A 56,421-nucleotide genomic window follows, 5' to 3' on the forward strand; every position below is an offset into this window, starting at 1 on the left:
CTACAGGTGACTAATGGACAGGGTCTACTACAGTGGACTAACTGGACAGGGTCTACTACAGTGGCTAACTGGACGGGGTCTACTACAGGTGGACTAACTGGACAGGGGGTCGACTACAGGTGACTAACTGGACAGGGTCTACTACAGGTGGACTAACTGGACAGGGGTTACTACGGTGGACTAATGGACAGGGGGCTACTACAGGTGGAAACTGGACAGGGTCTACTACAGGTGACTAACTGGACAGGGTCTACTACAGGTGGACTAACTGGACAGGAGGTCTACTACAGGGGACTAACTGGACAGGGGGTCCTACAGGTGGACTAACTGGACAGGGTCTACTACAGGTGGAAACTGGACAGGGTCTACTACAGCTGGACTAACTGGACAGGGTCTACTACAGCTTGACTAACTGGACAGGGTCTACTACAGGTGGACTAACTGGACAGGGTCTACTACAGGTGGACTAACGGACAGGGTCTACTACAGGTGGACTAACTGGACAGGGTCTACTACAGGTGGACTAACTGGACAGGGTCTACTACAGGTGGACTAACTGGACAGGGTCTACAGGTGGACTAACTGGACAGGGGGTCTACTAAGGGGACTAACTGGACGGGGGTCTACTACAGGTGGACTAACTGGACAGGGTCTACTACAGGTGACTAACTGGACAGGGGGCTACTACAGGTGGACTAACTGGACAGGAGGTCTACTACAGGGGGACTAACTGACGGGGGTCTACTACAGGTGGACTACTGGACAGGGTCTATACAGGTGGACTAACTGGACAGGGTCTACTACAGGTGGACTAACTGGACAGGGGGTCTACTACAGGTGGACTAACTGGACAGGGTCTACTACAGGTGGACTAACTGGACAGGGGTCTACTACAGGTGGACTAACTGGACAGGGTCTACTACAGGTGGACTAACTGGACAGGGGGTCTACTACAGGTGGACTAACTGGACAGGGTCTACTACAGGTGGACTAACTGGACAGGGTCTACTACAGCTGGACTAACTGGACAGGGTCTACTACAGGTTGGACTAACTGGACAGGGTCACTACAGCTGGACTAACTGGACAGGGTACTACAGGTGGACTAACTGGACAGGGTCTACTACAGGGGACTAACGGACAGGGTCTACTACAGGTGACTAACTGGACAGGAGGTCTACTACAGGTGGACTAACTGGACAGGGTCTACTACAGGTGGACTAACTGGACAGGGTCTACTACAGGTGGACTAACTGGACAGGGTCTACTACAGTGGACTAACTGGACAGGAGGTCTACTACAGGGGACTAACTGGACAGGGGGTCTACTAAGGTGGACTAACTGGACAGGGTCTACTACAGGTGGACTAACTGGACAGGGGGTCTACTACAGGTGGACTAACTGGACAGGAGGTCTACTACAGGTGGACTAACTGGACAGGGTCTACTACAGGTGGACTAACTGGACAGGGTCTACAGGGGGACTAACTGGACAGGGTCTACTACAGGTGGACGAACTGGACAGGAGGTCTATACAGGTGGACTAACTGGACAGGGGGTTACTACAGGTGGACTAACTGGACAGGGTCTACTACAGGTGGACTAACTGGACAGGGGGTCTACTACAGGTGGACTAACTGGACAGGGTTACTACAGGGGACTAACTGGACAGGGTCTACTACAGGTGGACTAACTGGACAGGGTCCTACTACAGGTGGACTAACTGGACAGGGTCTACTACGGTGGACTAACTGGACAGGAGGTCTACTACAGGTGGACTAACTGGACAGGAGGTCTACTACAGGGGACTAACTGGACAGGAGGTCTACTACAGGTGGACTAACGGACAGGGTCTACTACAGGTGGACTAATGGACAGGGTTCTACTACAGGTGGACTAATGGACAGGGTCTACTACAGGTGGACTAACTGGACAGGAGGTCTACTACAGGTGGACTAACTGGACAGGGGGTCTACTACAGGTGGACTAACTGGACAGGAGGTCTACTACAGGGACTAACTGGACAGGGTCTACTACAGGTGGACTACTGGACAGGGTCTACTACAGGTGGACTAAGGACAGGTCTACTACAGGTGGACTACGGCCAGGAGGTCTACTACAGGGGACTAACTGGACGGGGGTCTACTACAGGTGGACAACTGGACAGGGTCTAATACAGGTGGACTAACTGGACAGGGGTCTACTACAGGTGGACTAACTGGACAGGGTCTACTACAGGTGGACTAACTGGACAGGGTCTAACAGGTGGACTAACTGGACAGGAGGTCTACTCAGGTGGACTAACTGGACAGGGTCTACTACAGGTGGACTAACTGGACAGGGGGTCTACTACAGGTGGACTAACTGGACAGGGGGTCTACTACAGGTGGACTAACTGGACAGGGTCTACTACAGGTGGACTAACTGACAGGGGGTCTACTACAGGGGACTAACTGGACAGGGTCTACTACAGGTGGACTAACTGGACAGGGGGTTACTACAGGTGGACTAAATGGACAGGGTCTACTACAGGTGGACAATGGACAGGGGGTCTACTACAGGTGGACTAACTGGACAGGGTCTACTACAGGGGACTAACTGGACAGGGGGTCTACTACAGGTGGACTAACTGGACGGTCTATACAGGTGGACTAACTGGACAGGGTCTACTACAGGTGGACTAACTGGACAGGGGGTCTACTACAGGTGGACTAACTGGACAGGGGGTCTAACGGTGGACTAACTGGACAGGGTTACTACAGGTGGACTAACTGGACAGGGGGTCTACTACAGGTGGACTAACTGGACAGGGTCTACTACAGGTGGACTAACTGGACAGGGGGTCTACTACAGGTGATAACTGGACAGGGGGTCTACCGGTGGACTAATGGACAGGGGGTCTACTACAGGGGACTAACTGGACAGGGTCTACTACAGGTGGACTAACTGGACAGGGGGTCTACTACAGGTGGACTAACTGGACGGGTCTACTACAGGTGGACTAACTGGACAGGGGGTCTACTACAGGTGGACTAACTGGACAGGTCTACTACAGGTGGACTAACTGGACAGGGGTCTACTACAGGTGGACTAACTGGACAGGGGGTCTAACAGGTGGACTAACTGGACAGGGGGTCTACTACAGGTGGACTAACTGGACAGGGTCTACTACAGGTGGACTAACTGGACAGGGGGTCTACTACAGGTGGACTAACTGGACAGGGGTCTACTACAGGTGGACTAACTGGACAGGGTCTATACAGGTGGACTAACGGACAGGGGGTCTACTACAGGTGGACTAACTGGACAGGGGGTCTACTACAGGTGGACTAACTGGACAGGGTCTACTACAGGTGACTAACTGGACAGGGGTCTACTACAGGTGGACTAACTGGACAGGGGTCTACTAACAGGTGGACTAACTGGACAGGGGTCTACTACAGGTGGACTAACTGGACAGGGGGTCTACTACAGGTGGACTAACTGGACAGGGGGTCTACTCGAGACAGATAGGACTAACTGGGACCGGGTCTACTACCGGTGGACTAAACTGGAAGGGTCTACTACAGGTGGACTAACTGGACAGGGGTCTACTACAGGTGGACTAACTGGACAGGGGTCTACTCACAGTGGACTAACTGGACAGGGTCTACTACAGGTGGACTAACTGGACAGGGGTCTACTACAGGTGGACTAACTGGACCGGGGTCTACCTACAGGTGGACTAACTGGACAGGGTCTACTACAGGTGGACTAACTGGACAGGGTCTACTACAGGTGGACTAACTGGACAGGGGTCTACTACAGGTGGACTAACTGGACAGGGTCTACTACAGGTGGACTAACTGGACAGGGTCTATACAGGTGGACTAACTGGACAGGGTCTACTACCAGGTGGACTAACTGGACAGGGTCTACTACAGGGGACTACTGGACAGGAGGTCTACTAAAGGTGGACTAACTGGACAGGGGGTCTACTCAGGTGGACTAACTGGACAGGGTCTACTACAGGTGGGACTAACGGACAGGGGGTCTACTAAGGTGGACTAACTGGACAGGGGTTCTACTAAGGTGGACTAACTGGACAGGGTCTACTACAGGTGGACTAACTGGACAGGGGTCTACTACAGGTGGACTAACTGGACAGGAGGGTCTACTACAGGTGGACTAACTGGACAGGGTCTACTACAGGTGGACTAACTGGACAGGGTCTACTACAGGTGGACTAACTGGACGGGTCTACTACAGGTGGACTAACTGGACAGGGTCTACTACAGGTGACTAACTGGACAGGAGGTCTACTACAGGTGGACTAACTGGACAGGGGTCTACTACAGGTGGACTAACTGGACAGGGTCTACTACAGGTGGACTCATGGACAGGGGGTCTACTACAGGTGGACTAACTGGACAGGGTCTACTACAGGTGGACTAACTGGACAGGGTCTACTACAGGTGGACTAACTGGGACAGGGGTCTACTACAGGTGGACCTAACTGGACAGGAGGTCTACTACAGGTGGACTAACTGGACAGGAGGTCTACTACAGGTGGACTAACTGGACAGGGGTCTACTACAGGTGGACTAACTGGACAGGGTCTACTACAGGTGGACTAAGGACAGGTCTACAGGTGGACTAACGGACAGGGGGTCTACTACAGGTGGACTAACTGGACAGGGTCTACAGGTGGACTAACTGGACAGGTACTACAGGTGGACTAACTGGACAGGAGGTCTACTACAGGTGGACTAACTGGACCAGGAGGTCTACTACAGGTGGACTAACTGGACAGGGTCTACTACAGGTGGACTAACTGGACAGGGTCACTACAGGTGGACTAACTGGACAGGGTCTACTACAGGTGGACTAACTGGACAGGGGTCTACTACAGGTGGACTAACTGGACAGGGGGTCTACTACAGGTGGACTAACTGGAAGGTCTACTACAGGTGGACTAACTGGACAGGGGTCTACTACAGGTGGACTAACTGCGACAGGAGGTCTACTACAGGTGGACTAACTGGACAGGGTCTACTACAGGTGGACTAACTGGACAGGGTTACTACAGGTGGACTAACTGGACAGGGTCTATACAGGTGGACTAACTGGACAGGGGTCTCTACTACAGGTGGACTAACTGGACAGGGGGTCTACTACAGGTGGACTAACTGGACAGGGGTCTACTACAGGTGGACTAACTGGACAGGGGGTCTACTACAGGTGGACTAACTGGACAGGGTCTACTACAGGTGGACTAACTGGACAGGGTCTACTACAGGTGGACTAACTGGACAGGGGGTCTACTACAGGTGGACTAACTGGACAGGGGTCTACTACAGGTGGACTAACTGGACAGGGTCTACTACAGGTGGACTAACTGGACCGGGGGTCTACTACAGGTGGACTAACTGGACAGGGGGTCTACTACAGGTGGACTAATGGACAGGGGTCTACTACAGGTGGACTAACTGGAAGGGTCTACTACAGGTTGGACTAACTGGACAGGGGGTCTACTACAGGTGGACTAACTGGACAGGGTCTTACTACAGGTGGACTAACTGGACAGGGGGTCTACTACAGGTGGACTAACTGGACAGGGTCTACTACAGGTGGACTAACTGGACAGGGTCTACTACAGGTGGACTAACTGGACAGGGGGTTCTACTACAGGTGGACTAACTGGACAGGGGGTCTACTTACAGGTGGACTAACTGGACAGGGTCTACTACAGGTGGACTAACTGGACAGGGGGTCTACTACAGGTGGACTAACTGGACAGGGTCTATACAGGTGGACTAACTGGACAGGGGGTCTACTACAGGTGGACTAACTGGACAGGGGGTCTACTACAGGTGGACTAACTGGACAGGGTCTACTACAGGTGGACTAACTGGACAGGGGGTCTACTACAGGTGGACTAACTGGACAGGGTCTACTACAGGTGGACTAACTGGACAGGGGGTCTACTACAGGTGGACTAACTGGACAGGGTTACTACAGGTGGACTAACTGGACAGGGGGTCTACTACAGGTGGACTAACTGGACAGGGGGTCTACTACAGGTGGACTAACTGGACAGGGGGTCTACCACAGGTGGACCTAACTGGACAGGGGGTCTACTACAGGTGGACTCACGGACAGGGTCTACTACAGGTGGACTAACTGGACAGGGGGTCTACTACAGGTGGACTAACTGGACAGGGGGTCTACCACAGTGGACTAACTGGACAGGGTCTACTACAGGTGGACTAACTGGACAGGGGGTCTACTACAGGTGGACTAAATGGACAGGGGGTCTACTACAGGGGACTAACTGGACCGGGTCTACTACGGTGGACTAACTGGACAGGGTTCCTACAGGTAGACTACCTGGACAGGGTCTACTACAGGTGGACTAACTGGACAGGGGGTCTACTACAGGTGGACTAACTGGACAGGGGTCCACTACAGGTGGACTAACTGGACAAGGGTCTACTACAGGTGGGACTAACTGGACAGGGGGTCTACTACAGGTGGACTAACTGGACAGGGGGTCTACCTACAGGTGGAATAACTGGACAGGGGTCTACTACAGGTGGACTAATGACAGGGGGTCTACACAGGTGGACTAACTGGACAGGGGGTCTACAACAGGTGGACTAACTGGACAGGTCTACTACAGGTGGACTAACTGGACAGGGGGTCTACCATAGGTGGACCTAACTGGACAGGGGTCTACTACAGGTGGACTAATGGACAGGGGGTCTACTACAGGTGGACTAACTGGACCAGGGTCTACTACAGTGAGACTAACTGGACAGGGGGTCTACTACAGGGGGACTAACTGGACAGGGTTACTACAGGTGGACTAACTGGACAGGGGGTTCTACTACAGGTGGACCTAACTGGACAGGGTTCTACTACAGGCTGGCACCTACCTGGACAGGGTCTACTACAGGTGGACTAACGGTGAGGTCATGTCGACAGAAGTATAACCGCTGTTGTATTCAGTGTAGTTGTGAACAGTGGTTGCATTGTGTTGGTTCCTATACAGGTGGATGTTGGTTCTATACAGGGTGATGTTGGTTCTTTACAGGTGGATGTTGGTTCTATACAGGTGGATGTTGGTTCCTGTACAGGTGGATGTTGGTTCTATTCAGGTGGATGTTGGTTATGTACAGGTGGATGTTGGTTCTATTCAGGTGGATGTAGGTTCTATTCAGGTGGATGCTGGTTCTATACAGGTGGATGTTGGTTCTATTCAGGTGGATGTTGGTTCTATACAGGTGGATGTAGGTTCTATACAGGTGGATGTTGGTTCTATACAGGTGGATGTTGGTTTCTATACAGGTGGATGTAGGTTCTATACAGGTGGATGTTGGTTCTATACAGATAGGATGTGGGTTCTATACAGGTGGGATGTGGTTCTATACAGGTGGATGTTGGTTCTATACAGGTGGTTGTTGGTTCTATACAGGTGGATGCTGTTATGGACTGTTTGATGCCTTGTTAAGAGACAGACAAGACCAGCGATTCTGCGAACAGGTTCTGTTCACAGTGTTGTGTGAAAACTTTCTTTGGTAGTATGAGACTGGTGTGTGTGTGTGGTGTGTGTGTGTGTGTGTGTGTGTGTGTGGTGTGTTCCTTTAAGTGCGAGAGCGGTGTGTGGTGCGTGAACGTATGGTGTGAGTGGTCGAGCAAGGTGAGGGAGCGGCAGTTTTGAGTATGAGGTGTAAGAGGACAGAAGGAAAAAGTGTACAAACATCCATATACTGTGCTAAATAAAAGCTGCTGTCTTCCACTATCTGTAACTTTATTTCTTACCCATGGGCCGACCATTGGTTCAGTGACCAGTTGTTCCGCGCTGAAGATTTGATGAACTGTCAGCTGCACTGGATGGATACCCAAAAGGTCTCAAATGCTTAGAAACCCACTGGACAAGAGATGAATCACCCATTGATATTGCCAGAAGCAACCAATGCTTGTGAGCATGCAATCAAAGTTATGCAGGACCTGCATGAGTCCTGCCGCAACAAGGACAATCTCCCCCTGAGATTCATCTTGTCCAATGACATCAATGTGACCAGTTGACTTCTTTGTGTGTTTTCTGACACTTTGTACTGCTCTCCATAGCCCATGTATGTCATTTCTTAACTTTTTGATCAAACTGGCATGTGCTCAAGAATTGGCCAAAAAGCTGAAAATTAAAGAATTTAAAAACATTCTGTGCGTGAGGTTTTTTCATCCAATAAATTTTAAAATGGGATTTTATTTAATCTGTCATAAAAGTTCATCATATTATGACACAGGGATATGAGGTTGCAAAAAAGTTATCACCCTAGTATTCACACCCTGTGATTGGATAGTCAGAGAGCGGACTAGCCAAAGCTAGCAAACTGCATCTGTAGTGAGCTGCACCGACACAAATACAGTTGTGTTGTTTAACAGCTGTTTAGTCCAAACACAACGGCTGAAGGAGAAGACATGGATTTGGTCGCAGATTTACTGTCAAAGCCATTTTCAAGACGGACTTTTCCAGAAAAGCTGGACATCATTAAGAAAGGTTGGACAATTCCGACGCTAGCAAGCCAGTCACAACCAGGAAAAGGATTTGTCCGTCACTTTCACTGCACTAACTACGAGCGGTACCCCGGTACCCGGTACCCACAGGGATAATCTGTCCAACAGAGGAGTTGAACTGTTTTTGAGGAAAGAAAGGAGGGTGGATTTTGTGTACAAATAATCTGAATGTTTGGTGAGTCAAATGTTGCTGTTTTCCTCAATAATGTTGCAAGTTTGCTGAGGTTCTTATTGCTGTTTTTTTTTCTGTGTGTCAGCTGTAGCTGCAGTAGAAGTAGACTGGTGCACCCCAGGTTTGTTTATTCACTAACGGCATTTATTGTGGCTACACCAGTTATCTATCTGCGATGCAGCGGCTCTTTATAGTGCATTTCTGCAGAATAAGATGGTTTTTATAACCATCAAATAGTTCTTCAGGGGTGGATTGATTCAGACGGAGCACTACTGAAGGCCTAGGTGTGAAATGCACGGTCCGCCACTGTCGACAGTGGAATATTACCGCCCAAATGTGTGAAGGCGTGCGATGCAGAACACTAACCACAGCAGAGATGAGGAGATAAGAATGAGGCACAGACTGATGTTCTGAACAGAGACAGAGACAGTGAAGACGGACCACTGACAGAAGAGACCAGCACAGGACTGGACATGGACCACAGACTGAGGATCATCTGGATGTCCTTCTGGGTCAGAGGTAAGAGGAAGGCTGGACATGGTAACCATGGAGACTCTTCGTCTCCCTGGTTACAGACGGGTCAGGGGTGTGTTTGATATCAGTCATAGCGTGTGCTGATGGTCATGTGTCTGTCATGATGGAAATGAGGCTCAAACTGACTTTAGGAGTCGATTTAGTTGTGTTATCTGACATTACATTTATTTACAATATTTACAACATACAAATAACATTAACATTATATTCACATGTATTTTGCACAGATATATGCGTTTATTAATTTATACACTGTGTGTTTAGAATATGACAAATAATATAATAGTTAAATATCAGTGTATTTGAATAAATGTCGTTTATTTATAGAGTTTATAAAATGAACCCAGAATGACGGCACTAAACTGAGTCACTGTACAAACATTCACACTCACTAAAATACTCACTATTTATGATATGATATGTATATATATATATATATATATATATATATATATATATATATATATATATGTAAAATTTATGATATGATATTTTATTTTTTTATTTATTTACTTACTAGTTATTTATTTATTTATTTATGTCTTATATTTAGATTCTTTTCTCCAGTGCTTGTGTTGGTCTTTCCTCCTCTTGTATATTTATTCTCCAGTCTTTCTTCGGAGGGGGGGGTCCTCCACACCAGGGGGGGGCTGTGCTTCCTTCTTGGGGTCTGCTCCTCCCTGGTGGGGTGGGGGTCCCTGCCGCCCACATGTGCTGGTGCTTTGTCCCTCTCTCTCTCTCTCCCTCTCTCTCTCTCTCTCTCATCAGATGTGGCTCTGGGTTGGTGGTGCTGGTGTGTGGGGCGGAGCCTGCCCCCTGGTGTGGATGGCTCCCTGTGATAGCCCCGCCCCTTTGACTTCCTGCTCCTCCTGTGTTCAGTCTGTGATATTGTGTGTGTGTGTGTGTGTGTGTGTGTGTGTATACGTGTCTGTGTGTTTGTGTATGTATGTGTGTATACGTGTATATGCGTGTTTGTGCGTGTGTGTGTATACGTGTATGTGTGTGTGTATATGTGTGTATGTGTGTGTGTCCTAACATCCCCACACTTGCTCTTTTACTTCCTGTTCTCAGTCTTTTTCTGTGTTATTTGAACATATCTGCACTGGTGTGTGTGTGTGGTGTGTGTGTGTGTGTGTGTACTACATCTACACAAATCTATAAAACATATATATTACATAAATATCCATATTAATAAAGATATATACAACTTCCATACAAACATATCAAACATATACAACTAAATATTTTCATAATTTCATGTTATTTTTTGCACTTTGCAGTTGTCATTCTTTACAGACATAATGTCAGATTATTTTCTCCATCAAACCCAGTAGTAAATCTGCAGTGGTTCTTCTGTGGGTTCTTCTGCTGTTCTTATTGGACTGCAGATCAGATTGGTCTGGATGTGGAACCGACTCTAAAATGAGTTCCACAGCCTGGACTGTGGAATTTAGACACTTTGTAAATTCATCCCAGGGGTCGGACTGGAACCTTTGGGGGGACGCCTGTTTGACCCCCCTGAACTAAAGGATGATGTTAGCTGTAGAAGGTGGACTGATCTGGGATCTGCTCCAGTGAACCTCCTCAGACCCACACATGGGTTTACTGTCCACCACTGGACAACAGGTTCACAGCTTTAGACAAAATACAAACAAAACAAAAAACAACTGTCCGCTGCAAAGACATTCCATAAAAAGTTTAAAAAATGTATCTGAAAAAAAAAATTGCATTATGATGTTTCCAATATCAGCAATTATTGAATTAAAAAAAGCCAAAACTTGTACTTTCTACAGCCTGAGGAAGTTCATATTTTGAAAGCAATATATGAACGAAATGTATATATTTCATTTCCTCATTCCTGTAGGATGTGTTTTGTCATTCATTGTCCACTGAGTGCCACAGCTGTCTATCATCACAGTAGGTTATGGACACGGCAGCATGAGTCACTGTAGAGGAACTGTTGTGGTCGATGGTTCGGTCTGATTGGATTAGAGTTCATTCGAAAGAGTAGAACATGGAAATGATATGTTGAACTGAAACACTAGGTCCAATCCCAGTTCACCCCTTGGCCCCTCCCCCTTAGCCCTACCCCTCCATTTTGTGCGTTCACTTGAAGGGGTAGGGGTGTCCCCGATTATCGATGAGTCAGAGGGGAGGCGCTAAGGGGGAGGGGCTAAGGCGGAGGGCTGTTTGACCCTCCAAACGGAGATTTTTCAGGACCACACTACAAACACAGGGGTCTGAGAAATCTGCCATAATTCAGTTCCACTCATGAGTCAGATGGAGGTAAACACAGACAAACAGTAGTGATGGGAATTCCAGTTCTTTTTAGAGAACCGGCTCTTTTGGCTCGGTTCACTAAAAAGAACCGGCTCTTTCGGCTCCCTAGTGCCTCTTCAGATTTTTTGCTGCTTAAATTAATTTATTACCAACAATAATGTAAAATTATTCACAATATGAATTACTAATGTAAAAAAAACATGCACTATATCAAATGTTTATTATATAAATACACTTTTATTTACACACTGTACACAGTGATAAAAAAAAATAAATTCTACAGTGCAAACAGAAACTCTGGACTATTTCCAAATGACCTTTCCTTACTTTGGACTCTTTCAGACTTGTCTGTTTCTCAGTCATGCTGTCGATCCTGCAGTAGCAGTAACAGTTGCAGTAGACTCACTCACACCTTCATTCAGATCTCCTTCACTTGTTTGTCTTTTTTCTTCCAGTTGCTCTGATGGATGAACACTTCTCATGTGTCTGCAGGTTGTTTGTGGAACCAGCTCTATAGGAGTTTTTGGTCGTGCACTCTCTACATTCTGCCTTAGTTTGTTCAGTGTCATTGAAATGTGTCCAGATTTTGCTGCGTTTCCTGTTGTCACTCATTTTCTCATATTTTTTTTTCCTTTCCAGTCCGTTTGTGTTGTGGTCCTGCTCTCTCTCTGCGTCTCCCTCCCTTTTGTGGTGTGGTGCTGTGTGTGTAACTCCGCCCTCTGCCCTCTGCTGCGTGTGTAACTCCGCCCCTCTGGCCCTCTGCTGTGTGTGTAACTCCGCCCCTCTGCCCTCTGCTGTGTCTGTAACTCCGCCCCTCTGCCCTCTGCTGTGTGTGTAACTCCGCCCCTCTCCTCTCTGCTGTGTGTCTAACTCCGCCTCTCTGCCTTCTGCTATGTGTAACTCCACCCCTCTCCCCTCTGTTGTGTGTGTAACTCCGCCCCTCTGTCCTCTGCTGTGTGTGTAACTCCGCCCCTCTGCCTTCCGCTGTGTGTAACTCCACCCCCTCTCCCCTCTGTGTGTGTGTAACTCCGCCCCTCTCCCCTCTGCTGTGTGTGTAACTCCGCCCATCTCCCCTCCGCTGTGTGTGTAACTCCGCCCCCTCCCCTCTGTTGTGTGTGTAACTCCGCCTCTTTCCCTCTGCTGTGTGTGTAACTCCACCCCTCTGCCCTCTGCTGTGTGTGTAACTCCGCCCCTCTCCCCCTCTGCTGTGTGTCTAACTCCGCCCCTTCCCCCTCTGCTGTGTGTGTAACTCCTCCCCTCTGCTGTGTGTAACTCCGCCCCTCTCCCCTCCGCTGTGTGTGTAACTCCGCCCCTCTGCCCTCTGCTGTGTGTGTAATCCGCCCCCTCTCCCCTCTGCTGTGTGTCTAACTCAGCCTCTCTGCCCTCTGCTGTGTGTAACTCCGCCCCTCTGTCCTCTGCTGTGTGTGTAACTCCGCCCCTCTGCCTTCTGTTGTGTGTGTAACTCCGCCCTCTCCCTCTGCTGAGTGTGTAACTCCACCCCTCTCCCCTCTGCTGTGTGTAACTCCGCCCCCTCTCCCCTCTGTTGTGTGTGTAACTCTGCCCTCTCCCCTCTGCTGTGTGTAACTCCGCCCCTCTCCCCTCCTGTTGTGTGTGTAACTCCGCCCTCTCCCCTCTGTTGTGTGTAACTCCGCCCCTGTGCCCCCTGCTGTGTGTAACTCCACCCCCTCTCCCCTCTGCTGTTGTGTGTAACTACCGCCCCTCTCCCCTCTAACCCTAACCCTATGCCCTCTGCTGTGTGTGTAACTCCGCCCCTCTCCCCTCTGCTGTGTGTGTAACTCGCCCCTCTGCCCTCTGCTGTGTGTGTAACTCCGCCCCTCTCCCCTCTGCTGTGTGTGTACTCCGCCCCTCTCCCCTCTGCTGTGTGTGTAACTCCGCCCCTCTGCCCCCTGCTGTGTGTGTAACTCCGCCCCTCTGCCCTCTTCTGTGTGTAACTCCGCCCCCTCTGCCCTCTGCTGTGTGGGTAACTCCGCCCTCTCCCCTCTGTTGTGTGTGTAACTCTGCCCCTCTCCCCTCTGCTGTGTGGTAACTCCGCCCCTCCTCCCCTCCTGCTGTATGTGTAACTCCGCCCCTCTCCCCTCTGCTGTGTGTGTGTAACTCCGCCCCTCTCCCCCTCTGTTGTGTGTGTAACTCGCCCCCTCTCCCCTCTGCTGTGTGTGTAACACTCCGCCCCCTCTCCCCTCTGCTGTGTGTGAACTCCGCCCCTCTCCCTCTATGCTGTGTGTGTAACTCCGCCCCTCTCCCCTCTGCTCAGTGCAGACAGACGGACACCCACACATATATTGACCAATCAAATGTGGCTTGAGGAAAAAAAAAAGCGATGAGAGAAAAAAAAAGCGGCTCCCACTCAGGAGCCGCCTCCCGTCGTTCACGTCAAAGAGCCGGCTCTCAGAGCCGTTTCGTTTGTGACCGACACATCACTACAAAACAGAGCAGCACGTGACCAAAGAAACACACAAATGGACAGATTTACTCCAGAACTAGAAAAGCACTCAGAGAGGAAAGACCTCCACCAAGGCAGATCTGCACCCCCCCCACCACCACCAAATGTAATCATTTGTTCCTTGTTCCAGTATCAACCTATCCTGAAAATTTTATAAAAATCATCCACTACCTTTTTGAGCTATCTTGCTAACAAACAAACAAACAAACAAACAAACAAACCCTGACAAAAACAGACTGAATCATTTGGTCGTCCGTTTAATGCTGTTTCAAAGTGTTCTAGATCGTCTTTCTGTGTAAACAGACGTCCAAAGCCATGGAACACAGACGGTTCCAGCTGCTGACCACATGGAGAACATCTGTTTATAGAAGCAGCGATGACTGATGAAGGGTTGTCCCATTTCAGAGGGGAATGTTTCAACCACTACCCTTACAACTGCATTTCAAGGAGTAGTGTCAAGTGCAAGGGCTGAGGGGGAGGGGCCAAGGGGGAGGAGCCACAGGACTGAACTGGGGTTGGGCCTAAATGTGTGTGAATATGACAGTAAAAACTGTAATAAATCATGTCATGTTTTTTTCTTTTTTCAGTGTGTCTCCTCTTCACCTCCTCTTTACCTGCTGCAGGTCAGTCCATTATCCTGTGTTCCATTTCAGTTCACACTGGGTCAAATATTTAATCTAATATTCTATGTATGTGATGTTTTGTATCTGACAGGAGTTCAGATCAGACTGGTTGGTCCTGGTTCTACTCGGTGCTCTGGTAGGGTTGAGGTCTTCCATGGTGGTACCTGGGGAACAGTCTGTGATGATGGATGGGACTTAAATGATGCTCAGGTGGTTTGTAGACAGATGAACTGTGGGACGGCGCTGAGTTGCCCCAGGCTCCGCCCACTTTGGTCACGGTTCTGGTCCAATCTGGCTCGATGATGTGGCCTGTTCAGGAAGTGAGAGTTCTCTGACTGAGTGTCCACACCCAGGATTTGGAACAGAAAACTGTGAACACGTGAGGACGCTGGTGTCATTTGTTCAGGTGAGAAATCCTTTTCCACTGTTGTCCATAAAGTTGGAATACAATACTTGGACCTTTCCTCATGAGATGCTTGTGCCGATGTGGTTGATTCTGAACAGATCAAGTGGAGCTGGGACTCAGTATGTGATCACCACCTGGTTAAAGATGATTAGTGACTGTATGAACAGGAACAAGAGGTTTCACTGGTTTCACATCTAGAATTTGTGTGGATGCTATGTGCCTCCTGTTCCTATTCCTGATGTCTTTGGGTAGATTTATATTTATATTTATATTTATATTTATATTTATATTTACATGTTTATGTTTCTATCTAAGTTGGGGGTGGGACTTATGTTTAGAAGGACAGTACAAATGTACACACTGTATGATGCATCCATGTTATGATGTTGAAAATCCACAAATAAAATTATAATAAAAGTTCTGAACAGAACTGGTGACAAAGGGCAGCACTGGTGGAGTCCAACCCTCACCGGGAACAGGTCCGACTTACTGTCGGCTACGTGGACCAGGCTGGCACTCCTTTAGTACATGGACTGAACGGCCCCTAACGAGAGGCCATCCACCCTGTACTCCTGGAGCACCCCCCCACAGGATCCCCCTGGGGACACAGTCGTAAACCTACTCCAGATCCACAAACACATGTGGACTGGATGGGTAAACTCCCATGCCCCCCCCCAGCACCCTAGCAAGGGTAAAGAGCTGGTCCACGGTTCCAGGTCCAGGATGAAAACCGAACTGCTCCTCCTGGATCTGAGGTTCAGCTGTCGACCGTACCCTCTTCTCCTGTACCCTGGTGTAGACCTTACCCAGGAGGTGAGGAGTGGGATCCCCCTATAGTTGGAACACACCCTCTGGTCCCCCATTCTTAAAGATGGGGACACCACCCCGGTTCGCCACTCCAAAGGCACCGCCCCTGATGTCCACCAGTGTTGCAGAGGCGTGTCAGCCATGACATTCCCTATAACATCCAGAGCCTTGAGATACCCAGGGTGGATCTCATCAAACCCCCCCAGCTCCACCGATGCAGAGTAGTTCCACTACCTCTGCAACTTCTGCCCGAAGAGTGGTCCATCTGTCTCCTGGTCTCTCAGCTCCGTTTCCTACATGTGTTCCTCCATGTGTTGGTGGGATTGAGGAGCTCCTCAAAGTATTCCTTCCACCGCCTGACTACATGCTCAGTTACTATTATTATGATTATGATTATGATTATGATTATGATTATTATTATTATTATTATTATTATTATTATTATTATTATTATTATTATTATTATTATTATTATTATTATTACGTTTTCAGTTTTGTCTTGGTCAGCTTTTAAATGACTAGGTGAGATAGTGATTTTTAAAGAAATAAAAAACATAGAGAATTATGGCTTGAACAGGACAGGTGGTACAGTCATTAGTACAGGTGCATCCTAACAAGAAGGTTGTGGGTTCGACTCCAACACCAGTCATGACTGATGAGATGTAATAACAGATGTGAATTAACCAAACTAGTAAACATCCGTCTACACCAGGGGTGTCCAGTCCTGGTCCTCTAGAGCTACTATCCTGCATGTTTTAAATCAGAATCAGCTTTATTAGCCAAGTATGTGAACACATACAAGGAATTTGGCTTCGGTTTTTACAATGCTCACAACAATTCCAACATGAACCCAGACAACCTGTGGACCAAGACATGATACAGACAAACTGTCCACTGGAGACGAAGACAACAATGGGTGTAGATTTACAGTGGATTTACAAGGTGATATGTACAGAGTGCAAATTTGAGCTTTTATACAGTCGGTGGGGTCCGGTCTATTAAAACTATATGTATATGTATATATTATTTACAGTGGGTTTTTACAATGTAGTATGTACAGAAAAGTGCAAATTGAAGTATTTATACAGTGAGTGGGTATGTACAGGAATACAGTTTGGTAAAAATGTATGTTTGTGTGTGTGTATATATATATATATATATATATATATATATATATATATATATATATATATATATATATATATATATATATATATATATATATTACTGCAGTGCAAATACAGTTTTTTTTCCTTTTTACAGAGTGCAGATTAGACAGTTTATACAGAGTGCAACAGTATAAGATTGTGAGGGGCGAATTTCTGTCGGGGGGCACTGACACTGGATGGGTCATGAAGTGTTCATCAGTGACGGCCTGGGGGAAAACACTGTTCCTGTGTCTGGCTGTTTTGGTGTACAGTGATCTGTATCGCCTGCGGGAGGGAAGAAGTTCAAAGAGGTTGTGACCGGGGTTGTGAGGGGTCTGCAGACATGTTTCCTGCCCCTTTCCTGAGTCTGGAGGTGTAAGTCCTGAATGGAGGGCAGATCAGCACCAATGATCTTCTCTGCAGTCCTGATTGTCCGTTTCAGTCTGTTCTTGTCCTGATTAGTGGTTGATCCAAACCAGATGGTGATGGACGTGCAGAGAACAGACTGGATTATTGCGGTGTAGAACTGGATCAGCAGCTCCTGGGGCAGGTTGAACTTCCTGAGTTGGCGCAGGAAGTCCATCCTCTGCTGGACTTTCTTGGTAATTGTGACTATGTTGGAAGTCCACTTCAGATCCTGGGAGATGGTGGATCCCAGGAACCTGAAGGTTTCCACAGTAGTCACCATGTTGTTGTGGATTGTGATGGGGGCCAGTTTAGGGGGGCTACTCCTGAACTCCACTGTCATCTCCACTGTTTTGAGTGTGTTCAGCTCCAGGTTGTTGTGACCATACCAGAGGACCAGCTGTTCCACCTCCCGTCAGTATGCAAACTCATCACCGTCCCGGATGGGGCCTTATGACCGTTGTATTGTCTGCAAACTTCAGGAGTTTGACAGATGGATCAGCTGAGGTGCAGTCATTTGTGTAGAGAGGGAGAAGAGCAGTGGGGAGAGCACATATCCCTGGGGAGCGCCTGTGCTGGTTGTCCGAGTACTGGATGTGAATTTTACTAACCTCACCTGCTGTCTCCTATTTATTAGGAAGTTTGTGATCCAATGGCAGTTGGAGGCTGGAACGGTGAGCTGGGTGAGTTCATGGTGGAGGATGTCTGGGCTGATGGTGTTGAATGCTGAGCTGAAGTCCACAAACAGGATCCCTGCATATGTACCGGGGGAGTCGAGGTGTTGCAGGATGTAGTGCAGACCCATGTTGACTGCATCATCCACTGACCTGTTTGCCCGGTAGGCAAACTGCAGGGGGTCCAGCAGGGGTCCTGTGATGTCCTTCAGGTGGCAACAGTCTCTCAAAGGACTTCATGACCACAGATGTCAGGGCCACGGGCCTGTAGTTGTTTAGTCCTGACAGATGTTTTCTTGGGAACTGGGATTATTGTGGAGCGTTTGAAGCAGGAGGGGCCTTCACACAGCTCCAGTGATCTGTTGAAGATCTGGCTGAAGATGGGGGCCAGCTGATCAGCACAGACCTTCAGACAGGAGGGTGATACCCTGTCTGGGCCTGGAGCTTTCCTGGTCTTTTGTCTCCTGAAGAGCTGACTCACATCCTCTTCACAGATCGTAAGTGTTGGTGGGGGTTGACAGGGGAAGGTGAGAGTTGATTGGTGATGGTGCGGGGGATGGGTGTGAAAGCTGGCTTCTCAAACCTGCAGTAAAAGGTATTCGGGTCGTCAGCCAGTTCACAGCTCGCTGCAATGTGAGGGGTAGATCTCCTGTAGCCATTGATGTCCTGTAGACCTGTCCACACGGAAGCAGGCTCGTTTGCTGAGAACCCGTTTTTCAGCTTCTCAGAGTAGCACCTCTGTGTCACTTTGATCTCCTTTGTCAGTGTGTTCCTGGTCTGGTTGTACAGGACTCTGTCCCCACTTGTGTAGGCCTCCTCCTTGGCCCGACAAAGCGACCTGAGTTTTGCAGTGAACCAGGGTTTATTGTTCTTGTATGTGCAGAACGTTTTGGTCAGCACACACGTCCTCACAAAAGCTAGTGTAGGATGTCACAGTGTCAGTGAGTTCGTTGAGGTCTGTGGCAGCAGCCTCAAAAACACTTCAGTCAGTGCAGTCAAAGCAGGCCTGGAGCTCCAGCTTTGACTCAGTGGTCCATCTCTTCACTGTCTTCACTACAGGCTTAGCAGATGTGAATTGCTGCCTGCAGGTAGGGAAAAGATGAACCATGCAGTGATCAGAGAACCCCAAGGCTGCATGGGGGACAGAACGATATGCATCCTTTAAAATGGTGTAACAGTGGTCCGAAGGGGTTTTGTCCCTGGTGGGACATTTTACATGCTGTCTGTATCTTGGCAATTCACTGCTGAGGTTTGCTCTGTTAAAGTCCCCAAGAACAATGAGCAGAGAGTCTGGATGTTTTCTCTCCATATCAGTTATCTGGTCAGCCAGGTGATGTAAAGCCTCACTGACACAGACCTGAGGTGGAATGTAAACCCCAACCAGAATAAATGAGGAAAACTCTCGCAGTGAATAAAACGGCTTACAGTTAATGAAAAAAGATTCCAAGTGGGGACTGCAAAATTTCTTCAACACTGTGACATCCATACACCAACCTTCGTTAATAAAGAAGCAGATTCCGCCTCCCCTCGTCTTCCCTCAGAGCTCCGTTACGCGGTCCGCTTGGAGAAGATGGAAACCCGACAGATGTAATCTGGTGTCCGGGATGTGTTCACTGAGCCAGGTTTCATTGAAACACAGGGCGGCTGATCTGCAAAAGTCCGTATTTCTGCTGTTAAGAAGCAACAGTTCGTCCATCTTGTTGTTCAGGGAGCGGACGTTTGCCAGATGAACAGACGGGAGCGCAGTGTGAGTCTGAGCTTAACGAGCGCGCCGGCTCGTTTGCCCCGTCTGCGTCTCCTGAACATCCCATAGAGAACCGCCTCTCCTCCAGCTAAAAGTTCAGAGAAAAAGCCGGATTCTGTGGAAAGAGGCAAAAAGTGTGGCTGGATGAATGTTCAGTCCTTAAAAGTTGTTCCCAAGTGTTTTGGATGATGAAAGGACAGCTTAAGACGCTACAAATAAGCAAAAACAGACAAAAACTATGGAGCAAAGCACTGAGGCGTCCGTACATGGCACCATCTTGGATAGAAGATTAAGCCTATCATCAAACTCAGCAGAAGTCTGAGAACGACCGTCAGGTGTGCTGGAAGAGGGATCCATCTAAAACATGCAGGATAGTAGCTCTGGAGGACCAGGACTGGACAGCCCTGGTCTACATCATGCACTTTTTAATTCAACTGGATTTTTTTTTTTTTTTCTTCAAACAACTTAAAAACAAGTTGAACTAATGAACAAATCTGTGTCCAAAACAAAGACAGACGTAAACACAAGAAAGGATATTTCATTGAGACAACACGACGTTACGTTAACAGAACGAGTTCTGTTTTTTCATTTGACATAAAAATTTAAGGCAGCCCTTTTACTCATATTTTTACGTTGAAACCAGAAGTTCTATTTTACAGTATGTGTGTGTTTCATTGTAATGTGAGTTAAGATTGGAAAATAACAGTGACTGTTTAACTGATGTTCATCAAACATTTTTAATTTAGGCTAAACTTGTTTGTTTTAATCAAAGACCTTTAAATGTTTGGTAAATATGTGTTTTCTGTTCCTACAGATCACATCAGACTGGTTGGTCCTGGTTCTACTCGGTGCTCTGGTAGGGTTGAGGTCTTCCATGGTGGTACCTGGGGAACAGTCTGTGATGATAGATGGGACTTAAATGATGCTCAGGTGGTTTGTAGACAGATGAACTGTGGGACAGCAGTGAGTGCCCCAGGCTCCGCCCACTTTGGTCCAGGTTCTGGTCATATCTGGCTCGATGATGTGGCCTGTTCAGGAAGTGAGAGTTCTCTGACTGAGTGTCCACACCCAGGATTTGGAACAGAAAACTGTGGACACGTTGAGGACGCTGGTGTCATTTGTTCAGGTGAGAAATCCTTTTCCACTGTTGTCCATAAAGTTGGGTGCGGTTGCTGGTCCTTGGGGCCCTCTTTGTGGGTCCCTGGTCCTTGGAGGGGGTGCGGTTGCTGGTCCTTGGGGCCCTCTTTGTGGGCCCCTGGTCCTTGGAGGGGGTGTGGTTGCTGGTCCTTGGGGCCCTCTTTGTGGGTCCCTGGTCCTTGGAGGGGGTGCGGTTGCTGGTCCTTGGGGCCCTCTTTGTGGGTCCCTGGTCCTTGGAGGGGGTGCGGTTGCTGGTCCTTGGGGCCCTCTTTGTGGGCCCCTGGTCCTTGGAGGGGGTGCGGTTGCTGGTCCTTGGGGCCCTCTTTGTGGGTCCCTGGTCCTTGGAGGGGGTGCGGTTGCTGGTCCTTGGGGCCCTCTTTGTGGGCCCCTGGTCCTTGGAGGGGGTGTGGTTGTGGTTCCATGTCTGTGTTCTTCAGTCTCAGTCTCTTTCCTTGTTCTCTTTCTTCCCTCTGATGCAGTCACTCTGTCACAGCAGATTCATGTGAACAGCTGATGTTGGCTGGATTTGGTTCTGGTGTTATTTGGGCAGTTGTTGTTTATCATATTCTGTTCAGGTTTTCTTATATTCATCATTTCATAGGTCTTATTTATTTTACAGTAATTTTCTTTCTTTCTTTCTTTCTTTCTTTCTTTCTTTCTTTCTTTCTTTCTTTCTTTCTTTCTTTCTTTCTTTCTTTCTTTCTTTCTTTCTTTTTCTTCTGCCCAGTTTTACTCAGTTCTAGTTCTAGTTTTTGTTTCCATTGTAATTATCACCATGGTTCTTATTGTTGATTTTTTTTTTATTCTTTCTTCCTTGTTCTCCCCCTTCACCTTTAACCCTTACAGACCCAAACGTCCTCCTTTAACCTAAACCTTCTACTGATCTAAACTGTTTAATTCCTGTTGATCCATTAATCCTATCAATCCATGTCAATAATTAGTGTCAAATACAGTTCTTCATCTTTTCATGGTCATCAGATGTCACCATATTTGGATGTTCAAAGGCCCTGTAGTTACCATGGAAACACCGTCATCTTCTCCAACATTGATTCTCCAGTCAAAACCCATGGAATCGGATCAATGACAGTGGACGGACACACTGGGATTTTTTTTTATTGAATAATATATAAAATGAACAAAAAATGTACTAAAATAACAAGTGACTTGAAAAATATGCAAAAAAAAAAAAAAATTGGAATTATGTAAAAAAAAATAATAATAATAAGCAAGAAAATAGATACAGTGATCAATAAAATGAACAAAATGAATAACAAATGGACGAAAGTAATCAGCAACATGAACAAAATAAGCCTCAAACTGAATGAAATTGAATCAGAACTAATAAACCCATGCAGTTGGATCAGTGCCAGTGGATGGACACGCTGGGTTTGTGTTCAGTTCAGGACAGATTGGACTGAAAAAGACACTGTTTATTCAGTTTGATCTGTTTTTATAGAAGAACCTTTGAATTTATTCTGAGCTTTAATGAACACAGGGGATCATATTCGAATAAATGGTGGTAAATTGCTTCAGAAACACAACAGTATTTGTGTGTAATAGGGATGTAACGATATGAAAATTTCATAACACGGTTATTGTGGCCAAAATTAAGTAAGTAAGTAAATTTTATTTATAGAGCACTTTTCACAGACAGAGTCACAAAGTGCTTTACCAATTCAAATCAGAATCAAATTAAATTAATTATCACGGTTATCATTATTATCGCTGTATTTATAGTTATACACACACTGAAATAATGTAACCAAGTTGTATTTTGAAAATAATAATAAAAATAAAATAAAATAATAGGCACAATGTACTTTTTGTTGGCAGAAATGTTCAAATATTAACATGCAAACATCAAACATACAAATGTGCAATAAAGGTGGCACCGTATGGCCATTGTTTGACCATTTTCCAGATCAAGTTTCAGTTGTTTTAGTTTCTTTTTCATAGATAGATAGATAGACAGATAGATGTAAACAAACTTAATAAAAATGTTGAATATAAGCAACAAATGAACAAACTACGGAACAAATTGGACACAAATGCACAAACATAAGCAGCAAAATCAATGAAAATGAACAAAAAATGAGATAAAATCAATAAAAACTGACCAAAATTGGCAAGAAAATGAATAAAATAAATGTAAATAAGTAGCACAATGATCCAGTAAATGTGCAGTACTGTGACTTTTCAAAGTGTGGTAATCAAACACAGTTATCATGATAATTAGAATTTAAACAGTAATACTAACCGTCGGGAATTTTACCGCGGTTTATCGTTATACCAGTAATCGTTACATCCCTAGTGTGTAACTGATCCTGCTCGACCTAAATGTGTCAGTTTCATCTTGTCGTTGTTCATCTGCTGCTGTTCATTCATGTCATATATTTGTATTTGAGCCTTCGTCTGTGTCACATGTAGTGCTGTGTACCGGTACGATGGACCGGTTCTGGACTTGTAAAAACATTTCGGTTCAAGTCCAAAAAAAACGGAATGTCAGGAACCGGTACTGGACTTGCAAAACAAACTAGCGCTTACGTACGGTCGCCATATTGGATCAGATCACAGGTCAGGTGAAAACAACGCTGCGACGCACCAACAGTAAAGTGTGGGACCATGTGACGAAGCTGCCTTTAGATAAAGCAAAGTGCAAACTGTGGGAAACAGATCCAGGTCGCTGGGGGAACGTCAAACATCACAAGGCACTGGAGACGCCACCACGACACAGAGACAAGCCCACATGCTGCCTCAGCCGCACTGACGGAGATGTGTGGAGGCCAAATAACAGCTGGGGAGTTTGGGCCTACGTTTGGAGGAGTTTCAGTTCAGGAACATAGGCCTGGAAATTATAATAGGCGTCTGATAGCCCCAATGTTTGGTAACTGTTGCCATAGCATCATAGCATGTGTTAGTAGAGGAACGTCAGGAGTCCTGAAAAGGCAAAGGGCAAAACAATGAACCAAGAATGCAAGACAGAGAGTCACAGACACTGTCAGCACCGCTGATTTATGGTCAAACTCACAGACTGAAACTCTGCACACTGAAATATGACCGCATGGGGATCCATCACTCATCTTATGTTGTCCCGGATCCGTACCCTACTGACCCCATGACCTGGACCTGGACCCCCGATTCAGCAGAGGAGCCCAGACAGCCCACTGCCCACACACATCCACCAGCTCCAGGAGAGAATCCAACCAGCGTGTCCTGGGTCAGTCTGTTCCACGCACAGATCCCCCAGTTTAAACAGATCCACATGTGGATCACTCATATTTAAACAGATCCACATGTGGATCACTCATATTTAAATAGATCCACATGAGGATCACTCATATTTAAACAGAACCACATGAGGATCACTCATATTTAAACAGGACCACATGTGGATCACTCATATTTAAACAGATCCACATGAGGATCACTCATATTTAAACAGGACCACATGTGGATCACTCATATTTAAACAGGACCACATGTGGATCACTCATATTTAAACAGAACCACATGAGGATCACTCATATTTAAACAGATCCACATGAGGATCACTCATATTTAAACAGGACCACATGTGGATCACTCATATTTAAACAGAACCACATGAGGATCACTCATATTTAAACAGGACCACATGTGGATCACTCATATTTAAACAGAACCACATGTGGATCACTCATATTTAAACAGAACCACATGAGGATCACTCATATTTAAACAGATCCACATGAGGATCACTCATATTTAAACAGAACCACATGAGGATCACTCATATTTAAACAGGACCACATGTGGATCACTCATATTTAAACAGGACCACATGAGGATCACTCATATTTAAACAGAACCACATGTGGATCACTCATATTTAAACAGATCCACATGAGGATCACTCATATTTAAACAGATCCACATGAGGATCACTCATATTTAAACAGAACCACATGAGGATCACTCATATTTAAACAGAACCACATGTGGATCACTCATATTTAAACAGATCCACATGAGGATCACTCATATTTAAACAGAACCACATGAGGATCACTCATATTTAAACAGGACCACATGTGGATCACTCATATTTAAACAGGACCACATGAGGATCACTCATATTTAAACAGAACCACATGTGGATCACTCATATTTAAATAGATCCACATGAGGATCACTCATATTTAAACAGAACCACATGAGGATCACTCATATTTAAACAGAACCACATGAGGATCACTCATATTTAAACAGATCCACATGTGGATCACTCATATTTAAACAGGACCACATGAGGATCACTCATATTTAAACAGAACCACATGTGGATCACTCATATTTAAACAGAACCACATGAGGATCACTCATATTTAAACAGAACCACATGAGGATCACTCATATTTAAAAAGGTCCACATGTGGATCACTCATATTCAAATAGATCCACATGAGGATCACTCATATTTAAAGAGGACCACATGTAGATCACTCATATTTAAACAGATCCACATGTGGATCACTCATATTTAAATAGATCCACATGAGGATCACTCATATTTAAACAGGACCACATGTGGATCACTCATATTTAAACAGATCCACATGTGGATCACTCATATTTAAATAGATCCACATGAGGATCACTCATATTTAAACAGGACCACATGTGGATCACTCATATTTAAACATATCCACATGTGGATCACTCATATTTAAATAGATCCACATGAGGATCACTCATATTTAAACAGGACCACATGAGGATCACTCATATTTAAACAGGACCACATGTGGATCACTCATATTTAAACAGGACCACATGAGGATCACTCATATTTAAACAGAACCACATGTGGATCACTCATATTTAAATAGATCCACATGAGGATCACTCATATTTAAACAGAACCACATGAGGATCACTCATATTTAAACAGAACCACATGAGGATCACTCATATTTAAACAGATCCACATGTGGATCACTCATATTTAAACAGGACCACATGAGGATCACTCATATTTAAACAGAACCACATGTGGATCACTCATATTTAAACAGAACCACATGAGGATCACTCATATTTAAACAGAACCACATGAGGATCACTCATATTTAAACAGGACCACATGTGGATCACTCATATTTAAACAGATCCACATGTGGATCACTCATATTTAAATAGATCCACATGTGGATCACTCATATTTAAAAAGGTCCACATGTGGATCACTCATATTCAAATAGATCCACATGAGGATCACTCATATTTAAAGAGGACCACATGTAGATCACTCATATTTAAACAGATCCACATGTGGATCACTCATATTTAAATAGATCCACATGAGGATCACTCATATTTAAACAGGACCACATGTGGATCACTCATATTTAAACAGATCCACATGTGGATCACTCATATTTAAATAGATCCACATGAGGATCACTCATATTTAAACAGGACCACATGTGGATCACTCATATTTAAACATATCCACATGTGGATCACTCATATTTAAATAGATCCACATGAGGATCACTCATATTTAAACAGGACCACATGTGGATCACTCATATTTAAACAGATCCACATGTGGATCACTCATATTTAAACAGATCCACATGTGGATCACTCATATTTAAATAGATCCACATGAGGATCACTCATATTTAAACAGGACCACATGTGGATCACTCATATTTAAACAGATCCACATGTGGATCACTCATATTTAAATAGATCCACATGAGGATCACTCATATTTAAACAGGACCACATGTGGATCACTCATATTTAAACAGATCCACATGTGGATCACTCATATTTAAATAGATCCACATGAGGATCACTCATATTTAAACAGGACCACATGTGGATCACTCATATTTAAACAGATCCACATGTGGATCACTCATATTTAAATAGATCCACATGAGGATCACTCATATTTAAACAGGACCACATGTGGATCACTCATATTTAAATAGATCCACATGTGGATCACTCATATTTAAATAGATCCACATGAGGATCACTCATATTTAAACAGGACCACATGTGGATCACTCATATTTAAACAGATCCACATGTGGATCACTCATATTTAAATAGATCCACATGAGGATCACTCATATTTAAACAGGACCACATGTGGATCACTCATATTTAAACAGATCCACATGTGGATCACTCATATTTAAATAGATCCACATGAGGATCACTCATATTTAAACAGATCCACATGTGGATCACTCATATTTAAACAGATCCACATGTGGATCACTCATATTTAAACAGATCCACATGTGGATCACTCATATTTAAATAGATCCACATGAGGATCACTCATATTTAAACAGGACCACATGAGGATCACTCATATTTAAACAGAACAACATGAGGATCACTCATATTTAAACAGGACCACATGTGGATCACTCATATTTAAACAGATCCACATGTGGATCACTCATATTTAAACAGATCCACATGTGGATCACTCATATTTAAATAGATCCACATGAGGATCACTCATATTTAAACAGGACCACATGTGGATCACTCATATTTAAACAGATCCACATGTGGATCACTCATATTTAAATAGATCCACATGAGGATCACTCATATTTAAACAGGACCACATGTGGATCACTCATATTTAAACAGATCCACATGTGGATCACTCATATTTAAATAGATCCACATGTGGATCACTCATATTTAAACAGATCCACATGTGGATCACTCATATTTAAACAGATCCACATGTGGATCACTCATATTTAAACAGATCCACATGTGGATCACTCATATTTAAACAGATCCACATGAGGATCACTCATATCTAAACAGATCCACATGTGGATCACTCATATCTAAACAGATCCACATGTGGATCACTCATATCTAAACAGATCCACATGTGGATCACTCATATTTAAACAGAACCACATGTGGATCACTCATATTTAAACAGATCCACATGTGGATCACTCATATCTAAACAGATCCACATGTGGATCACTCATATCTAACAGATCCACATGTGGATCACTCATATTTAAACAGATCCACATGTGGATCACTCATATTTAAACAGAACCACATGTGGATCACTCATATTTAAACAGATCCACATGTGGATCACTCATATCTAAACAGATCCACATGTGGATCACTCATATCTAAACAGATCCACATGTGGATCACTCATATTTAAACAGAACCACATGTGGATCACTCATATTTAAACAGATCCACATGTGGATCACTCATATCTAAACAGATCCACATGTGGATCACTCATATCTAAACAGATCCACATGTGGATCACTCATATTTAAACAGATCCACATGTGGATCACTCATATTTAAACAGAACCACATGTGGATCACTCATATTTAAACAGATCCACATGTGGATCACTCATATTTAAACAGAACCACATGTGGATCACTCATATTTAAACAGATCCACATGTGGATCACTCATATCTAAACAGATCCACATGTGGATCACTCATATTTAAACAGATCCACATGTGGATCACTCATATTTAAACAGATCCACATGTGGATCACTCATATTTAAACAGAACCACATGTGGATCACTCATATTTAAACAGATCCACATGTGGATCACTCATATCTAAACAGATCCACATGTGGATCACTCATATCTAAACAGATCCACATGTGGATCACTCATATTTAAACAGATCCACATGTGGATCACTCATATTTAAACAGAACCACATGTGGATCACTCATATTTAAACAGATCCACATGTGGATCACTCATATTTAAACAGAACCACATGTGGATCACTCATATTTAAACAGATCCACATGTGGATCACTCATATCTAAACAGATCCACATGTGGATCACTCATATCTAAACAGATCCACATGTGGATCACTCATATTTAAACAGATCCACATGTGGATCACTCATATTTAAACAGATCCACATGTGGATCACTCATATTTAAACAGAACCACATGTAGATCACTCATATTTAAACAGAACCACATGTGGATCACTCATATTTAAATAGATCCACATGTGGATCACTCATATTTAAACAGATCCACATGTGGATCACTCATATCTAAACAGATCCACATGTGGATCACTCCTATTATGCGGTCCACACACACACTGATGCCTGTCTTACAGTGGTGTCACTTCTGTGGGCTCAAATTCCCCAAAAAGGAAAAAAAAATACAATTATAAATAATTTATTTCTCTTACCTGCTAATTTTGTCGTTCACAAATGTAAGTTCTGTAACAAAAACCAAATATTATTTATTTCTGAAAGATGTTGAACTGTATTCAAAGCTGTTCCATAAATCTGGAACCAAATGGCTGTAAAAACCTTCAGTATTTGCTCTGATTTGGACATTGGATTGTAGTGGATTCCCCCTGGCAAACTGCTGCTGTTCTTTTCCTGTTGTATACATTGTTTGTGTACTCGACTTCATTCAGTAAAGATTTAATGAAGAAAAAAAACAAACTTCTGTGGGCCTATCACGTGATACCATCAGAGATTTCAGGTAGGGAGCAGTGGACTTATAAGTCCGGACCTGAACCTAAACCTCTGGACTCGAGTCCGGACCTGAACCTGAACATGGGTTTAGGTACGCAGCACTCGTCTCATGTGCTGCTCTGGTATTTAGACGCCGTTTGTCAAAGTCAAAGCACAAACACAGTTCAGACAGATTTGGATCCAACCTGATCAGCCTCAGTTTCCTGTTTCTTCACTCATGTGGACATGTTGGATTTGTCATCAGAATCTTGTCCTGTTTTCATGGCTGTCCTTTGTGTTTTTCCTGCAGGGCTCCTGTCTGAAAACAACAGCACTGCAACAGGTAAGAAATGCACAAAGGAGGGATGGGAACTGGGCTGAAGCTGAACATCCTGGTTCAGGTGGTTTTCATCTGAACAAACTGGAGCCAATGCAGAGGATTCAGGAAGGATGGGTTTCCAGAAGCTCCACTGAGCACGCTCAGCTTCTGTTCCTGACATTTGGACAAGTGTGGCTTTAAAGATCCACAAGTGAAGGAAACACTGACAAACAGGAGCAGACTGAGCCATTCAATTCACTGACTGAATGAATGAGGGATGAACTGAGTCCGTTTGGACACAAAATCTGTCAGTGGGACTGAAAACACTGTTCACACATGGAAACCACATGTGCTCAAGAATCCAGTCCATGTGGTCCACATGGGCTGGGCTGGTTCTGGTCTGGACTCACACTGGTCTGTGTTAAAGACCCAAACGTCCACCTTTAACCCTTACAGACCCAAACGTCCTCCTTTAACCCTTACAGACCCAAAACGTCCTCCTTTAACCCTTACAGACCCAAACGTCCTCCTTTAACCCTTAAAGACCCAAACGTCCACCTTTAACCCTTACAGACCCAAACGTCCTCCTTTAACCCTTAAAGACCCAAACGTCCTCCTTTAACCCTTACAGACCCAAACGTCCTCCTTTAACCCTTAAAGACCCAAACGTCCTCCTTTAACCCTTACAGACCCAAACGTCCTCCTTTAACCCTTACAGACCCAAACGTCCTCCTTTAACCCTTAAAGACCCAAACATCCTCCTTTAACCCTTAAAGACCCAAACGTCCTCCTTTAACCCTTAAAGACCCAAACGTCCACCTTTAACCCTTAAAGGCCCAAACGTCCTCCTTTAACCCTTACAGACCCAAACATCCTCCTTTAACCCTTAAAGACCCAAACGTCCTCCTTTAACCCTTACAGACCCAAACGTCCTCCTTTAACCCTTAAAGACCCAAACATCCTCCTTTAACCCTTAAAGACCCAAACGTCCTCCTTTAACCCTTACAGACCCAAACGTCCACCTTTAACCCTTAAAGGCCCAAACGTCCTCCTTTAACCCTTACAGACCCAAACATCCTCCTTTAACCCTTAAAGACCCAAACGTCCTCCTTTAACCCTTAAACACCCAAACATCCTCCTTTAACCCTTAAAGACCCAAACATCCACCTTTAACCCTTACAGACCCAAACGTCCACCTTTAACCCTTACAGACCCAAACGTCCTCCTTTAACCCTTAAAGACCCAAACATCCTCCTTTAACCCTTAAAGACCCAAACGTCCTCCTTTAACCCTTAAAGACCCAAACGTCCACCTTTAACCCTTAAAGGCCCAAACGTCCTCCTTTAACCCTTACAGACCCAAACATCCTCCTTTAACCCTTAAAGACCCAAACGTCCTCCTTTAACCCTTAAACACCCAAACATCCTCCTTTAACCCTTAAAGACCCAAACATCCACCTTTAACCCTTACAGACCCAAACGTCCACCTTTAACCCTTACAGACCCAAACGTCCTCCTTTAACCCTTAAAGACCCAAACGTCCACCTTTAACCCTTACAGACCCAAACGTCCACCTTTAACCCTTACAGACCCAAACGTCCTCCTTTAACCCTTAAAGACCCAAACGTCCACCTTTAACCCTTACAGACCCAAACGTCCACCTTTAAGCCTTACAGACCCAAACGTCCTCCTTTAACCCTTTAAGGCCCAAACATCCTCCTTTAACCCTTAAAGGCCCAAACGTCCACCTTTAACCCTTAAAGACCCAAACGTCCTCCTTTAACCCTTAAAGGCCCAAACGTCCTCCTTTAACCCTTAAAGGCCCAAACGTCCTCCTTTAACCCTTAAAGGCCCAAACGTCCTCCTTTAACCCTTAAAGACCCAAACGTCCACCTTTAACCCTTACAGACCCAAACGTCCTCCTTTAACCCTTAAAGACCCAAACGTCCACCTTTAACCCTTAAAGGCCCAAACGTCCTCCTTTAACCCTTACAGACCCAAACATCCTCCTTTAACCCTTAAAGACCCAAACGTCCTCCTTTAACCCTTAAAGACCCAAACGTCCTCCTTTAACCCTTAAAGACCCAACGTCCACCTTTAACCCTTAAAGACCCAAACGTCCACCTTTAACCCTTAAAGACCCAAACGTCCTCCTTTAACCCTTAAAGACCCAAACATCCACCTTTAACCCTTACAGACCCAACGTCCACCTTTAACCCTTACAGACCCAAACGTCCTCCTTTAACCCTTAAAGACCCAAACGTCCACCTTTAACCCTTACAGACCCAAACGTCCACCTTTAACCCTTACAGACCCAAACGTCCTCCTTTAACCCTTAAAGACCCAAACGTCCACCTTTAACCCTTACAGACCCAAACGTCCACCTTTAACCCTTTAAGGCCCAAACATCCTCCTTTAACCCTTAAAGGCCCAAACGTCCACCTTTAACCCTTAAAGACCCAAACGTCCTCCTTTAACCCTTAAAGGCCCAAACGTCCTCCTTTAACCCTTAAAGGCCCAAACGTCCTCCTTTAACCCTTAAAGGCCCAAACGTCCTCCTTTAACCCTTAAAGACCCAAACGTCCTCCTTTAACCCTTAAAGGCCCAAACGTCCTCCTTTAACCCTTACAGACCCAAACGTCCTCCTTTAACCCTTAAAGGCCCAAACGTCCTCCTTTAGCCCTTAAAGGCCCAAACGTCCTCCTTTAACCCTTAAAGACCCAAACGTCCTCCTTTAACCCTTAAAGGTCCAAATGTCCTCCTTTAACCCTTAAAGACCCAAACGTCCTCCTTTAACCCTTAAAGGTCCAAATGTCCTCCTTTAACCTACCCCTTCTCCTGATCTAAACTGTTTACTTCCTGTTGATCCTTTAATCCTTTCAGTCCATGTCAATAATTGGATTCAAATAAAGGTTTACACCAGTTATTTCTAGAATAATGAGACTAAAATGAGCAGAACACAGTAATGATCCAAAATGGTGCTGGATGGGCTGGGCTGGTTCTGGACCGGACTCTGACTGGTCTGTCTTATTTCTACAGAGTCGTTCCACTTCAGGTTGGTGGGAGGAGCCAGTCGTTGTCATGGTGACCTGGAGATGAAACGACAGGACGGAAACTGGAAACCAGTGAACGGGTTACACTGGTACAGGAAGTTAGGAAACAGAGTCTGTGCAGAACTGGACTGTGGATCTGCAGTTTCACTGAGAGGCAGAAGGACTGGTTCAGATATAGATAACTGGATCATCAGTTCAGACTGTATTGAATCTGAACTCAGGAACTGTTTTTACTCTCGTCCATTTCTCTTTTCATTCCTGGAGCTGAGTTGTTCAGGTAAGAGCATGAACACTGAACCCTAACCCTTCCACTGTCACTGTGGGCTCCAGACTCTGTGGACTCTCACATCCGGGTCGGTCCAAGACTTCAACTCACATTTAATGTCAACTCACACAAACTGATCAATACAATCAATCAGTGTTTATTTATAGAACACTTTTTATACAGAGAAAATGTAGCACAGAGTGATTTACATATAAAACATCTGTACAACCCCCCACACACACACACACACACCCTCACACACACACACACACACACACACACCCTCACACACACACACACACACACCCTCACACACACACTCACACACACCCTCACACACACACACACACACCCTCACACACACACACACACACACCCTCACACACACACACACACACACACCCTCACACACACACACACACACTCACACACACACACACACACACACACCCTCACACACACACACACACACACACACACACACACACACACACACACACACACACACACACCCTCACACACACACACACACACACATATTATTCCTAAACTAAATATCATATAAATCTCCAACATTAAACAGATCAAACAGAAGCATTAGTTAAAGCTCAGTTCAAAGGTGGATGTTGAGCCTGGTTTTCAAATGTCTACATTCTCTGCAGCCCTCAGGTTCTCCTCAGGGTCTCTTTAGGTTCCCCTCAGGTTCTCTTGAGGTTCTCCTCAGGTTTTTCTCAGGTTCCCCTCAGGTTCTCCTCAGGTTCTCTTTAGGTTCCCCTCAGGTTCTCCTCAGGTTCTCTTGAGGTTCTCCTCAGGTTTTTCTCAGGTTCCTCTCAGGTTCTCCTCAGGTTCTCTTCAGGTTCTCTTTAGGTTCCCCTCAGGTTCTCTTGAGGTTCTCCTCAGGTTTTTCTCAGGTTCTCTTTAGGTTCTCTTTAGGTTCCCCTCAGGTTCTCTTGAGGTTCTCCTCAGGTTCCCCTCAGGTTCTCCTCAGGTTCTCTTTAGGTTCTCTTTAGGTTCCCCTCAGGTTCTCTTGAGGTTCTCCTCAGGTTTTTCTCAGGTTCCCCTCAGGTTCTCCTCAGGTTCTCTTCAGGTTCTCCTCAGGTTTTTCTCCAGTTCCCCTCAGGTTCTCCTCAGGTTTTCCTCAGGTTCTCCTCAGGTTGTTCCATAGGTCAGGGTCATAATGCTGTAAATCTGCCTCAGCCTTAGTTTCAGTGTTTCTTATGGAACAGTTCTCAGTCCAGTGCCAGAGGACCTCAGGGTCCACCAGGGTTCAGAAGGTCAAAGCCAGTCTCAGAGATAAGAAGGAGCCAGAGCATGAAGACACTGAGGGTGTATTCACACCTGAAAAGTCCTTTGGTCCGCTTTTTGATTCGGATCAAATGTGGACTTTATTTTTTCATTGGGGTCGGATCGTATTCTCATTGCATTTTTTGCTAGTGGACCAAAATGCATGAACAGAAGCACGCATGTGACGAACTGCGCTAGCATTGGACAGAAAAGTCGGGGCAGGGTGAACCAGAGACGGCCGGTGTTGATGAAAATAGACGTGGTGCTCCTACATACAGTTATCACTTTCAGAATATAAATGGTATTTTTACTGACACAAATTTATGAAAATAATGTTAACACTCAAGAAAAGCTCAGTTGGAGCCAGTTTCATACTACGGACATCTGACCAAATGTCAGTGACACATTCAGTGTCCTCGTTGCTCCTCGTCTGTCCACAGCTCATGTCTGCTGCTGTTCGCTCTGAACACCCGTAAACCTCACATACTTCCAGCAGCTGCAGTGGCTCATCAAGCACAAAAAGGCTCAAGATTCCTTAGTTTGGTTCGGTTCGAGGTCAGTTCTAGTCACACCAGAAGTGAACCGGCCCAGAGTCCGTTTGGAAGCGGACCACTTGTTTGGTTCAAATCAGAGTTTGCATGTTTGTATTCACACCTAAAAAAAGTCCGGACTTTCTGGGGAAACGAACTCTGGTCCGTTTTAAACAGACCAAACGTGGTAGGTGTGAATACACCCTTAGAAACCATTCAAAGGACCTTCAAACCAGCCCTGAAACCCAGGGGGAGCCAGTGCAGTGGTTTTAAACCTGTGTAATGTGAGCCCACCTTCTGGTCTTCATCAGCACACGAGCGGCTGAGTTCTGCAGAAGCTGGAGGTGTGAAGTTCTATCTGTAGGAAGAGCAGAAAGCAGAGCATTACTGTAGTCAGTTCTACTGGAGAGAAAAGCAGGCATCAACATCTACGTATGGGCCGGACACAGAACTGGACCCACTCTGGCTATATTCTGGAGATGATCAGAACCTGTTTTTACACGGATCCAAAATGAGGAAGAAAAGTCAAAAGAAACAACCAATAATATCCACGTCCACAAACAAACAGCTGATGAACATCATGTCACACACACAAGAAACAAACACCAACACATATGAATGTGAGTCCACTACAGTCCAGTCAAATCCACTATATAGTCCAAGCCCCAGACCCTGGTCTACTCCAGTCCACTACAGTCCAGTCAAATCCACTATATAGTCCAAGCCCCAGACCCTGGTCTACTCCAGTCCACTACAGTCCAGTCAGATCCACTATATAGTCCAAGCCCCAGACCCTGGTCTACTCCAGTCCACTACAGTCCAGTCAAATCCACTATATAGTCCAAGCCCCAGACCCTGGTCTACTCCAGTCCACTACAGTCCAGTCAGATCCACTATATAGTCCAAGCCCCAGACCCTGGTCTACTCCAGTCCACTACAGTCCAGTCAGATCCACTATATAGTCCAAGCCCCAGACCCTGGTCTACTCCAGTCCACTACAGTCCAGTCAGATCCACTATATAGTCCAAGCCCCAGACCCTGGTCTACTCCAGTCCACTACAGTCCAGTCAGATCCACTATATAGTCCAAGCCCCAGACCCTGGTCTACTCCAGTCCACTACAGTCCAGTCAGATCCACTATATGGTCCAAGCCCCAGACCTGGTCTACTCCAGTCCACTACAGTCCAGTCAGATCCACTATATGGTCCAAGCCCCAGACCTGGTCTACTCCAGTCCACTACAGTCCAGTCAGACCCACTATATGGTCCAAGCCCCAGACCTGGTCTACTCCAGTCCACTACAGTCCAGTCAGATCCACTATATGGTCCAAGCCCCAGACCTGGTCTACTCCAGTCCACTCCAGTCCAGTCAGATCCACTATATGGTCCAAGCCCCAGACCTGGTCTACTCCAGTCCACCACAGTCCAGTCAGATCCACTATATAGTCCAAGCCCCAGACCCTGGTCTACTCCAGTCCACTCCAGTCCAGTCAGATCCACTATATAGTCCAAGCCCCAGACCTGGTCTACTCCAGTCCACTCCAGTCCAGTCAGATCCACTATATAGTCCAAGCCCCAGACCTGGTCTACTCCAGTCCACTACAGTCCAGTCAGATCCACTATATAGTCCAAGCCCCAGACCTGGTCTACTCCAGTCCACTACGGTCCAGTCAAATCCACTATATAGTCCAAGCCCTAGACCCTGGTCTCCTCCAGTCCACTAGAGTCCCTTAGAGTCCACTTCAGACTCTAGTCTTATTCCAGTCTTCTTCCATCTGTGTCCACAGACTCTGTCAGACTGGTCCATGGGTCCAGTCGGTGTTCAGGCAGACTGGAGGTCCGGTCTAACCAGTCCAGGTCCTGGTCCTCAGTGTGTGAAGGACACTTGGACCTTCATGGTGCCCAGGTGGTCTGTAGGGAGCTGGGCTGTGGGGCTCCTGGGCTCCTCCAGGGGGCGCTCTCTGGAGCAGCGGAGGCTCCTGTGGTGCAGACGTTCACCTGTGAAGGCCATGAGTCTGCTCTGCTGGACTGTGGAAGCTCAGGGGCACAGACCTGCTCATCTGGAACAGCTGTGGACCTTACCTGCACAGGTGGGCGGAGCTTTGACTGACACCAGCTGACATCAGTTCACTCACTTTGAGCTCATTTATCTGTCACTTGTATTTGATCAGATCCTGATGATGTCAGACTGGTGGGAGGAGCCAGTCGCTGTAACGGTACAGTACAGATCAAACATCATGGAGAATGGAGAGACGTGGAATATGATAATTATTTCTCTGACCATTGGACCCTGAAGGCAGCAGATGTCATATGTCGTCGACTGGACTGTGGATCTGCTGTTTCTGTGAGAGGATCTGGTTCATCTGTTCCTCTGTGGATCATCAGCTCCACCTGTCTTCTCTCTACATCTGCACTGACGGACTGTGTGAGAACAGTTCCTTACACCTCTGACTCCGCCCTGTTCCTCACCTGTTCAGGTAAGTCTACTGATGGTGGTCCTGGTTCTGTCCCAGTTCTTCCATGAGTCCATTCAGGTGTGTTTTATCTGAGCTGGGTCAAACCAGACCCAGTCGGACCAGGTCCACACATTGGACAGTTGGACTGAACCATCAAACACATGCAGCTGAATTCAGTTCCAGTCCATGAACGTGGTCACATGACTCTGCTTTCCAACAGGCTGTTGAACAGCTCAGAAGGACTGAGTCCATTAGTTTGAACTGGACTTTGTGTTGGTCCATGTGCTCTTTTTCCAGCTCTATGTGGGTCTGCTGGACTCTGAGGACACCATGGAACATCACTGACACTAAAGCATGTCCTTAAATGCAGATGTTTGACATGAGCCACATGTTTCCAGTGGTCTGAGATGAACCAGTGCACAGGTCACTGATCAAACCCACTGCATTATGGTGCATTCACTGACCACTGGGATTGTGTGTGTGCCTTTGAACAGACCCCACTCACACATACTGAATGTTCAGTCTGACTTCAGAATGACTGTGTGTCCACCAGCGCTGACGTTCAACTAACTCTAACCTGTGACTGAGGATCCACAGAGTGGACCTGAGGCCTGTTTGAGTCCAGTCTGAATGTAGACAGCGCCCTCTGTTGGAATCCAGGTCAACAACAGCACACACTCACTGTGTCCTTCAGCTCCTGTGGCAACAAGACTGAGCATGTGTTACAGATCCTTCATATCCACTGGTGTTCTGCTGCACTAGTAAGGCAAAACGTCACACTAGTTTAGTAGTGAGGAGCAAAAACCTGCACTAGTTAACTAGAGAAGGCCAAAATGTGCACTAGTTAACTAGAGAAGGCCAAAATGTGTACTAGTTAACTAGAGAAGGTCAAAACGTGCACTAGTTAACTAGAGAAGGCCAAAATGTGCACTAGTTAACTAGAGAAGGCCAAAATGTGCACTAGTTAACTAGAGAAGGTCAAAACGTGCACTAGTTAACTAGAGAAGGCCAAAATGTGCACTAGTTAACTAGAGAAGGCTAAAATGTGCACTAGTTAACTAGAGAAGGCCAAAATGTGCACTAGTTAACTAGAGAAGGTCAAAACGTGCACTAGTTAACTAGAGAAGGCTAAAATGTGTACTAGTTAACTAGAGAAGGCCAAAATGTGCACTAGTTAACTAGAGAAGGTCAAAATGTGCACTAGTTAACTAGAGAAGGCTAAAATGTGCACTAGTTAACTAGAGAAGGCCAAAATGTGCACTAGTTAACTAGAGAAGGTCAAACGTGCACTAGTTAACTAGAGAAGGCTAAAATGTGTACTAGTTAACTAGAGAAGGCCAAAACATGCACTAGTTAACTAGAGAAGGCCAAAACATGCACTAGTTAACTAGAGAAGGCCAAAATGTGCACTAGTTAACTAGAGAAGGCCAGAATGTGCACTAGTTAACTAGAGAAGGCTAAAATGTGCACTAGTTAACTAGAGAAGGTCAAAACCTGCACTAGTTAACTAGAGAAGGCCAAAACGTGCACTAGTTAACTAGAGAAGGCCAGAATGTGCACTAGTTAACTAGAGAAGGCTAAAATGTGCACTAGTTAACTAGAGAAGGCCAGAATGTGCACTAGTTAACTAGAGAAGGCCAGAATGTGCACTAGTTAACTAGAGAAGGCTAAAATGTGCACTAGTTAACTAGAGAAGGCCAAAACGTGTACTAGTTAACTAGAGAAGGCCAAAACGTGCACTAGTTAACTAGAAAAGGCCAAAACGTGCACTAGTTAACTAGAGAAGGTCAAAACGTGCACTAGTTAACTAGAGAAGGCCAAAACGTGCACTAGTTAACTAGAAAAAGCCAAAACCTGCACTAGTTAACTAGAGAAGGCCAAAACGTGCACTAGTTAACTAGAGAAGGCCAAAACATGCACTAGTTAACTAGAGAAGGCCAAAATGTGCACTAGTTAACTAGAGAAGGCCAAAATGTGCACTAGTTAACTAGAGAAGACCAAAACGTGCACTAGTTAACTAGAGAAGGCCAAAACATGCACTAGTTAACTAGAGAAGGCCAAAACGTGCACTAGTTAACTAGAGAAGGCCAAAATGTGCACTAGTTAACTAGTGCAGGTTTTTGCCCCTCACTAGTAAACTAGTGTGACGTTTTGCCTTACTAGTGCAGCAGAACACCAGTGGATATGAAGGATCTGTAACACATGCTCAGTCTTGTTGCCATAAGCTCCACATTCAACACTAAAGGGCCTTTTATTGGTGTGTTCTGTGTTCTGCTGTTTTCTTTGAGGACGTTGTGTCTCTGCTTGAACTGGTCCATGAGTCCTATTTAGTTCCTGTGTCACTAATGACTGACAGGAGGCTTTGACAGAGTCCAGATCGCTTTAATCTTTGATTTTAACATGGTGTTTCCTCCACAGTTCAGTGGTTTAGTTCATGCTCAGCTGACTTTTTGTCCACATTTCTGGAAAAAAAGCATCAGTTCAAACACAAATGGACCTGTTATCAGTTTCTTTTCAGATAATACGTGTTTCCTGCTTCTGTAAAAGTCCACTGTCCATCATCCGTCATATTTCCAAATGTTCTGTGGTCAGTCAGGTCCATAAATTCAGATTTTCTGCTGAGAACTGAAAACCTTCTGCAGATGAATGTGAGAACAGGTGTGCACAGACATGGTTCTGCACAGGGAACGTGGAAGAACATTTGAACATGCAGCCATTATTAGTAGTAGTAGTATTTAGAACTATTGCATATTTGATCCTTCTAATCATCTGTGTGGGGAACCAACCATTATTTATCTCTCATAATTGTAGTATTTATCACTGTGACAATAGACTGTATAGAACTGTTCTGTTAGAGGTTGTACTCCGTTCTTCCAAATGAACAGATGTGTTGTTCAGTCTTTCAAACCTGATGTGTCATGGCTGACACACCCTGTGCATCTGCAGTTTGGATGGATGGAACTGTTTCAGCGTTGAAGACCTTGTGCTTTACAGGTTTTATTGGGTCATTACGCTCATTTCACTCAGACCTGAACTAGAAGCTGGAGAAGAAGCTGTTTGAGCAGAATTAGAACATGCAGGAAACTGGAAAGTGTCCCAAAAAGCACAGTGAAAATCTATTATTATTATTATAATTATTATTATTATTATTATTATCATTATTATTATTATTATTATTATCATTACTATTATCATTATTATTATTATTATTATTATTATTATTATTATTATTATTATTATTATTATTATTATTATTATTAATAATAATAATAAATTGTAAATGACTAGATTTTGAATGTTCTAAGTGTTCTGGAAATATGGGCAAAAGGATGAACTCACAGCATATTTTCTGTCCTTTTTCTCGTCAAAAATACTAAAAAAGTGCAGGCGGTCCATTTTCAGCTGAGGGTTGAAAGGGTTCAGTTGTCCACCCTCACACTGCCGTCTGTCCAGGGGCTTTTGTGTCTTTAAACATGTGTGTGTGTTGTTGTGGGTCCACAGACTCTGTCAGACTGGTCCATGGTTCCAGTCGGTGTTCAGGCAGACTGGAGGTCCGCTCCAACCAGTCCTGGTCCTCGGTGTGTGAAGAGGATTTGGACCTGAACGACACCCAGGTGGTCTGTAGGGAGCTGGGCTGTGGGGCTCCTGGGCTCCTCCAGGGGGGGCTCTATGGAGAGGGGGAGGCTCCAGTCTGGACCAGTGAGCTCCAGTGTGAAGGACATGAGTCTGTGGTCCTGGACTGTAGAAGGTCCAGCTCAGCTGGGAAGACCTGCTCACCTGGAACAGCTGCAGGACTCACCTGTTCAGGTACCAAGGGGGCGTGGCTTTCATATGACAGACTTTTACAGGTACCAAGGGGGCGTGGCTTTCATCTGACAGTGTGTTTCTTTGACTCATGTCTTTGTGTCTCTGCTCAGATCCAGGTGGGGTCAGGTTGGTGGGACAGCCGAGCCGCTGTGCTGGTACTTTGGAGATCCAACACCAGGGACACTGGAGACCAGTAGATGACTACTTTAAACTCTGGGACCTGAAGTCTGGATCTGCTGTGTGTCAGTATCTGGACTGTGGATCAGCTGTTTCAGTCGACAGAACAGATGATTCTCCACGCAGACCTGTGTGGGTGGTCTCAGTTCCTTGTGTAAAGCTGACATCTGGACTGAGGGACTGTGTTAGACTGGTTGATTACTATAATCGTTCCTCTGGTGTGGACGTGGTGTGTTCAGGTACAAACGGACACAAACTGTGTCTGAACTGAATTCTCAGTGACCAGATGGTTCTGACTCTGACGTTTAAAGTTCCATCGAATGAATCTGTTCATTTCATCAGTTGATTATTTTGTCTCAGTTCATTGTTTTTTGGGTCAAATGTGTCAAATATTGACCTTTGACCTTTGGAACGTCCAGATCCCAAATGAACGTCTTCATTTGGACCAGATGAGGCTGAAAACACAAACAGATTTCCCATTAGTCTCATTTAGGACAAAAGGACCAAATGTGGACATGTGAGACTGTAAAAGCACCACATGTGTGTCCTTTTTTACCCATAATGCCTTTGAAGGTCAGCTGTGCTCTAAATGACCCATTCCTCATGTTTTCATTGGTCAGTGTTCATCCCATCCCAAACTCCTGTGGATCAGATCCATCTGTGTCTCTGAGGAGGATGGATTCTCTGACTGCTTGTTTGTGCTCATGTGTGCTGCTTGGTCCAATCATGTCTCTGTGTGTGGACAGATCTGCTGCCTCAGCCCAACATCTCCCTGTCTGACGGGGTCTTTGAGGTCTACCAGCAGGGGTTCCGGGTGCTGGTGTTCTCCGACTTCACCGTCACCTGCTCCGTCCGACCACAGTACCCGGGAGGCTCCTTCCGGCTGATCTCCGACACAGAGAAGCCCCTGAACCTCACCCTGCCGGCCGTCAATCACTCCGCCCACTTCCTGTTGTCCTCCATGGGCTACGCCCACCGAGGGAACTACACATGTGTTTATCACGTGGACGTTTATAACCGCAGCTTCACGTCGTCTCAGAGCCCCGCCCTCTATCTGACTGTCGGAGGTAACGTCGGGACAAACTCACACAAAACACCCACAATGCATCAGTAACAGTCACATGACCATGTTCCACAGCATTCCCAGTGAGCAGAGTGAACAGGTGTGAGCAGAACCACGATGGTAGAACTGAGATCAGGTAAAGCCGGTCCAGTTGAACCTGTCACAGACTGGGCTGAACCAACAAACACTCCTTTAATCTGAGCTCAGTTCAAAGCACAGCTGAGTTTAAACCCAGGTTTAAACCCAGGTTTAAACTCAGGTTTAAAGCCAGTCCGTCCAGTTGAGTGTGAAGAACAGTTAGTGTCCACAGTTCAAGCTGCATCTGTACATGTGTGTGTGTGGTCCACATGTGCAGGGTCTAGAGGGGGTCATGGTGGACCAGGAGATAGATAGATAGATAGATAGATAGATAGATAGATAGATAGATAGATAGATAGATAGATAGATAGATAGATAGATAGATAGATAGATAGATAGATAGATAGATAGATAGATAGATAGATAGATAGATAGATAGATAGATAGGCTCATTGGATCAGTCCTAATGTGGTCATGACTGAGACCCAGACCCGCCCCCCGACCACTCAGTCATGAGTTGTACAGTCTGATGGCCAGGGGGATGAAAGAGTCCAAATGTTGTCAGATATTTGATCAGGCATCTGTGTGGGCAGCACTTTGGAAGCATTTGTGGTGTTCACTGATTGGAAGCTCCAAAGACGAGTTCAGGACGCACTTGGTCTCAGTTTAAGAATTTATTCAGATCACATGTGAAACCGAAACGCCAGCGCTAGGTCTGTAAGAAAATATTGGTTCTTCAGTATATCGCGATATTTCAATTCACAATACTGTATCGATATTAAAAAGTACTGTATAGATATTTTTAGGTATTTATTCAAATGCAGATATTGTGGAGGTTCATATTTGGTTTTTTGGTTTATTTTTTGTTTATATTTTATTTTTTATAGGCGCCTATAAATAAAATGTATTATTATTATTATTATTATTATTATTATTATTATTATTATTATTATTATTATTTAACTCTCTTTAATTAAATAGTGTTAGTTCCTTTGTTGGCATTGCACAAAAATAATGTTGTGTTAGTTGTGAACTAATAGAATCTGAACATTTGAACAGGATCTGAAACTGGAATGTCTGGAAAACAGAAGTTCAGTCTGAACACAGTTGGAACATTTGCTGATAGAACATTAGATCCTGTTGGGATCAAATACAAATGTGTTTAGGATTTGCGCAGATTTCTGCTGGAATTCAGTTTTTCAAGGAAATAATCAGTAAAGAAAAAAAAGAAAAAAGCAAAAATTTCCTTTTTAACAGTATCGCGATATATCGTGATATATCGTATTGTGATCCTAGTATTGTGATTTGTATTGTATCACCAGATTCTTGCCGATACACAGCCCTAGCCAGCGCTGGTCTTTCTGGACAAGGGCTCCCGCAGGAACTCAAGTCACAAAAAGCCCCGAATTCCGGGTCCGATTGATAATTATCTTCTCAGATGTCTCCACCCCAAACAATAGGTTGGACTTCGCAATGTCACCCGACTGCGTCTTCTGATTGGACCTCACCTATTGACACCACTTGCTGACCGTCAGTTCACGTCTTTCTACTAGAACATGCTCCACAAAGTGTTGTGATTGTCGTGGTAGACGTGTATCTATTGGAGTGCGAGTTCCCAGCCTCTGTAGACACAACATCTTCTCCAGCGAACAGAACTGACCCTGAACTTATCAGTAGTGACGTCCATGAGTTGAACCGGGAAGCAAGCTTCACCAGTAGAGAAATACATGAGGTGACTGGGACATTTTAGAGCAGCTCACAGCAAAACTGGATTTATTCAAGAGTTATTCTGCCACGTGAACTGAGGCCAGTGTTCAAACAGTGCTATGTGTACGTGGATTAATCATGTCATTTATATCGCTGCGTACAAATCTGAATTATCTGAGTGTTTCAGTTGGATTTTATGGTCAGTGTGCTATCAAAAACATCAGATATGGTCCTCAGATATCGGCCGTAGATATGGCTGATGGTCTGAGCACATTGTCCCAAATGGACCTGGGCCTCAGACTGACCCCTGTGGGTGGACCTGGACTCAGGACCTGGTTGCTGTGAGGCCACAGTGCTGTTCCCTACACCAGCGCCACCACCAGGACTGAACAGGTTCTGTTCCAACCAAGGTTATTAACGTTAACGAAAACTAACGAAATGACCAAAACTAGAATTGAAAAAACATTTTCATTAACTGACAGAAATGAAAACTATAATTAAAAGAAAAAGCAATAACTAACTGAAACTGTATTGTGTGTTCACAAAACTAACTAAAACGGATAAAAATTATGGACAAAAACTAAAATTCCCTTCATTTTCGTCTTCATCTGTCGGATTGATATGAAATTAATTTATTTCGATCTAGCAATTTTAGCTAGCGGCACCATACGACACTTCACGGTCACTTCTCGTCACTTGTGGTTTCCAGTCGTCTTCTGGTCCCCACTCTACCTGGAAACATGGAGACTAAAGCTGGAGACAGCAGAGTCCTGTCTGCGATTTATTTAAATATGACGGAGAAGAAGAGAAAAGATATAAAAAAAACTAAAACTAAACTAAAACTAAGCATTTAGAAAAACACAAAACTAATAAAAACTATCAAACCTGCTCTAAAAACCAATTAAAACGAACTGAATTAGAGAAAAAAGTCAAAACTAAATAAAACTAAACTAGAATGAAAAATCCAAAACTATTAGAACTTTGGTTCCAACTCTAACAGTTGTGTGTGTGAACTCAACTCCCATTTGGAGCCAAATCCAACTGCAGTCTGAAGTCAAACACACAATCCCACTGAGCTCAGCACAAACAGCCTCATGATGGGAATGTGTTCTGTTAGTGCAGATGTTCTTCACACTGAAGGTGTTCCATCAGTAGATGTGCATGTGTTCCATCTGTTGATTGGATCGGTTCTGTTCACACTGTGATCAGCAGAACAGTGTCAAACAGACACAGTTTGTCAGTTTTTCCAGACGTCAGGACTCTTCAGCTCCACTCTGATGGTTGTTGTTGTTGTTATTGTTGTTGTTGTGTTTCAGACTTGGTGAGAAATCTGATCATCAGGGTGGTTGTGGTCCACTTCATCCTGATCACGGGGACCATTTTCCTCTTCTTCTACTGTCGGGTCAGTTCACAGCTTTATTCAACACTAACACACTTCAACGCTGACATGGGACGCTTCTGCCAAACTGGGTTTACCTCCAACATCTGACACATGTGTTTGTGCAGCTTTACCAGACTCATGGTGTGGAGAAGACAATGACCGAAGAACGGCCGAGAACGGAAGAACGACCAAGAACGGAAGAACGACCGAGAACGGAAGAACGGTCCAGAACCCATAACGTAGTAACTTATTATGTTATTGTCCTGGTAAAAAAAAAAATCTTTACAAATGTAATAACTGAGGTAATAACGAAAAATATATGAATAAAACTGTATTTAAGTTTGATTTAAGTTTATTAGAAAGAACTGAGATAAAATCAGAGAGAGAGAGATTTTTTACCTGGTCAATAACGTACGACTAAAAGTTCTTCCGTTATCGGTGGTTCTTCCTTTATCGGTGGTTCTTCCGTTATCGGTGGTTCTTCCGTTATCGGTGGTTCTTCCGTTATCGGTGGTTCTTCCGTTATCGGTGGTTCTTCCGTTTTCGGTGGTTCTTCCGTTATCGGTGGTTCTTCCGTTATCGGTGGTTCTTCCGTTATCGGTGGTTCTTCCGTTATCGGTGGTTCGTCCTGTGTGCTTTCAGATCCGTCCCATGTCAGCAGGATTCCCTGATCAGCTGATTGGATTCAGTGTTTGAATGGACTGGACATGGACTCACACACACACGAGTGACAGCAGCACATGTTTCAGTTCATTTATTCAGATCCCCATTAACAACTGATGATTCAGTTCCTATTCTTCCAGGGCTCTCCTCTACATTACATTACAGTTTCATTATTTTACATGAATGTTACACCATATGTTGGATGACATGTTTGTTCCAGGCCAGTAGGGGGCGCTTCAGACTGAAGATACGGAAGACAGGATGAGATACACCACCACGACCACAGTCTACGTCCACAGTCTACGTCTACAGTCTACGTCCACAGTCTACATCTACAGTCTACGTCCACAGTCTATGTCCACAGTCTACGTCTACAGTCTACGTCCACAGTCTACATCAACAGTCTAAGTCCACAGTCTACGTCCACAGTCTATGTCCAGTCTACGACCACAGTCTACGTCCACAGTCTACATCTACAGTCTACGTCCACAGTCTATGTCCACAGTCTACATCTACAGTCTACGTCCACAGTCTACATCAACAGTCTACGTCCACAGTCTACGTCCACAGTCTATGTCCAGTCTACGTCCACAGTCTACGTCCACAGTCTACATCAACAGTCTACATCTACAGTCTATGTCCAGTCTACGACCACAGTCTACGTCCACAGTCTACATCCACAGTCTATGTCCAGTCTACGACCACAGTCTACGTCCACAGTCTACATCCACAGTCTACATCCACAGTCTACATCTACAGTCTACATCCACAGTCTCTGTCCACAGTCTACGTCTACAGTCTCTGTCCACAGTCTACGTCCACAGTCTACATCCACAGTCTACGTCCACAGTCTACATCCACAGTCTACGTCTACAGTCTACATCCACAGTCTCTGTCCACAGTCTACATCCACAGTCTCTGTCCACAGTCTACGTCTACAGTCTCTGTCCACAGTCTACGTCCACAGTCTACATCCACAGTCTCTGTCCACAGTCTACGTCCACAGTCTACATCCACAGTCTCTGTCCACAGTCTACGTCCACAGTCTACATCCACAGTCTCTGTCCACAGTCTACGTCCACAGTCTACATCCACAGTCTCTGTCCACAGTCTACGTCCACAGTCTACATCCACAGTCTCTGTCCACAGTCTACGTCCACAGTCTACGTCCACAGTCTACATCAACAGTCTACATCCACAGTCTACGTCTACAGTCTACGTCCACAGTCTATGTCCAGTCTACATCTACAGTCTACGTCCACAGTCTACGTCCACAGTCTACATCTACAGTCTACGTCCACAGTCTACGTCCACAGTCTACGTCTACAGTCTACGTCCACAGTCTACGACCACAGTCTATGACCACAGTCTACGTCTACAGTCTACGTCCACAGTCTACGTCCACAGTCTACGTCTACAGTCTACGTCCACAGTCTACGACCACAGTCTACGTCTACAGTCTACGTCCACAGTCTACGACCACAGTCTGTGTCTACAGTCTACGTCCACAGTCTACGTCCACAGTCTACGACCACAGTCTACGTCCACAGTCTACGTCTACAGTCTACGTCCACAGTCTATGTCCAGTCTACATCTACAGTCTACGTCCACAGTCTACGACCACAGTCTACGTCCACAGTCTACGTCTACAGTCTACGTCCACAGTCTACGACCACAGTCTACATCCACAGTCTACGTCTACAGTCTACGTCTACAGTCTACGTCCACAGTCTACGTCCACAGTCTATGTCCACAGTCTACGTCTACAGTCTACGTCCACTATCTACGACCACAGTCTACGTCCACAGTCTACGTCCACTAAACACCATCCTTCTGACTGACCTGCTGATGATGTGTGCTAAAGGTGTCAGGTTTCATTTTCAGTCCAACGTCCTGAAGGTCCGATGGACGACTGGGATCAGCTGTGGTCCATAAACAGTTTTTCCAGAACCTTCTTCCCAAAGCCGTCGGTCAGAATGAGTTGGTATTTGTTGTGGAACATCTTTGGGCTGAGGTCGACCAAGTTTGTTCACAGAATTGGGAAATGTTGATTTGTGAATTTTATATGAATTTTTTTAATGTTCTAAATCCCCTTTGGTTTATAATGGGACCCATTTCAAAGTGTGAAAAGTTGAAAACAGTTGAAGATATTGATCTGTTCATTCTGATTTGATTTGAATGCTGACCAGAAGTCTTGTGTTCTTGGAGGTGTGGGTATCTCCTCATAATGTATTTGTGTGGCTGTTGCAGGGTCATCCCGTTGTTCCCTTTCTTTCTCCGACCATAGAAAACAGTTTGTCACTCCATCCTCCATCCTCCTCTTCCCTCCCAGATGTTCCAGGGCCTGTATTCCTACAGATTCTCAGAATCCTCTCACAGCTCCTAACTGAACCTACAAATTCCTAGCAAGGACTGTTATCTTAGGAGTGATTCCAGAGCACTGTCAGAGAACTGTGAGTCAGGAATGGACAGAAAGTCCTGTTAGTGAGGAGGTGTGGTCCACCTGCTGACAGGTATGAGTCATCATTTCAAAGGCTGTGATTGGTTGATCCTAAAAGTTAGAAAAAACTATACTTTTGGTGATAATGGCCAAAGGACGGACCCTGAAATGGATAAACTGAATCAGAGAATCTAATCTGATGAAGACTGTGGAACTGTAAATAATATTTCACATAAAATTTACTATCTGTTCAATGAACAGTAAACTGTACTTTAAAATGATCCGACAAAATATGTGAAAAAAACTCAGGCCCACAGTATTCACATAGTGATAGTTCTATTTATTTGCTCATATTAATTGGCACACTGTAAAAAATAATCTGTAATTTAACAGAATTTTCACTGTTTATTTGACAGATTTTTCCTGTATTTTTAAGATACAGGAAAATATCAATGAAATGATGAAAACAGACTGAGATTTTACATGTCAAATGTAAAACAACACAAAAAACATTGTAACTGTGAATAACCATCAAATTTACATTTTTTAAAAGAATTTTTTTTCTTTTTTAACAGAAAAATACAGTTCAAATACTTTTGCAAATGTATGATAATTTCACAAATATTTCTTTTCCAGTCATGAGATTAAACTGTTAATTTAAAGATTAATACTGTAAGAAAAAAAATAAAACCAGATAAAATTACTGACAGTTAACGGTAACAGAAGTATTAGTTCTGTCAATTGAACCAGACTTGTTTGTTAATTGACAAATATCTTGTGTAATTACAGGAGGTTTCACAACAAAAATGTTGAATAAATGTATTTTTGTGAATGTATAACATGTATAAGCACTGATAAACTGTCCAAATACAGTTTTTATCAGTGGATTGGACAACTGAGTCTCACTGAAAATTATTTATATATATATTTATAGGGAATTGGATTGTTTTAATACATGAAAATATTCTTTATTAAACATTAAAAAGTAAAAAAAGAAAAGAAAAGAAAAGTAAAATCTCATGTAAAGTTAGGGCAAAAACCTGTATTTTAATGATGGAAAATTACTGTAGTTTTATGAGATGATTATTTTCCATGATTTAACAGTATTTTTTGGCGCCCCTGCTGCTGGAATAACACAATTTTTTTTTTTACTTTTTTCCTCCTCTGCTTAAGGAACTCCTCTTCCCCTTAACAGTCCTCTTCCCCTTAAAAGTCCTCAGCCCCTTAACAGTCCTCTTCCCCTTACCAGTCTTCTTCCCCTTACCAGTCCTCTTCCCCTTAAAACTCCTCTTCCCCTTACCAGTCCCCTTCCCCTTACCAGTCCTCTTCCCCTTACCAGTCCCCTTCCCCTTAAAACTCCTCTTCCCCTTAACAGTCCTCTTCCCCTTACCAGTCCTCTTCCCCTTACCAGTCTTCTTCCCCTTACCAGTCCTCTTCCCCTTACCAGTCTTCTTCCCCTTACCAGTCCTCTTCCCCTTAACAGTCCTCTTCCCCTTACCAGTCTTCTTCCCCTTAACAGTCCTCTTCCCCTTACCAGTTCTTCCCCTTACCAGTCTTCTTCCCCTTAACAGTCCCCTTCCCCTTACCAGTCCCCTTCCCCTTACCAGTCCTCTTCCCCTTACCAGTCCTCTTCCCCTTAACAGTCCTCTTCCCCTTACCAGTCCCCTTCCCCTTAACACTCCTCTTCCCCTTACCAGTCCTCTTCCCCTTAAAACTCCTCTTCCCCTTACCAGTCCTCTTCCCCTTAAAACTCCTCTTCCCCTTACCAGTCCTCTTCCCCTTAAAACTCCTCTTCCCCTTACCAGTCCTCTTCCCCTTAACACTCCTCTTCCCCTTAACAGTCCTCTTCCCCTTAAAACTCCTCTTCCCCTTACCAGTCCTCTTCCCCTTACCAGTCCCCTTCCCCTTAAAACTCCTCTTCCCCTTACCAGTCCTCTTCCCCTTAAAACTCCTCTTCCCCTTACCAGTCCCCTTCCCCTTAACACTCCTCTTCCCCTTACCAGTCCTATTCCCCTTAAAACTCCTCTTCCCCTTACCAGTCCTCTTCCCCTTAACAGTCCTCTTCCCCTTAAAACTCCTCTTCCCCTTACCAGTCCTCTTCCCCTTAAAACTCCTCTTCCCCTTACCAGTCCTCTTCCCCTTAAAACTCCTCTTCCCCTTAACAGTCCTCTTCCCCTTACCAGTCCTCTTCCCCTTAAAACTCCTCTTCCCCTTACCAGTCCTCTTCCCCTTAAAACTCCTCTTCCCCTTACCAGTCCTCTTGCTTCTCTGAACACATTTCTCCTTAGGAGCTCTCTTAAGGGTTCGGATTCTTTAGGAACAGCTCTTATCTTTACTAGGATGGACTTTTCATTTTTAGGGGAAATTCTCAGAAAACTTCCTGATTGTTAGAGTTTGGGTGGAATTTGGAAACTGGGAGCACCTGTGCCTGAGGATCTGTGGGAATACGAGCCCAGGGGTTCCTCTGACCACAACAACGTCCGCTTCAAGTCTGTCCAAACTGTCCGTCAAAAGCTTCATCTGTCCGACCGCTACGTCTGCGCCCGCCTCCCGCAGAGCGAAAAGGAGGCCCCTCCCCTTTCCCAGCGGTCCTAAACGTATCCCTGAGCCCGGCTGCCCTGCCCTTTGTACGTGCCCCTGCAGATGGGCTCATTTGCCCCTCAGTGTGGAACAAACTCTACTAGATCAGCCTCAGTCTGAGCTGAGCAGGTTAGACCTTCACAGTGACACTGGATCCCAGTATCGCGCTCCTGCCGTCTTTGAACCGGTTATGGCCGCTCCCCCCTCGCCGTACGTCGCCCCCTCGTCTTTTACCCTCCGCTGCCGGGACGGGGCACGTTTTCTCGGTCCCGCCCACCACTGTAACCGCGCCGCAGACGGTACCTGCGGTTATCCGAGGAAATCCCCCCGTTTGCTGCCAAACCGACTCCCTGGGGTCCGGTTAGCGTCCCGGTCCAACACCACGACGGTCGTCGGCGTGTTTCCAGGACCAGTTTGAGTTGAACAGACCACAGAGCGCAACATACTGTGGTCTGGTCCAGAACTGTCAGTCGTCTGCTCTGGAACTCCAGCTGGGATTGACTTCAAACTTGGTCTACAGCTTCTGTACGATGATGTCAGCACACGTTAGTGAAATTATTTGGATCTGGATCTGATTCTGGATCTGGTGCCACTTTGACTAATGTTCCCATTCTAACAGACAGGAAGTGGATGGATCCAATAACTCCGTAAATATCAATGATATCCAGCGTGAGTTTGAGTTTGTGACAGATGTGACTGAATATGAGCAGAACATGGACTGTTTGTGTAATAGAATAAATACACACAACAGGCTGAGAATAAAGGACATCTGGACACATTTCCCAAAGCTTTGACTTTGGCCGCTCAGCTCCAGGACCATTGGTCCCATTGGTCTGGACTTCCTGCAGCGGTTTGGGTTTGTGGTCCAGATGTTTCCCAGTTCCTCCCACCCAGCTGGTGTGGAGTTCATGCCCTTGGCCGTCTCTTACCTGCTGTCCCGGTGGTCGGTAATCGGACTTATTCTCAGCCCTATTACCCACGTGGCCGACGCCCCGTTGGTTCCCGTGTCGGCCGTGGATCTGAGGCCAAAGCAGGAGTCAGGATAAACCAATGGGACAAAGGCGTGGCAGCTGGTCTTCCCATGTGGGCTCTTCCTAAATGGGCTCATGACATTGATGACACAGCTGTAGATCTGGAGGATGGAACCAAATGGGTGACAGAAGGCTTTGGTGCTGTTTCTGTGCAAATCAAAGCCCTCACAGATGTTGTCCTTCAGAACGGTGCAGCTCTAGATGACATGCTGCCATCCTCAGGAGCTGTTTGGCACATAATAGGACAAGAACGCTGCACTTTTATCCCCGACGGCTCAGGAAACTGGACCTCTGTGGTCGATCACTTAAACCAGCTTCGAATTCGCATATTTAATGCCCCCCCCACTGAAGGGTTGTACCTTTGGCAGTGGCGGACCTCTGGTCCATGGGGGCAGGTTTTCCTTACAGTAGCAAGCCCATCCCTTGCCGTCTGTGTTGTGTGTGTGTTCCTGCTGCCTTGGTCCTCAGATCAGGAACAGGATTTCCTCCAGACTCAGTCCCACCCTCCTGACCTATCAGCTGGTCCACGCTCGCTCCAAAGCTGTCCCTCAGACCCCGCCCTCTTCTGATTTGGACCCCTCCCATTTCTCGGACTCCGGCTGAGACGCCGTCTTTGAAGCTCCCAGCCGGTTTGTAAATGCGTTGTTTTCACTTCCTCGTCAGCTCGCTCATACTGTGCGCCTTATGCACACCAAACAAAGCGCTTCCATTCTGGACACGCAGATTTTCTACTTCCAGCCCATGACGTCTCATCTGAAACCTGTGAGGGTGTCATGTGACTGAGCTGGAATTCTGTGAAGGTCCAACCAAATGTTATTGTCACTAGATCTGACGTGTGTGTTTTACTCTTTTATACTAACGTTGTTATGGTAGATGATATTTTTGTGTATTTTTCTTTCCCGTTCAGTTGATCCTGACGGAACAAAAGGGAGGAATGTTCATACTGGTTTGACTGGAATGCTGACCATAAGTCTTCTGTTCTTGGAATTGTCTGGATCTCCTCACAGCTGCTAGTTTGTCTGACACCTGTGTCCTTCAGAACATGAATGTTTGAACAGTTTGAACTTGTGGGCCTCAGCAGAGCAGGAGCTGTCAGTTCTGGAATTCAACTGGAACTCTTCCCACTTCCCAGAAGGACTCCCAGCTCTTCCATTCTGTCCTGTGTCCATCTGATATTCTTTCTTCTGCTCAGCCACTGCATCATACGTCCTATTTGATATGAACCGATCCCATGGAAGCTCAGCACAGGCCTGTAGAAGTTAGACTGAGTTTCAGTTTTCAGTAGAACTGACTCTGGACAGAGGGCGGAGCTTCGTCTGTCAGCTTTCTCATTTGTGCACAAAGAAACGGATCGCCTGATTGAAGCGAATCCATTCTCCACCAAGTCTGTGTGGTTTTCCTTCCATCACAGATCCAATGAGTCTGGATCATAGACAGGAAGTCACACATGGGCTTTCATTTGGGGCCCTGACCTTTGACCTGGAGTGACCTTGGAAGGTCAAACAAATGTCAATGAAAGTCTTGAAATATGGACTACAACACCCTTGGTCCGATATAAATATATATATATATATATATATATATATATATATATATAAAATCTGTGTACATATGTGTTCTTTTTCAGACTTGTATATATTTTTTTAATCGTTGCCTTACTGTTGTATTGTTTAGTTGTGATGCAGACTGACCCTCAGGTGAAGACAGCAGTCTGAATGTCCAACATGTACCAGTGCTTAAATTCCCTTTGATCCTTTTCCATCTTTAATCCTCCATATCTGCTCCTTTAACTCTGTCTGTTCATTATTATTCTGACTTGTATTTACTCCTGATTCATGTCCAATCAACAGTCCTATTAAAGTGTGTGTGAACACTTGTGTGTTTTCCATGACAGCTTGAACACCAGCATTGACACCAAAGTGAACAAAGATGGGTCCAACTGAGGTCAACGAAACCAGAACTGAGATAGAAGAAAACTGACCTGAACAATGAACAAAGGTGGAGGACAAAGAAGGGGGGGGGGGCATTAGACTAAGAAATTAAACCAAACCATTAACTCAGTCAAAATGACAGAAAAAACACTAATGACTAGAACTACACACAAAATACTGAGAAGAATAAATGTGATTTAAACTAAGAATTAAAGGTGTCGTATGTAGGACTGTGGCCCAAAGTATAGAACTATAGAATAGAACCAGTCTGATATAGAATAGAACCAGTGTAATATAGAATAGAACCAGTCTGATATAGAATAGAACCAGTCTGATATAGAATAGAACAAGTCTGATATAGAACAGAACCAGTCTGATATAGAATAGAACCAGTCTGATATAGAATAGAACCAGTCTGATATAGAATAGAACCAGTCTGATATAGAATAGAACAAGTCTGATATAGAATAGAACAAGTGTAATATAGAATAGAACCAGTCTGATATAGAATAGAACAAGTGTAATATAGAATAGAACCAGTCTGATATAGAATAGAACCAGTGTAATATAGAATAGAACCAGTCTGATATAGAATAGAACAAGTCTGATACAGAATAGAACAAGTGTAATATAGAATAGAACCAGTCTGATATAGAATAGAACCAGTCTGATATAGAATAGAACCAGTCTGATATAGAATAGAACAAGTGTAATATAGAATAGAACAAGTCTGATATAGAATAGAACAAGTGTGATATAGAATAGAACAAGTGTGATATAGAATAGAACAAGTGTGATATAGAATAGAACAAGTGTAATATAGAATAGAACTGTAATAGACTGAGTACAGAGGCAGAACCCAAAAGCAAGACCACAAATACCGAATAAGATTTAGTGTTTTTATTAAACACTTTTACAGAAGAAAAAACTCTACACCGAGAATATTTGTCTTCTGAGAGGCCTCCGGTTCCGGGGGTAAACGTCAGGGCTGCGGGTGGGATAGACAGACGGCCGACTCGGCCGAGTCGGGAAAACCCCCACGGAATCCCCACTAGGGACAGACAGAGGGTGGTCAATAGACAAGCCAGGTCATACACGGGAAAACAATCAATCGAGCAACGGTACATAGGGGACGAGCAAACTCACGGTAGTATCCAGGCGGAGGTCGAAGCACAGGTTAACGTTGGAGGCTGAGGTAATAAAGGGAGCAGGCAGAGACGAAGTCGGGTACGAACCAGGTCGGGAACAGGCAGGCAGGAAGAGGTCAGGCTGAATCGAAGGTCGAGGGACGAAAACAGGTCAAACACGGCAGACGAACAAACAGGATCCAAGAAACGCTGGTAAGTGAATACAACGAGTTGCAGAGCACAAACTGGCAAAGGAACAGGGGAAGACACAGGGTTTAAATACACAAGAGGGCGGGAAGACAATGAGACACAGGTGGAGATAATCAGGGAGGAGCAAGGTAATCAGGTGAAAGGTGAACACAAAAGGAAGTAAAGACAACAGACAAGACACATGAGGGAAACTTAACAAAATAAAACAGGAAATGACAAACAAAACAGAAAAGACAGACAAAGTCCAGAAGCCGACATGACAAGAACCAGTCTGATATAGAATAGAACCAGTCTGATATAGAATAGAACAAGTCTGATATAGAATAGAACCAGTCTGATATAGAATAGAACAAGTCTGATATAGAATAGAACCAGTCTGATATAGAATAGAACCAGTCTGATATAGAACAGAACCAGTCTGATATAGAATAGAACCAGTCTGATATAGAATAGAACAAGTCTGATATAGAATAGAACCAGTCTGATATAGAATAGAACCAGTCTGATATAGAATAGAACAAGTGTAATATAGAATAGAACAAGTCTGATATAGAATAGAACCAGTCTGATATAGAATAGAACCAGTCTGATATAGAATAGAACCAGTCTGATATAGAATAGAACCAGTCTGATATAGAACAGAACCAGTCTGATATAGAATAGAACCAGTCTGATATAGAATAGAACAAGTCTGATATAGAATAGAACAAGTGTAATATAGAATAGAACCAGTCTGATATAGAATAGAACCAGTGTAAGGTTTATGGGCCGGATCTATGACGAAGATGAAAACGACGACAAAGACGAGGATTCAGAGGGACCCAAATCGGATGCTGGACGGC

General features: G+C 45.0%; 2 long non-coding RNA genes across 2 annotated transcripts; both read left to right on the forward strand.

The window, feature by feature from the left end:
• The first annotated feature begins 9,166 nt into the window (after positions 1-9,166).
• Positions 9,167-14,858, forward strand: LOC115416084 (uncharacterized). Its single transcript, XR_003934918.1, has 3 exons — positions 9,167-9,248; positions 14,592-14,627; positions 14,719-14,858. It is a non-coding gene; the product is annotated as an uncharacterized LOC115416084 (long non-coding RNA).
• Positions 14,859-36,967: 22,109 nt separating this feature from the next.
• Positions 36,968-40,945, forward strand: LOC115416079 (uncharacterized). Its single transcript, XR_003934917.1, has 3 exons — positions 36,968-37,018; positions 37,100-37,405; positions 40,886-40,945. It is a non-coding gene; the product is annotated as an uncharacterized LOC115416079 (long non-coding RNA).
• Positions 40,946-56,421: the final 15,476 nt, after the last annotated feature.

This window comes from Sphaeramia orbicularis, unplaced genomic scaffold, assembly GCF_902148855.1.
Source record: "Sphaeramia orbicularis unplaced genomic scaffold, fSphaOr1.1, whole genome shotgun sequence".
Lineage (NCBI taxonomy): Eukaryota > Metazoa > Chordata > Actinopteri > Kurtiformes > Apogonidae > Sphaeramia > Sphaeramia orbicularis.